The sequence below is a fragment of the Oncorhynchus mykiss genome, chromosome 3, assembly GCF_057628025.1.
Source record: "Oncorhynchus mykiss isolate SJ-2025 chromosome 3, ASM5762802v1, whole genome shotgun sequence".
Lineage (NCBI taxonomy): Eukaryota > Metazoa > Chordata > Actinopteri > Salmoniformes > Salmonidae > Oncorhynchus > Oncorhynchus mykiss.
Genome location: NC_143024.1, coordinates 73,149,065 through 73,221,153, shown reverse-complemented (window position 1 = coordinate 73,221,153; position 72,089 = coordinate 73,149,065). Strand labels below are relative to the sequence as shown.

General features: G+C 42.5%; 1 protein-coding gene across 2 annotated transcripts; it reads right to left on the bottom strand.

Annotated features, from left to right (window-relative positions):
- Positions 1-19,207: 19,207 nt before the first annotated feature.
- Positions 19,208-58,862, bottom strand: LOC110520315 (ubiquitin-conjugating enzyme E2 E3). 2 transcript variants are annotated; one of them, XM_036974822.2, is made up of 6 exons: positions 58,563-58,862; positions 57,152-57,359; positions 55,421-55,471; positions 36,221-36,353; positions 22,769-22,916; positions 19,208-20,059 (listed from the first exon to the last, which is right to left on the bottom strand). In XM_036974822.2, the coding sequence occupies exons 2-6, from the start codon at positions 57,346-57,348 to the stop codon at positions 19,962-19,964; spliced, it is 627 nt and encodes a 208-aa protein (XP_036830717.1). In that variant the 5' UTR covers positions 57,349-57,359; positions 58,563-58,862; the 3' UTR covers positions 19,208-19,961. The 2 variants fall into 2 exon arrangements, with proteins under 2 accessions (XP_036830717.1, XP_036830718.1); XM_036974823.2 differs by having other exon boundaries at positions 58,366-58,698.
- Between the last annotated feature and the right edge of the window lie 13,227 nt (positions 58,863-72,089).

The window sequence follows — 72,089 nt, the reverse complement described above, 5'->3', positions numbered from 1 at the left end:
TTCTAAAGCCATGACATAATTTTCTGGAATTTTCCAAGCTGTTTAAAGGCACAGTCAACTTAATGCATTTAAACTTCTGACCCACTGGAATTGTGATACAGTGAATTATAATTGAAATAATCTGTATGTAAACAATTGTGTCATGCACAAAGTAGATCCTAAACAAAGTAGGTCCTAAACAACTTAGCAAAACTATAGCTTGTTAACAAGAAATTGGTGGAATGGTTGAAAAACAAGTTTTAATGACTCCAACCTAAGTGTATGTAATTTTCCGACTTCAACTGTATGTGTTGTATTTTCAGTGTAAGTATGTGTGAGTGTATGAGTAGAATCCAGTGTGTGCATAGAGTGAAGAGTTAGTCCAAAAAGGGTAAATACAGATAGTCCAAGTAGCTATTTGGTTATCTATTTAGCAGTCTTATGGCTTGGGGGTAGATGTTGTTCAGGGTCCTGATGGTTACAGACATGATGCTTTTCAGCCTCCTGAGGAGGAAGAGGTGTTGTCGTGCCGTCTTCACAACTGTATTGGTGTATGTGGACCATGTTAATTCCTTAGTGATGTGGATACCGAGGAACTTAAGGCACTCGATCCACTCTACTACAGCCCCGTCGATGAGGATGGGGGCATGCGTTTCCTGTAGGCCATGATCAGCTCTTTTGCCTTTCTGACGTTGAGGGAGAGGTTGTTATCCTGGCACCACACTTCTAGGTCACTCATTATCATCGGTGATCAGGCTTACCACTGTCGTGTCATCAGCAAACTTGATGATGGTGTTGGAGTCGTACGCGGCCACACAGTTGTGGGTGAACAGAGTAGTACAAGAGGGGACTAAGCACACACCCCTAAGGGGCCCCGTGTTGAGGGTCAGCGTGGTGGATGTTGTCTATCCTCAAAAACCTGGGGGCGGCCAGTCAGGAAGTCAAGGATCCAGTCGCAGAGGGAGGTGTTCAGTCCCAGGTTCCTGAGTTTAGCCATGAGCTTGGCGGGCAATATGGTGTTAAACGCTAAACTGTAGTCAATGGACAACATTCCCATGTACAGTACCAGTTAAAAGTTTGGAGACACCTACTCATTCAAGGGTTTTTATACATTTTTACTACTTTCTACAATAATAGTGAAGACATCAAAACTATGAAATAACACGTGGAATCATGTAGTAACCAAAAAAGTGTTTTAGATTTGAGATTTTTCTAAGACACCACCCTTTGCCTTTATGACATATTTGCACACTCTTGGCATTCAACCAGATTCACCTGGAATGAGTTCCCACATATGTTGAGCACTTATTTGATGCTTTTTCTTCACTCTGCTGTCCAACTCATCCCAAACCATCTCAATTGGGATGAGGTCGGGTGATTGTGAAGGCCAGGTCATCTGATGCAGCACTCCATCACTCTCCTTCTTGGTCAAATAGCCCTTACACAGCCTGGAGGTGTGTTGGGTCATTGTCCTGTTGAAAAATAAATGACAGTCCCACTAAGCGCAAACACATCACTGATGGAGTATCGCTGCACAATGATGTGGTAGCCATGCTGGTTAACTGTTCCTTGAATTCTAAATAAATCAATGACAGTGTCTCCAGTAAGATCCCCCACACCATCACACTTCCTCCTCCATGCTTCATGGTGGGAGCTACACATGCAGAGATCATCCGTTCACCTACTCTGCGTCTCACAAAGACACGGCAGTTGGAACCAAAAATCTCAAATTTGGACTCATAAGAGCAAAGAACAGATTTCCACCGGTGTAATGTCCATTGCTTGTGTTTCTTGGCCCAGCAAGTCTCTTCTTATTATTTGTGTCCTTTAGTAGTGGTTACTTTGCAGCAATTCGACCATGAAGGCCTGATTCACATAGTCTCCTCTGAACAGTTGATGTTGAGATGTGTCTGTTACTTGAACTCTGTAGCATTTATTTCTGCTGCAATTTCTGAGGCTGGTAACTCTAATGAACTTATCCTCTGCAGCAGGAAGACCAACCCTTCCTTTCCTGTGCGGTCTACATGAGAGACAGTTTCATCATAGATCTTGATGGTTTTTGTGACTGCACTTGAAGAAACGTTTAAAGTTCTTGAAATGTTCCTGATTGACTGACCTTCATATCTTAAAGTAATGATGGACTGTCATTTCTCTTTGTTTATTTGAGCTGTTCTTGCCATAATATGGACTTGGAGTTTTACCAAATACGGCTATCTTCTGTATACCAACCCCTACCTTGTCACAACACAACTGATTGGCTCAAATGCATTAAAAACAAAGAAATACCACAAATATATTTTTAGCAATCCACACCTGTTAATTGAAATGCATTCCAGGTGACTATCTCATGAAGCTGGTCGAGAGAATGCCAAGAGTGTGCAAAGCTGTCATCAAGGCAAAGGGTATTGACTTTGAAAAATCTAAAATATATTTTGATTTGTTTAACACTTTTTTGGTTACTACATTGTCCAGGTGGGAGAGGGAGTGTGGAATGCAATAGAGATTGCGTCATCTGTGGATCTGTTGGGGCTGTATGCGATTTGGAGTGAGTCCAGGGTGTCTGGAATAATGATGTTGATGTGAGCCATGACCAGTCTTTCAAAGCATTTCAGTGCTACGGCATGATAGTCATTTAGACAGGTTACATTGGCATTCTTGGGCACAGGGACTATGGTGGTCTGATTGGTACATGTACGTATTACAGACTGGGTCAGAGAGAGGTTAAAATTGTCAGTGTAGACACTTGCCCGCTGGAAAGCACATGCTCTGAGTATTCATCCTGGTAATTAATCTGGCCTCACAGCCTTTTGAATGTTAAACTCTTTAAAAGTCTTAATTGGCAACGGATAGCGAGATCACACAGTCGTCCGGAACAGCTGATGCTCTCATACATGGTTCAGTGTTGCTTGCCTCGAAGCGAGCATAGAAGGCATTTAGCTTGGCTAGTAGGCTCGCATCACTGGGCAGCTCGCGGCTGGATTTCCCTTTATAATCTGTGATATATTGCAAGGCCTGCCACATCCGACGAGAGTCAGAGCTAGTAGTAGTAGTAGAGTTTGATCTTAGTCCTGTATTGACGCTTTTCCTGTTTGATGGCTTGTCTGAAATCGTAGCGGGATTTCCTGCAAGTGTCTGGATTAGTGTCCCATTCCTTGAATGTGTCGGCTCTAACCTTTAGTTCAGTACAGATGTTGCCCGTAATCCATGGCTTCTGGGATATGTACGTTTTGCACCTATTTTGCACGTAAGCACCAATATTGAGTTAATAAAGCTTCATGCAAACTTGGTCTCTTTTTTGCTTTCTTGAGTAAGGCAGCTCAAAAAATGCAGGTGTTTCAGCCTAGCTCAGTGCCTTCTGTGGTGGTGGGGCAACCAGTGGAAATTATGGAGCGTATGTGTTGGTAATGTTCTCTAGTTGCACCATGATTAGCTCAGTGTTCTGTCCCTCAAGTGGACAGTCCGAGTTCCTGACTTACAATTCCAAGTCTAAGGGTAGACCTCGACAATTCAAGCCCCATTAGAAGTGCCCATCCAATAAGGCTCAAGGTCATTGGCCAAAGATAAAATTATGTCAAGTTTTTTTTCAGAGTTTCCAGTTCTCTTGAAAGCATCATAAATCCAGAAATTTACCCACGAAGGACCACCGTGCCACATTCCTGTACAAGTGAGTACAGCACAACAAGTTAAGTCCAAAAATGTATTGTATGCTGCTGCATGAATGATGTAATATGCCAAGGAGCTATGTATACTGTAGATAAGAAAGTAACACTAAGTGTATGTTGTGTAGTAAGCTGTTAGTGGCCCATGTGCTTCACCCTAAAAATGTGGTCTATTTACCCCTCTTAATTTCACCTACTGTTCTGACTTGGTGGTGCACATGTTCTAGAGAATTGTAATCATCGAATTTTGTAAGAGCTTTCTTTGTCTGCTTATATGCCCCCTTTATTTATCCTACGGTTCTGACTTGGTTTACAGGGAGAACACTGTAAGAATGGCCCATGTTCTGAATTCTGTCGCTGTACATTTCAAAAGTGTTAAACAAATAGTTATATTGACTATGTCCATCCTAGCTCACTCATTAATGTCTTAATCGAAATCACGGATTGCCTCTTATTCGCTTGTCATCCTCTTATGCCATAGTTTGTACATCTCAATTGTCATTAGAAACCACATTTGTTTAAGCAAGTCAGCCATATCAGCTATGTTTTTTTAAAGGCAGTAAATGAGGCTGAATGAACTGTTTTGCTGCCAGACAAGGCTCCACTCATATCCAGGTGTAGCAGTAGTAAGATGTTGGGACTGCTGTTGGGACAGCTTTATGTAGGCACTAATAGTTTGTGGGCACCGTTTGTCACCATTATAGAGCAATTAATGTATTGTTGCTGGCGTGCATCCCACATTTTATAATTTTTTTGCCCCACCAAGATGTACATGCAAAAATTGCAACTGCTCTCTCAGCCCTACCCCAACCTTGACTCTCCCTCCCAGCCCTATCCCAACCTTGACCCTGTCTCTCCCAGCCCTATCCCAACCTTGACTCTCTCTCCCAGCCCTATCCCAACCTTGACTCTCTCTCCCAGCCCTATCCCAACCTTGACTCTCTCTCCCAGCCCTATCCCAACCTTGACCCTGTCTCTCCCAGCCCCATCCCAACCTTGACTCTCTCTCCCAGCCCTATCCCAACCTTGACCCTGTCTCTCCCAGCCCTATCCCAACCTTGACCCTGTCTCTCCCAGCCCTATCCCAACCTTGACTCTCTCTCCCAGCCCTATCCCAACCTTGACCCTGTCTCTCCCAGCCCTATCCCAACCTTGACCCTGTCTCTCCCAGCCCCATCCCAACCTTGACTCTCTCTCCCAGCCCTATCCCAACCTTGACCCTGTCTCTCCCAGCCCTATCCCAACCTTGACCCTGTCTCTCCCAGCCCTATCCCAACCTTGACTCTCTCTCCCAGCCCTATCCCAACCTTGACCCTGTCTCTCCCAGCCCTATCCCAACCTTGACCCTGTCTCTCCCAGCCCCATCCCAACCTTGACTCTCTCTCCCAGCCCTATCCCAACCTTGACTCTCTCTCCCAGCCCTATCCCAACCTTGACCCTGTCCAACCCAGCCATGTCTCAGTCCTGACTCTCTCTCTCCCACATTCTTCAACGCTGGGCCTGGGCCAAGCAGTAAGCAGCAGAAGTCAGACTTCATGCCTGGTGACCCATAGCCCTCAGATAGAGAGCCTCCCCACACCAAGCATCAACACCAGAGGCACTTTGAAGAGCTAAAACCAACAGGGGTCAAGGTCTGAGAAAACATAAGATCCACACCTTCTCTAGCCAAACACCACAATGGCATCAAATAGCCTTCCCACACGAGAGGCACTGAAAGTCTGAGCTTGCTACACCACAGGCACGATAAAGACCTTATACCAATAGGGTCACAGTGATAGAAAACATGAGAACGACACCTCACTCCATATTTACACCCTGTTGCGACAATTGTTTTATTCTTTATTTAACTAGGCAAGTCAGTTAAGAACAAATTCTTATTTTCAATGATGGCCTAGGAACAAGTGGGTTAACTGCCTGTTCAGGGGCAGAAAGACAGATTTGTACCTTGTCAGCTTGGGGTTTGAACTTGCAACCTTCCATTTACTAATCCAACAATCTAACCACTAGGCTACCCTGCCACCCCATTACTGCCTCTCCACACCACATACACTTTCAACGGCTGAAACCAATAGGGTTCATTGTCTGAGAAAAACCTTCTCTAGCCATTCACCCTCCCCATTGTGACTACTTCTTCTCTCTCCACAGTGTGCTTCCCTTTACCACCTCAGTCAATTAGACACAGTGTATTAATGTAGCACTACATACAGATGCAGGATCTCAATGTAATCCCCGTGTTGCAAGAGAACATTCCTGCAATGCAGGACATTTAAAACCGGTAGTGTTTTTGATGTTTAAGAAGGTGACAGAAGTTTGGAATTTCCACTTTGACATTTCACACTTGATTTTCCTTTAAGAAAAATGCATCAACCCCTGCAAAAATGTCCATTAATTACAATCCACATAATAATTCATATGTCCTGTTGCTGCAGGCTTATTTTCCTGCTGTAGAAAACGGGTTCAAATTAAGATCCGACATCTGTATGGAATCAGGTGCCATTTGAGATACACAGAGTGTAATAACAACAACAGATCTGATGCCCTGAGCCAGACTCTCTCCTGGCAGGAGTGTATCGGGGTCCTGGAAACAACAGAGCACCCCCTGTGTTGTCTCAGTCACCGTAAGGGGTACATTATGCTAATGTTAGCTACTAAAGAAGAGAAGCACTAATGTTTACACAGTCTAAAGCTGTAAAAGTACAACTCGTCAAGTCTCACAACTATTTACAATCGGTTCATAACCGCAATGTAACTGTTGAAGAAATACACCAGTGAAATGTTTAAGGGAGATCAGTGTTAAGTTTTTCAGGGAGATTTTCATTCATTTTCTGCTCTTTAAATCATTTGTCAATCAATGTGGTTTCCAGGTATTTTACAGGACCCATGTTACCTTGTGTGGTTGACACGCAAGCAAAATCTATGCAAATGTAGCATCTTTTCCAAGAACATCAGAAGTGTAAATCCCTATTTAATCCCTATTTTTATGCAGTGTAAATCAGTGCAACACTTTATAAGTTCCAGATGTCTCTCTGGACGTCTTGCAGAATCACCTGTGTAGGTACCAACATACTTACTTGATTGTCATTCTTAACTGCAGCCAAGGGTCAAGAGGTTCTTATCACACACTCACTTTGACCGGAGCAAGGTGAAGTGATGTCACATTCTGTGAATTGGATGTGCTTTTATTTATTTCCTTGGTTGTAAAGATATCCGAGTTCCAGTGATGCCTCTCTGTGTTATTGGATGATTTAATGTTTAAGTGCAACTATAAATAACTTCTAGGCATAGTACCTTTAACCTTTCGATTAAATTAAGTGTTCAGTGCTCCCCTTGTGAAAATGGGGTCTGGTCCGGCAGAAACTGGTTGGTTAAGGACTGGTTGTGGGAGACAAGAGACCTGGGCTCAAACACTATTTGAAATCTTTCAAATACTTTGAGCTTTTGTTCTATCCTGCCTGGAGTGACAAATGGATGGAGTTTGCAGTTTTGGAACTATTCTATTGGTCCATGAAGCCAGACAAGCTTAATCCCGCACAGATAAAGTCATTGAAATGATTTGAAATAGTATTTGAACCCAGGAAGCCAATGAGAAAGTTTGTCTTGCTGGAAGGAGACAGTAGGAATGTAACAGGAAGTCAAGGGGCTGAGAGCCTAAATAAAGGTCCCTTCCTTTTAAAAGCCATGTCATAAACATCTACAACCTCTTGATGTTTCCCAAATGTCACCCTTTTCCCTATATAGTGCACTGCTTTTGACCCATAGGACTCAAAAGTAGTCAAAGTAGTGCATTGTATGGGAATAGAGTGCCATTTGCAGTGCACACTGACTGTACAGGAAACTCATTTGTCACATCATGTCACAATTTTCTTGCTGTTCTTTCCACATATTGTAACAGTACAGATGTTATTTGTGTGAGATTTGAAAGAATGGGCTACTTACTTGGAGTTTTCACTGATTTCCAGGGAGGGCCCCAGGCCCAAAAGTGTCCTGTAATTTACAGCTCTGGGCTCTGTTTCTCAGATAAGAAGGGGAAGACAAAGTATAGTGCTTACATTTGAGTCTCAAATTAAGCTGTCATTGGTGCACACACATCCACAGAAGTGTAGGAGGCCTGTTAAAAATGCCTCACTTCAAGGCAGGCAGAATATGACCTCCAGATTGAACATCATCCCTGGGAACCTACAGCAAGTATTGAGGCAGTGTTGTGCCAATCAATCAATCAAATGTATTTATATAGCCCTTCTTACATCAGCCGATGTCACAAAGGGCTATACAGAAACCCAGCCGAAAACCCCAAACAGCAAGCAATGCAGATATAGAAGCACGGTGGCTAGGAAAAACTCCCTAGAAAGGCAGTAACCTAGGAAGAAATCTAGAGAGGAACCATGCTCTGAGGGGTGGCCAGTCCTCTTCTGGCTGTGCCGGGTGTAGATTATAACAGTACATGGCCAATATGTTCAAAGTTCATAGATGACCAGCAGGATAATAATCACAGTGGTTGTAGAGGGTGCAACAGCACATCCGGTGAACAGGTCAGGGTTCTTAGATGCAGGCAGAACAGTTGAAACTGGAGCAGCAGCATGACCGGTGGACTAGGGACAGCAAGGAATCATCAGGCCAGGTAGTCCTGAGGCATGGTCCCAAGGCTCAGGTCCTCCGGGAGGGGAGGGAGAGAGAATTAGAGGGAGTGTACTTAAATTCACACAGAACACCAGATAAGACAGGAGAAATACTCCAGATATAACAGACTGACCCTAGCCTCCGACACATAAACTATTGCTGCATAAATACTGGCGGCTGAGACAGGAGGGGTCGGGAGACACTGTGGCCTCGTCTAACGATACCCCCGGACAGGGCCAACCAGGCAGGATATAGCCCCACCCACTTTGCCAAAGCACAGCCCCCACACCACTAGAGGGATATCTTCAACCACCAACTTACTACCTTGAGACAAGGCTGAGTATAGCCCACGAAGATCTCCCCCATGGCACGAACCCTAGGGGGGCGTCAATCTGGAAAGGTAGATCACGTCAGTGACTCAACCCACTCAAGTGACATACCCCTCCTAGGGACGGCATGGAAGAGCACCAGTAAGCCAGCCACAGTAATAGGGTTAGCGGCAGAGAATTCCAGTGGAAAGAGGGGAACCAGCCAGGCAGAGACAGCAAGGGCGGATCGTCGCACCAGTACCTTTCCGTTCACCTTAACACCCCTGAGCCAGACTACACTCAATCACAGGACATACTGAAGAGATGAGTCTTCAATAAAGACTTAAAGGTTGAGACCGAGTCTGTGTCTCTCACATAGATAGGGAGACCATTCCATAAAAATTGAGCTCTATAGGAGAAAGCCCTGCCTCCGGCTGTTTGCTTAGAAATTCTAGGAACAATTAGGAGGCTTGCGTCTTGTGACCGTAGCGTACGTGTAGGTATGTGTGGCAGGACCAAATCGTACAGATAGGTAGGAGCAAGCCCATGTAATCCTTTGTAGGTTAGCAGTAAAACCTTAAAATCAGCCCTAGCCTTAACAGGAAGCCAGTTCTATTCAAGATTATTGCAGCCGTGTTAAGCACTAAATTAAGTTTATTTTGTGCTTTATCCAGGTAGCCGGAAAGTAGACTGCATTGCAGTAGTCTAATCTAGAAGTGACAAAGGCATGGATTAGTGTCACGCCCTGACCGTAGAGAGCTTTTTATGTCTCTATTTTGGTTTGATCAGGGTGTGATATGGGTGGGCATTCTATGTCCTTTTTCTATGTTTTGTATTTCTTTGTTTTGGCCGGGTATGGTTCTCAATCAGGGACAGCTGTCTATCGTTGTCTCTGATTGGGAACCATACTTAGGTAGCTTTTTCCCACATGGGTTTTGTGGGTAGTTATTTTCTGTTTAGTGTATGCACCTTACGGGACTGTTTCGGTTTAATTTATTCTCTTGTTATTTTGTATTAGTGTCAGTTCAATAAACAAACATGAACACTTACCACGCTGCGCTTTGGTCCAACTACTCTTCCTCATCCGATGACGAAAGCCGTTACAATTAGCTTTTCTGCATCACTTTTCTGCATAATTTTTGGACAGAAAGTTTCAGATCTTTGCAATGTTATGTAGATGGAAGAAAGTTGTCCTTGAAATAGTCTTGATATGTTCATCCAAAGAGAGATCAGGGTCCAGAGTAACGCCAAGGTCCTTCACAGTTTTATTTGAGACGACTGTAGAACCATCAAGATTAATTGGCAGATCCAACAGAAGATCTCTTTGATTCTTGGGACCTAGAACTAGCATCTCTGTTTTGTCCGAGTTTATACTGTATGTAAAAAAAATTGCCGCCATCCACTTGTCTGAAACACAGGCTTCTAGGGAGGGCAATTTTGGGGCTTCACCATGTTTCGTTGAAATGTACAGCTGTGTATCGTCTACATAGTGGTGAAAGTTAATATTATGTTTCCGAATGACATCACCAAGAGGTAAAATATATAGTGAAAACCATAGTGGTCCTAAAATGGAACCTTGAGGAACACCAAAACTTACAATTGATTTGTCAGAGGACAAACCGTCCACAGAGACAAACGGATATCTTTCCGACAGAGCTAAACCAGGCCGTGTAGACCAATGTTGTTTTCCAATTTCTCCCAAATAACACCCTATTTCTATATGGTGCAGTACTTTTCACCAGAGACCTATGGGCCCTGGTCAAAAGTATTGCACTGCATAGGGAATAGGGTGCAATTTATTACACAACCGGTGTGTTGTAATGTACCAGTTTACGACGTACCATTGTTTTCAGGCGAGGAGAAGAGATACCCCAGGTGTGATTTGTACAGGACCAATTAGTGAAGGGGGATTCGCTCCCCAACAACCGCACATCCCCCTTCCCTCCCTCATCCCTCCTCTTCTCTCCCTCTATCCCTCCACTCACCCTCCCTCCTCCACACACACATCCCATCCCCACAGTTGATGAATTACATGCTACACAAGTCCTTTTCTCATACAACTGTTTTGAATTAGGCCTCTTCTCTTTATTTTGGATGAAACTAACTTTCTTTTAGCTTACTCATCTATCTCACACACAGACGCTCATTAATAAGGAGGTAGAAGTGTGCCCTCGACGTGTGCCCTTGTTCAACTAAACAAACTCATTATACCTGTCATCAACCAGCTTGTACTGTATTGTAAGCGGAGAGGAGAGCACCGCTGTGTGTATGACAGTATGAGGGATCTAACGTCTGGGTTCTCGTGTTTGAGTGGAATGATTTATGAGCTTTGGATACAAACCCACACAGGGGTATTACAGATATTACATTTGGATTATTGTTCTGTTAGTGCACTCAACAATGTCGCGAGAGCACCGTGGTTACTGTACGTGCTTGCATTGTTTTGTTCTGTCCCTGCGGTACACATGTGTAAAGAACAGACAGGATAATAAAGGGTTGTTGTCAGCGCAGCAGGTTTCTGCATCTTTCTAGCTCATCGTTGAGACCAAGGGGTCAGGTTTTCAGCCCTAATTTCTCTATCCTGGGTAGCATTGGCTTTTCCTGCTCCGTTATAGCCTTTAAATCCTATTTCTGTATATCTGCAATTATATGCAGTATGGTACCTTCCTCTTATTACTGGCTTGGTTAATGCAGCATAATCCACATCTCAGGTAGACTCTAAAAGTGTTTGTTATTCCAGGCTGTGGCTCATTTGAATGGCATCAATGTTAAGTGAATCTGTCCTGCTGGGTTTGCCTATGGTTCCCCATAGAGCAGGATCATACTCCAACCCAGTCATAAATCCTCTAACCAAAAGGTTTCACCTTAAATATAAGTCTACAAAGGAGAGTTGCCTCTGCCATTTGACTATGGGTTGGTGATTCATAATGATCAGGAAACACCCCCTCTCTAGCCTGTATCAATATGTGCAATTAAAGGTACAATCAGAAATATTTACATTTGATTGAGCTTGTCTGGGACAATGGAACCAATAGAATAGTCTCAAAACGGAAAAGCAGAATAAAGCAAATGCTCAAAGTATTTGAACAATTTCGAATAGTATTTGAACCCAGGTCTGCTGCTTTCTACACACTGATCTGATCTACACAGCTTTCAGCTGTCTGTCCTATGCCTTGCTCTTAATAGGGTTTATGAGACACTTACTATTAAATGAACAGGCAAGCATGCCTCAAGTATTCAAGAGTAGGAACTTGCTAGTTCTCTTGTGAGATCATGTTGGTATAAACAGTGCGGGGGAGAAATACCTTCAAGTCAAGAGGCTATATTGTGAAATCTCAAATTGAACTGAGATCCTGCTAAACATCATGTTAAATTCTCGACTTGACAGTATACAATTCTTTTCTGAGGAAACTATGCTTTCTTTTAATAGTCATAGTTATGTCCCTCAGTCAGAACAAATCAATTGTATTGAGTGTCTCAAAAAAAACTTTACATCTCATAATCAGCATCCTTTTCCAATTTCCACTTTATCTTCTGTTCTGGCTTTTTCTAGATGTTCAGTGATTCACTCGGTGAGTCATACATGCCTATTGACCCCTTCGATATATCCCAAACACTCCAGACTGATTATAAAACCGCAATTTAGTTTCTCAACGATTCCCAATAAAAATGCCGATCATGTTAGTGAACAGTGTCACGTTTAGCTAGTTAACAGAAAACACATGTTGATGAAAAGCTGCTCAGTTAGCGTCATGGAAGGAAGGTTATATCCATTATCCAAAGCTGACTAACTGAAGTTTATATCCAAGGCTTACTAACTGCTTGTTCCCATCAGTTTTATGTCTTTGACTTGAGAAGACAAAAGAGCCAGCGTCTCAAATGGCACCATAGTCCCTATATAGTGCACTGGGAATAGGGTGCTATTTGGGGTACAACCAGACATGACTGAGTATACTGCCTGCTGCCCAAACCACATTGTACTCTTCAGCACACAAGAAGAAGTGGGAAACAGAACAGTCACACATTGTGACCTTATTTGGGCCTGTGGACAAACCCTATTCCTGTGTTTCCCTGTCTGTGTGAATGAATAAGACGTCTCAGAATTCCACAGGCACAACCTCTGCTCAGACACACACACACACACGTGTACGCACACACACACACACACACACACACACACACACAACTCAGCTCTGAGCTCACTGTGGGGGCTAATCAGTGTGGTCACAGAGCTGATCTCACTGAGAATGACTATGACAGACAACTCTCGGGTGACTTTTGCCTGGCAGGCAGCTAGACGCGTGGGTAGGGAGGCTTTCCCTCATATCCAGTACTGCTGGATGGGAAGGACAAGGGGTTTGTATTCAGTATTCAGCTGATCAGGAGCTGGAATGTTGTCTGAGAATAGGAGGTGTTCAGTGGGGTAGAAACCTGAGGACCTCGGGAGTAGCTCAGGGCTGCTAAAGCCCAAACCTGGTCATGTGAAAAAGCCTTTGCAACAGCCTTCTTAACTTTTGTCTCTGTTCTTCTTCAAATATGACATTCATGTCCATGTAAAAACCTGTTCTTTGGAACATTAATTCAACTGTTCTATCTAAACTATCAGACAGTTCCTGGGACAACAGGGTTATGTTTGATGGCCTGTGAAACACCTTGGTTTTAAAGACACGTTACAAGACGTTTATAAACATGGCATCTTATGAGATTTCTGACGTCTTCTTCATGTTCTGCCCATGTTCCTAACTTATCTTCTATAAACTGACAGACAGGGATGCTGGATTCACTCAAGCCCCATACGGGAGGGCTGTATGAATCAAACAAGCCTAAAATAGAGTAGGAGTGATCGTAATCATAACTTTTTAAGGGAAAAGAATCAACCCAAGGTGCTGGAGCTGGCTGGAGGTACTGACAGAGTCCGCAGTGGAGCGGAGCAGAGTAGAGGCCAGGTTAGGGGTCTATATAGGGAATAGGGTGCCATTTGGGACGCATACCCACTTTGTTGCGTCATGTAAGACCTTGTGTTTAGGATATCACCATGGAGAATAAACACACAAGCTAGTCCTGTAAACCCAGAACTGGGTTCAATGGAGATGCAGTGTTTTCTTCAATCAAGTCAATCAAGTCAGTACTGAAGCAATATCACCAAGGAGAGTAAACACAGTTTGCATCTCAAATGGCACCCTATTACCTTTGTAGTGCACTACTTCGTTTTGACCAGAGCACTAAAGGGAATATGTGTAAAAAAACAGTGTAAAAAAAACCTACAGCACTCAGATGTCCCTGGTTGCAGCTTTGAGTTTGAAGAAGAACTGAAGAGGGGTACACACGGTCTAGTCCTGAGCCCTGTAGCAGGAGCAGACACCCAGAAGTGGTCCTCTTACTGCATGCAATAAAACATACAAACACAGGGATATTTCTGAAGACTAGTCTCTTGTTTTGAATTCTAAAATAGTCTCCATCTGCTGACTAGTACACAACAACCATCCCCCACTTTACTGTGTGTGTGTGTGTGTGTGTGTGTGTGTGTGTGTGTGTGTGTGTGTGTGTGTGTGTGTGTGTGTGTGTGTGTGTGAAGATCAGATGAGACATTTCAAATTCTCTGACTACTTACAAGGAGTCATTGTTTGAGTTACCCCTCAAATCCACTATAACTAATTCAAAACATGCACTTGTCGACATGGAATACAGGAGGCTTGAACCACACATAGTTTATTTAACATAGTCACTGTATTGTCTTTCACATGCACCTCTGTGCTGGCTGAGACTGCCGTCAGCTGTACTTGTCATTTTTGTTCAAACAGGATAGACAGATTTGCAGGTGGGCGGTTTGTGTGTGTATTCTTTGATTAGCACCCCACCCATTTCCTCCTCTCACAGGGTTACAGTGTGAATGTAATCTGAAAGTACCGTAACTTTCCTTTCTGTAGCACTGACTGTGGCACTAGTGACGCCCAAACATGTTTGACATATAGAACACTTCATGTAAATATCCCAAGCTGTATACAGGAAATGGTGAAAGAGGATGTCGTCAAGATCAAAACTGACCAAGGATAAAAATCCTAAAAATCTTAATCCAGACAGGTTCATAGTACTCTGGGTTGCTGCAGTTCACTCAAATGATCTAAATTAAACCCATTTAACCTAATCTAAAATCACCCAAAATAGGTCAGTCATCATAGCCTATCAGAGCCCTTGCTGATAAGCTGAATGCCCATACAGCTTCTTGAATCTTGAGCAGCACCAAGAGGTGAAAATGAAGAAACCTCAAAAAGAGGAACTACGTAACGTACTCTCCCCTCTTCTCCACAGTGACATGGTAAGGGGCCAATGATCCAGGCAGCAGCAGTAGCAGCAGCAGCAGCTGTGGTTTGTGAGAGGAGAGCATCTCATGTTGGAGACTGATTGGCTGGCTGGCTAGTTGGCTGACTGCTAAGCTGCAATCACAACAGAATCCCAGAGGACATACTTAGCCACCATGAAGACAAAGCAACTTCAATCTCTGTGTCGCTAGCTGGATGCAGCACAGCCAGAAATTAAAGTGTGGCTACAGCGCCATCTGTTGGTCACATACACTAGCACGCATACAGTACTATGCCCTGAGTTGAATACTAGAGGTGAAAATAAAAACTTCCATTTGGAGATTAGGTTTGCTAGATTGAATTTAATGGAGATAGAGATTCTTCCAAGGAATAGTGACTGAGTGAATGTGATACGATATAGTACGTGCTTGGAAAGTGTGTCCTTGAGTGATAACTTCGACACTACATTCTTTACAAAGAAGAAAAAAACATCTCAAAAAGAGAACCCATGCAATTTTCCATCAAATTAAAATTTGATTAGCTTTTGTGATTTCATTATGACCATGCCGGCCTAGTGAAAAGTGTTTCAGCTGAAAGGAGAGGTTAAACTGCCTGCCGTTGAAAACACATAGTCCTTGAGAAACAACCGAGAAGGCTTGAGCACACACACACACACACACACACACACACACACACACACACACACACACACACACACACACACACTATCAGAGGGCTTCTATTGTGGCTTAGGCTTATGGCATTTAGGAGAGCTGTGATCGCAGCACAGAGCACAGCAGACCACGGGTCACAATTAACTCATTGTGTCTGCCACTTGTAATGGCTCTAAACCCACGGGAGAGGAGAGCGGGGTCAGGTGTGATCATGCTGACAGAGAGGGGTCAGGTGTGATCATGCTGACAGAGAGGGGTCGGGTGTGATCATGCTGGCAGAGAGGGGTCGGGTGTGATCATGCTGACAGAGAGGGGTCGGGTGTGATCATGCTGGCAGAGAGGGGTCGGGTGTGATCATGCTGACAGAGTGGGGTCAGGTGTGATCCTGCTGACAGAGAGGGGTCAGGTTTGATCATGCTGACAGAGAGGGGTCGGGTGTATTCATGCTGACAGAGAGGGGTCGGGTGTGATCGTGCTGACAGAGAGGTGTCGGCTCTGCTGTATCCCTGCCCACTGGGCTCCATCACCACAAGAAAGGAGGGAAGGTGCCCCTGCCCACTGGAGTCTGTTCTCAACCCACCTATATCTACTCTAGCAGTCTGGAGTTAGGACTAGAAATATGCTCCATTTAATGTAAATTATAATTTGAAATGGTTCTAATGTGTCAATTAATCGAATAAATACTGCACAAAATATGAACCTTATCTCTAATATTAATGCCTTAACACATAAAACAACTAGGTGAGATTCAGATGTCCAACATGATCCCTTACGGATACAGTCAGTAATACAACTGTCTGGATTTCAGCACTAGATTGGAACAGTTTGTCCAGCTCTCATCTATCACGCTGACAGACCATCCAGTATTTCCCACATCTACATTAATCACTGTTCTGCCTATTAGCTCTGAAGGGTATGTTCTCCGGCAAAAGGCCTCACTCACTCTCCGCTGAATACATACAGACATGCACGCTCACTTGTAGGCATGCACACACACACAGAGAAACACACACACACACACGAGAGAGGAATACCACACACTCACACACACAGAGGTGGGAAAGGCCACACTCTCCGCTGAATACATACAGACATGCACGCTCGCTTGTAGGCATGCACACACACAGAGAAAAACACACACACACACACGAGAGAGGCATACCACACACTCACACACACAGAGGTGGGAAAGGCCACACTCTCCATTGAATTCCTCTGAGAGAGCAGGACTGATGCCTCACTGCCGAGCCTTACGGCATGCCCTGCCTTCTGCTGCCTACCAGCCATATAGATTCTTTCAGTCTGTGTGTGTATTCATGTGTGTGTTGTGCATTAGGAACACCTTCTGAATATTGAGTTGCACTCGCTTTTGCCCTCAGAAAAGCCTCAATTAGTCAGGGCATGGACTCCACAAGGTGTCGAAAGCATTTCACAGGGATGATGGCTCATTTTGGCTCCAATGCTTCCTACAGTTGTGTCAAGTTGGATGTCCTTTGGGTGGTGGACCATTCTTGATAGACAAGGGAAACTGTGGAGTGTGAAAAGCCCAGCAGCTTTGCAGTTCTTAACACACTTAAACTTTGCAAATAGAATGATTTACTCTCTTCTCAGGATTCACATTTATGTTACTATCTCCCTTGTGTGGTTATTCCAGTCATAATTGCTGAAATACACAGCGTAATTAATTGTTATACACAATGTGAAAACTAGTTAAGATTTTCAACTAGCCATTAATCTGATAAGCATATTTTCCCATAGAAAGTCAGATAAATCATACAAACAATTTGAGCAATTATCTACAAAATATAAAAACATTTTGTGTCATATTTGATACAGTAGACAATCACACAGCAAGAAATCAGTAAGTTTCTCAGAGCATCATATCAACCAACACCTCTTCATTAAACCAGCAACATACCATAGATATATGATCATAGAGGGTACTCAATATAGGACAAGACCATTATATGATACAGTATTATAATACAGTATTGGTCTCTCCCAGATACAGTGCCTTCGAAAAGTATTTAGACCCCTTGACCTTTTCCACATTGATAGGTTACAGCCTTATTATGTAATAAGGCTGTAATTCTTCCATTTAAGAACGATGGAGGCCACTGTGTTCTTGGGGACCTTCATTGCTGCAGAAATGTTTTGGTACCCTTCCCCAGATCTATGCCTTGACACAATCCTGTCTCTGAGCTCTACGGACAATTCCTTCAACCTCATGGCTTGGTTTTTGCTCTGACGTGCACTGTCAACTGTGGGACCTTATATAGACAGGTGTGTGCCTTTCCAAATCATGTCCAATCAAAAATTTACCACAGGTGGGCTTCAATCAAGTTGTAGAAACAGCTCAAGGACGATCAATGGAAACAGGATGCACCTGAGCTCAGTTTCAAGTCTCATAGCAAACAGTCTGAATACTTACATAAATAAGGTATTTCTGTTTTTTTTTATTTCACTTTGTCATTATGGGGTATTGTGTGTAGATTGCTGAGGATTTTTTTTATTAATCAATTTTAGAATTAGGCTGTAATGTAACAAAATGTGGAGAAAGTCAAGGGGTCTGAATACTTTCCAACGGAACTGTATGTGTGTAGTTCAAAGAAACAACCACAAGGGGGAGGTCTAACTTTGAGTGGGGTAAAGCACCGCCGTGGGGTGAAGCTGCCTCTCGATACAAATCTAGGATCAGCTTGCCCTACCCACATCCTAACCTCAACCATTGAGGCAAAACACACAACTGACCCCAGACCAGCATCTAGGGTTAACTTGGCCTTACTCCTACAGCACCCATAAAAGGAATTCTTCCATCCATCTCCAGAATATCAATATGACACATTATACTCAAGACCAGAGGACATCGACCTCTCACTGCACTGTTGAGGTTAGACCGCGAAAAGAGGAAAATTTGCCTGAACACTGACAGCAGCTACTCTTCAAAGACCATCTCTCAAACCACACATCAAACAAGTCTGAGATCGAGAGAGAATACAGAAAAAACACAGATAAATAAACCAGAAACCTGTGTCTTTGTGTATAGAGTGAAGAGACTGATAGCTAATATACAGATAACAGTATATCCACAGTTACATTCTAAATCTACTATAGCTACTAACGTCTACTTCAATAGCATTTATCAGTTTCTCTCTCTTTCCAGACCCAAAAGTATTTCTTTTTTATCCTCATAGGATGGACTTCACCGTCTGTTCCCCACCGATGTGAATCTGCTATTTTAGCTGCACTTTAAGTCTGGGTCGATTTGAGCACTGTCTTTTCCTACACACACCAGTCCTCGCAGGGCAAAAGGAGTAGAATAACTATGGCATTATACACCCCAAGAGATAACAGGACGGCAGTTTGCATATCAGTAGTTCTGAGTGACTACTGTATCTCTATGCAACATAATGACAATGTCCTGTTCATTTCCCGGGGGACGGGTCCTCTCATTATGCATACTGGGCCTGAACAAATTGAGCTTTTGTCTGCATCCCAAATGGCACCCTTTTCCCTTCTGTAGTTCACTTATTTTTTTTACCAGGGCACATAGGGCTTTGGTCAAAAGAAGTGTGCTATATAGGGAATATGGTGCCATTCTGGATGCACCCCAGGTTATTGAATTCCAGCTGCCAAGTCGATCATCCAATAGTTTACACTGTACAACTCAACCCTTGGGACAAGTTTATTGTGTTTTGGGGATGTTACAGTGGTGGCTCATCTTTTGCTGCACTACAAAAAGGTTGAAATGAAATCTTGTTTTCATTACAAATTGACAAAGGTAAAACAGTCACAACAGTATAATGTAACTACGTAAGTGGAAATGGGTGTCTGGCGTTCATATAAATGACATCATCTTCTCTAATAATCTACAACAGCTAGTTGATTTTTCTTCTTTAACTTCATACAGATAATGGAGAAGGCTAAAATGCACCATCATATTTGGTTGAGGAATAGTTTCCTTTATTACATCACAAAATACATGTTATTTTTTAATATCCCAAAGAAGCAAGACTTGCAAGTAGAGGCATTTAAACATAGCTAAAATCTACAGCTACAAAATTCTACTCCAATATACATTTACCTGTTGTTGGGCATTGTCTTCCGACAGATGGCGTCATTCTAACGCCCTGTGTTGCCATGAACTATCAGCAGTGCAGACGGAGACGCAGCTGCGCTATCTGACGTGAGACAATGCCTGTTGGGGTTTGCTTATCTCTCGGTCTCTCTTCAGACCCAGTCCTCATAGCAGGGTAAAATGTGGAGGAGTAGAATCAGTAATCAGACAGATACACAGAAGTCCATATTGTAAAGGCTATAAAGATTTGTTGCACAATGTGACGTCGCCTCCGGGACCTTCACACTGCAGGCAGAGGGGCTGGGGGGACGGGGGGTCAGACAGGACGGGGTCGGGAGTCGTGACCTCTATGTGGCGTATCTCTTGGTCCACTGTCGGGCTATCCTGTCATGCTCGGCTCTGTTGGTCAGGTACTGAGTGGCAATGCTACCAACCAGAGGGTCCGCTGAGGAGAGGAGAAGACAGGAAGAGAGATGAGCAATGCATTAGTAAGAGGGCTGCCTAAGTCTAACATTTTATTTTATTGAACATTTATTTCTACAGGTTTTAAAGGAAAGGCTGCCGCATGCAAGTATAAGCAGTGGCGGTTCTGGCTCGTATGGCTCCCTGGCTCGTATGGCTCCCTGGCTCGTATCGCTCCCTGGCTCGTATGGCTCCCAATATACACTTGGGTGAGGTTTTTTTCTTGCCTGAGTACCCTCGTTTCACTGCCAAAAATAAAAATAAACCATTTAGTGTTCAGCGAAATAACAACACTATGTCAAATACAGGTAGCCTAGTCAAAAAATGAACATCCAATCACATGAACCGTTACTCTCTCGTGGGTATTCCACTTAGCCAAACGTAGCTGCTGCTCATGTTGGTATCTGTACTGATGGCGCAAAAGCCATGACAGGGAGACATAGTGGAGTGGTAACGCACGTGCAAGCAGTTGCTTCCGGCGCCACTTGTTACACTGCAGCATCCACCGAGAGGCTCTTGCTGCCAAGGGAATGTCTGACAGCTTGAAAGATGTTTTGGACACTACAGTGAAAATTGTTAACTTTGTTAAAGCAAGGCCCCTGAACTCCCGTGTATTTTTTGCATTATGCAATGATATGGGAAGTGACCATGTAACACTTTTACAACATACAGAAGTACGCTGGTTAACGAGGGGCAAAGTCTTGACACGCTTTTTTGAATTAAGAGACGAGCTTAAAGTTTTCTTTACTGACCATCATTTTCACTTGTCTGACCGCTTGCATGATGACGAGTTTCCCACACGACTGGCCTATCTAGGTGATGTTTTTATTCGCCTGAATGATCTGAATCTAGGATTACAGGGACTCTCGGCAACTATATTCAATGTGGGGGACAAAATTGAGGCTATGATTGAGAAGTTGGAGCTCTTGTACGTCTGCATTAACAAGGGCAACACACAGGTCTTTCCATCAATGTATGATTTTTTGTGTGCAAATGAACTCAAGCTTACAGACAATGTCAAATGTGATATAGCGAAGCACCTGAGTGAGTTGGGTGCGCAATTACGCAGGTACTTTCCCGAAATGGATGACACAAACAACTGGATTCATTATTCCTTCCATGCCCTGCCTCCAGTCTTACCTTATCTGAACAAGAGAGCCTCATCGAAATTGCAACAAGCGGTTCTGTGAAAATGTTATTTAATCAGAAGCCACTGCCAGATTTCTAGATAGGGCTGCGCTCAGAGTTTCTTGCCTTGGCAAATCGTGCTGTTAAGACACTGATGCCCTTTGCAACCACGTACCTATGTGAGAGTGGATTCTCGGCCCTCACTAGCATGAAAACTAAATACAGGCACAGACTGTGTGTGGAACATGATTTAAAACTGAGACTCTCTCCAATACAACCCAACATTGCAGAGTTATGTGCATCCTTTCAATCATACCCTTCTCATTTTTGATGAACAAATAAGGTTTTATATGCAAGATCGCTAAATAAAGTGCGAAATTATTGATTATTATTATATTACTATTTGCGCCCTGGACCTATAAGAGCTCTTTGTCACTTCCCATGAGCCGAGTTGTGACAAAAACTCACACTCATTATTTTGTTTAATAAATGTATCGTACAGTGTGTGTGGCAGGCTTACAATGATGGCAAAAAACAACATTTGAGAGTGTGCTGACCCTGGTGCTAGACAGAGTACACAGATGTAGGTTGAAGGTTTGAAGGGGTACGGGACTATAAAAAGTTTGGGAACCACTGTTCTAAACAACATAGCACATCATCTTAGACAAGTATAGCCGCTGAAACAATGCTATGTCCAGGTCTTAAACCAGACTGGTGCAGTGCTATGTCCAGGTCTTAAACCAGACTGGTGCAGTGCTATGTCCAGGTCTTAAACCAGACTGGTGCAGTGCTATGTCCTGGTCTTAAACCAGACTGGTGCAGTGCTATGTCCTGGTCTTAAACCAGACTGGTGCAGTGCTATGTCCTGGTATTAAACCATCCTGGTCCAGTGCTATGTCCAGATCTTAAACCAGACTGGTGCAGTGCTATGTCCAGATCTTAAACCAGACTGGTGCAGTGCTATGTCCAGGTCTTAAACCTGATTGGTGCTCATTAAGAATAGAATGAGAAGTTAAAAAAGTTCTAAGCTGAAAATTAGCCAAGGACTCTAAAACTTTGTAACCTGGACTCCCATCACTTCCTTGATTACCTGCCCTATATATGTCATTCCCTTTGGTTCCTTCCCCAGGCATCATTGGTTCTGTTTCTGTTTCTGTGTCATGTCTGTGCTTTGTTCGTGGTTTCTTGTTTTGTATTATGGTACGTTTATTTATTAAAACACTCACTCCCTGAACTTGCTTCCCGACTCTCAGCGCACTCGTTACAGGTAAGAGGGTGACCTTAGATAACCAAGTCTCTCAAGGCAGGCAAACAGGATTACTTAGTTAGAAAATGTTTAGAAACGACTTCATTCAAGTAGAAATTAAAGCATGCATCAAGGTAGAATAACATTTTCTGGCTGTCCACGTCTGACACAGCACAAACATTCTAAAAGTAAATTGCAGTGTAATGTATTTGGTTTGACTCCCTGCCATAGAGAACCCGTGTCACTCACCAGGGTTACAGTCTAACGTGTACAGTATATCTACTGTATGTCTGATTGGTTGACCGTTGCGTCACTCACCAGGGTTGCAGTCTGTGAGCAGGGAGCAGATGGACAGCAGCACCTTGGAGATGGTGAGGGCGGGGCTCCAGTTGTCTTTCAGGATATCCAGGCAGATCACCCCCTGGCTGTTGATGTTACAGTGGTAGATCCTGGTGCGGAACGTCACCTAGGAAAAAGCAAAAAGTAGATCTAACATCACCTAGGAAACAACACAAAGTAGATCAAGATCACAGACAGATCACCCCGACTGTTGATTCTATGGTCGTAGAACCTAGTGTGGGACGTAACCTAAGAGACCACAGGAAGTAGATCCTGGCTAGGAAACAACCCAGACAGACAGCTCAGTACTCCCTGATTGGTGTTTTACTGTTGTAAATCCTTGAATGGAAATTGACCTGTGGAAAAGGAAGAAATCATGAAACACATTCAGGCTTTATCAGCCAGCCAGGCAGATAAAATAAGCTACAGTGTTAACAATGGGGTCAACGATACAGCGTGCAAGGATTACGGTTACTGTAATTCACCAGCAAAACCTTTAACTGTTTCCAGTCGACAAGAAGCATTGTGTCAAATGAGCTAGAACATTGCCAATCCACACCTCCCAGTCTGCAGATTTTTTTATTTAACCTTCATTTAACTAGGCAAGTCAGTTAAGAACAAATTCTTATTTACAATGACGACCTACCCCGGCCAAACCCTACCCGGACGACGCTGGGCCAATTGTGCGCCGCCCTATGGGACTTCCAATCACGGCCGGTTGTGATACAGATACTATACTCACCTAAACCTCACAAAGCTAAACCTCACATCCTTAACCTTTCACCATGTCCCAACATTTGCCCTTATAAACAGAAAAACATCATTAAGACACCATAGATGAGAGACAGGGAGACCACAGGCCAGGAGCAAATGGTGTGTGAACATCTATTAACCTTTCCATACAATCTCAAGTAGGGCCATGGTCGGTGACATATGCTTAAACTTGGACTCTTAACATCCCATTGAAGCCTTCTCCCTCTGAGCAGACCTTCTGCGTCCCAAATAAAATAACACCTTATATAGTGCACTACTTGACAATAGTAGTGCTTTATATAAGGAATAGGGTGCCATTTGGGACAAAGTCCTTAATGCAAGGAAAACCAATTAGACCAGGCACGGAGGATGATCTTAATGATACCACTGGCTGTGGTTATGCCTTTGACATGAGAGAGAGAGAGAGAGAGAGAGAGAGAGAGAGAGAGAGAGAGAGAGAGAGAGAGAGAGAGAGAGAGAGAGAGAGAGAGAGAGAGAGAGAGAGAGAGAGAGAGAGAGAGAGAGAGAGAGAGAGAGAGAGAGAGAGAGAGAGAGAGAGAGAGAGAGAGAGAGAGAGAGAGAGAGAGAGAGAGAGAGAGAGAGAGAGAGAGAGAGAGAGAGAGAGAGAGAGAGAGAGAGAGAGAGAGAGAGAGAGAGAGAGAGAGAGAGAGAGAGAGAGAGAGAGAGAGAGAGAGAGAGAGAGAGAGAGAGAGAGAGAATATACAAGGTCTGAAGTCATCTGCCTTTGGCCTAAAGAGCAGGAACCCAGACTTCATCAAATTGGAAATACAGCCATTGTCATCCTACAAGAAACCTGGTATAAAGGAGACGGGCCCACTGGTTGCCCTCTAGGTTACAGAGAGCTGGTAGTCCCATCCACCAAACTACCAGGTGTGAAACAGGGAAGAGACCTAACCCACTCTGTTAAATTAGTCAAAACAGGAACATTTTACATATGGCTTGAAATTAATATAGAAATGATCTCAACAGAGAAAAATGTCCTCATGTGTGCTACATATATCCCCAAAATAGAATACCCATTCTTTAATAATGACAGCTTCTCCATCCTAGAGGGGGAGATAAACAATTGCCTGGCCCAGGGACATGCACTAGTCTGTGGCAACATAAATGCCAGAACTGGACAAGAACCTGACACCCTCAGCACACAGGGGAACAAACACTTAGTTTGAGGTGACAGCATTCCCTCACCCATATGCCCCCCTAGACACAACTATGACAACATTACCAACAAAAAATGGGTCACAACTCCTGCAGCTCTGTCGGACGCTGGGTATGTACATAGTCAATGATAGGCTTCAAGGGGACTCCTACGGTAGGTACACCTATAACTAATCTCTTGGCAATAGTAATGTAGACTACTTTATCGCTTAGAGCGTTCACAGTCAGTCCATAGATTACAGCAAAATCACACTCTACTTAAACAAAGCTATGCTCAATCATGAGGCTTCAAAGCCAAAGGAACTGAATAATATTAAGAAATGGTATAGATGGAAGGAAAGTAGTGCTGAAATCTACCAAAACACTATTAGGCAACAACAAATTCAATCCCTTCTAGACAATTTCCTAGACAAAATGTTTCACTGTAATAGTGAAGGTGTAAACTTAGCAGTAGAAAACCTAAACAGTATATTTGACCTTTCAGCTTCCTATCAAATCTACAAATGTCAAGCAGACAACCGAAGAAAACGAACAACAATGACAAATGGCTTGATGAAGAATGCAAAAAGCTAAGTCATTTTTTTAGAAACCTATCCAACCAAAAACAGAGACCCGGGAATCCTGAGCCAGAATCACTAAAACAATACAGAAATAAATGGAAAAGAAAGAACAGCAAGTCAGAAATCAGCTCAACGTAATTGAAGAATCCATAGAATCTAACCACCTCTGGGAAATTTGGAAAACTCTAAACAAAGAACAACACGAAGCGTTATCTAACCAAAACAGAGATATATGGATAAACCACTTCTCCAATCTTTGTGGCTCTAAAACAAAGAACAAACAGCAAAAACATAGACATGATCAAATACAAATCTTAGAATCAATTATTAACCTCTTGAAACTCTGGGGGCAGTATTTCATTTTTGGATGAAAAACGTTCCTGTTTTAAACAAGATATTTTGTCACGAAAAGATGCTTGACTATGCATATAATTGACAGTTTGGAAAGAAAACACTCTGACGTTTCCAAAACTGCAAAGATATTGTCTGTGAGTGCCACAGAACTAATGCTACAGGCGAAACCAAGATGAAATTTCAAACAGGAAATGAGCCAGATTTTGAATGCGCTGTGTTCCAATGTCTCCTTACAGTGCCTTGCGAAAGTATTCGGCCCCCTTGAACTTTGCGACCTTTTGCCACATTTCAGGCTTCAAACATAAAGATATAAAACTTTATTTTTTTGTGAAGAATCAACAAGAAGTGGGACACAATCATGAAGTGGAACAACATTTATTGGATATTTCAAACTTTTTTAACAAATCAAAAACTGAAAAACTGGGCGTGCAAAATTATTCAGCCCCCTTAAGTTAATACTTTGTAGCGCCACCTTTTGCTGCGATTACAGCTGTAAGTCGCTTGGGGTATGTCTCTATCAGTTTTGCACATCGAGAGACTGAAATGTTTTCCCATTCCTCCTTGCAAAACAGCTCGAGCTCAGTGAGGTTGGATGGAGAGCATTTGTGAACAGCAGTTTTCAGTTCTTTCCACAGATTCTCGATTGGATTTAGGTCTGGACTTTGACTTGGCCATTCTAACACCTGGATATGTTTATTTTTGAACCATTCCATTGTAGATTTTGCTTTATGTTTTGGATCATTGTCTTGTTGGAAGACAAATCTCCGTCCCAGTCTCAGGTCTTTTGCAGACTCCATCAGGTTTTCTTCCAGAATGGTCCTGTATTTGGCTCCATCCATCTTCCCATCAATTTTAACCATCTTCCCTGTCCCTGCTGAAGAAAAGCAGGCCCAAACCATGATGCTGCCACCACCATGTTTGACAGTGGGGATGGTGTGTTCAGGGTGATGAGCTTTTTGCATTGTTGCCAAAAAGTTCAATTTTGGTTTCATCTGACCAGAGCACCTTCTTCCACATGTTTGGTGTGTCTCCCAGGTGGCTTGTGGCAAACTTTAAACAACACTTTTTATGGATATCTTTAAGAAATGGCTTTCTTCTTGCCACTCTTCCATAAAGGCCAGATTTGTGCAATATACAACTGATTGTTGTCCTATGGACAGAGTCTCCCACCTCAGCTGTAGATCTCTGCAGTTCATCCAGAGTGATCATGGGCCTCTTGGCTGCATCTCTGATCAGTCTTCTCCTTGTATGAGCTGAAAGTTTAGAGGGACGGCCAGGTCTTGGTAGATTTGCAGTGGTCTGATACTCCTTCCATTTCAATATTATCGCTTGCACAGTGCTCCTTGGGATGTTTAAAGCTTGGGAAATCTTTTTGTATCCAAATCCGGCTTTAAACTTCTTCACAACAGTATCTCGGACCTGCCTGGTGTGTTCCTTGTTCTTCATGATGCTCTCTGCGCTATTAACGGACCTCTGAGACTATCACAGTGCAGGTGCATTTATACGGAGACTTGATTACACACAGGTGGATTGTATTTATCATCATTAGTCATTTAGGTCAACATTGGATCATTCAGAGATCCTCACTGAACTTCTGGAGAGAGTTTGCTGCACTGAAAGTAAAGGGGCTGAATAATTTTGCACGCCCAATTTTTCAGTTTTTGATTTGTTAAAAAAGTTTGAAATATCCAATAAATGTCGTTCCACTTCATGAGTGTGTCCCACTTGTTGTTGATTCTTCACAAAAAAATACAGTTTTATATCTTTATGTTTGAAGCCTGAAATGTGGCAAAAGGTCGCAAAGTTCAAGGGGGCCGAATACTTTCGCAAGGCACTGTATATGGCTGTGAATGCGCAAGGAATGAGCCTACACTTTCTGTCGTGGTGTCTGCAGCATTGTGACGTATTTGTAGGCATATCATTGGAAAATTGACCATAAGAGACTACATTTACCACGTGTCCGCTCGGTGTCCTCCGTCGAAACTATTGCGTAATCTCCAGGTGCGTGCATTTTTCAATTTGGTTCAGAGGAGAAACCCAACTGCCTCGAGTGATTTATCATCGAATAGATGAAAACACCTTGAGGATTGATTCTAAACAACGTTTGCCATGTTTCTGTCGATATTATGGAGTTAATTTGGAAAAAAGTTTGCCGTTGTAATGACTGAATTTTCTGTTTTTTTTCTCAGCCAAACGTGATGAACAAAACGGAGCGATTTCTCCTACACAAATAATATTTTTGGAAAAACTGAACATTTGCTATCTAACTGAGTCTCCTCATTGAAAACATCCGAAGTTCTTCAAAGGTAAATGATTTTATTTGAATGCTTTTCTTGTTTTTGTGAAAATGTTGCCTGTTGAATGCTAGGCTTAATGCTATGCTAGCTATCAATACTCTTACACAAATGCTTGTGTAGCTATGGTTGAAAAGCATTTTTAGAAAATCTGAGATGACAGTGTTGTTAACAAAAGGCTAAGCTTGTCAGCTAGTATATTTATTTCATTTCATTTGCGATTTTCATGAATAGTTAACGTTGCGTTATGGTAATGAGCTTGAGGCTATAATTACGCTCCCGGATACGGGTTTGCTCGTCGCAACAGGTTAAAGACTACCAGAACCCACTGGATTCTCCAATTACATTGAATTCAACTACAGGACAAATTACAAACCCTGATTGATGGTATCCTGAATGAAATAATAAAATATACAGACCACAAATTCCTATTGGCCATACTTAAACTCTTTAGCATCATCCTCTGCTCTGGCATATTACGGCAAATTTTGGAACCAAGGATTGATCACATCAATCCACAAAAGTGGAGACAAATTTGACCCCACTACCATGGGATATGCGTCAACAGTAACCTTGGGAAAATCCTCTGCATTATTATTAACAGCAGACTCATACATATCCTCAGCGAAAACAATGTATTGAGCAAATGTCAAATTGGCTTTTTCCCAAATTACTGTGACAGACCACATATTCACCATGCACACCCTAATTGACAAACAAAGAAACAAAACAAAACAAAGTCTTCTCATGCTTTGTTGATTTCAAAAAAGCTTTCGACTCAATTTGGCATGAAGGCCTGCTATACAAATTGCTGGAAATTGGTGTTGGGGGAAAAACATTATAAAATACATGTACACAAACAACAAGTGTGCGGTTCAAATTGGCAAAAACACACACCAATTTCTTTCCACAGGGCCGGGGGGTGAGACTAGGATGCAGCTTAAGCCCCACCCTCTTCAACATAATCCACAAATTGTCGAGGGCTGCAGCACCCGGCCTCACCCTACTAGAATCTGAAGTCAAATGTCTACTGTTTGCTGATGATCTGGTGCGTCTGTCCCCAACAGTAGCACCTAGATATTCTGCACAGATTCTGTCAGACCTGGGCCCTGACAATAAATCTCAGTAAGACAAAAATAACGGTGTTCCAAAAAAGGTCCAGTTGCCAGGACCACAAATACAAATTCCATCTACACTGTTGCCCTAGAGCGCACAAAAAAACAATACATACCTCGGCCTAAACATCAGCGCCACAGGTAAATTCCACAAAGCTATCAACGATCTGAGAGACCAGGCAAGAAGGGCATTCCTTGCCATCAAAAGGGACATAAAATTTGACACTGCAATTAGGATCTGGCTAAAAATACTTGAGTGATAGAACCCATTGCCCTTCACAGTTGCAAGGTCTGGGTTTCGCTCACCAACCAAGAATTCACAAAATGGGACAAACACCAAATTGAGACTCGGCATGCAGAATTCTGCATAAATATCCTCAGTGTATGACGTAAAACACAAAATAATGCATGCAGAGCAGAATAAGGCTGATACCCGCAAATTCTAGAAAAGAGCCGTTAAATTCTACAACCGCCCTAAAAGGAAGCGATTCCCAAACCTACCATAACAAAGCCATCACCTACAGAAACATGTACCTGGAGCTCCTGTGGCTCTGAGACCAAACCAAATCATGAGAAAACAAAAAAAGAATTACTTGACACATTGAAAATGATTGACAAAAAAACTGAGCAAACTAGAATGCTATTTGGCCCTAAACAGAGAGTACACAGTGGCAGAATACCTAACTACTGTGACTGACCAAAAATTAAGGAAATCTTTGACTATGTACAGACTCAGTGAGCATAGCCTTGCTATTGAGAAAGGCCGCTGAAGGCAGACCTGGCTCTCAAGAGAAGACAGGCTATGTATGCACACTGCCCACAGAATGAGGGGGAAACTGAACTGCACTTCCTAACCCCCTGCCAAATGTATGACCATATTAGAGACACATATTTCCCTCAGAATACAGACCCACAAAGAATTTGAAAACAAATCGAATGTCTTCATTCTTTTGGAACTTTTGTGAGTGTAACGTTTACTGTGAATTTTGTATTGTTTATTTCACTTTTATTTATTATCTATTTCACTTGCTTTGGCAAGTAAACATATATTCCCCATGCCAATAAAGACCTTTAAATTGAATTGAAAGACAGAGATAGAGAGGAGGGTAATCAGTAGCTCTCTCTCTCTCTAAACTGTTTGTGCCATCTATATGGCATGTTAATAAAGAATGTATTTTATTCCCATAACCACTGTAAAGGCTAATGTTTAGTACTATAACTGCTGGACAGAGCAAACATATCATGACCAGTAGAGTGGTAAAACATTAAGTTCCGTGGCTAATTTGTTTTTATGTGAAATGGGGTAGAACTAACCATAGTAGCTAGTTCCCCTCCACCCCCAGAAAGCAATTATGATCCAGATTAAATCCAGATTCTGTAAAGTTTTTTCAGAAACATAATAAACAGTAAAGCCTTCTGTTAGAAGTCTGTATTAACCCTTTGACATGTATGTGGTCCCTGCAGCGAACCATATATTTGATTGGAACAGTAGTAACAACTCATTCCATAAACCAGTCTAAAAAACAGGTTGCGCTGACAAAAAACAAAACATAAGTTAGCGACCTAACATCTCCAACTTGCGACTTCAGTGCGTTCAAGATAACTGGGAACTCAGAAAAAACAAGCTTAGACTGTAAAGAAATCCTACAGCTCGGGAACTGGGGCCTCTTTCTAGAGCTCTGACTTTCCGACCTGAAGATCACTGACATCATGATTTGACCTCGTATTTTTCAGAGTTCTCAATTGTCTTGAAAGCGCGCTCGCGTCGTGTGCGCAAGCAATGCAAAATAAATGTGCACATATGTTATTCAATCACTGCACCCACACTGCTCGCAAGCGTCTGCGTAGCCAGGCGCTAAAATAGAACTCGATTCTATTTGTGACGCTTGACGCGCTGCAAGTCCTGCCTCTTCCATCTCCTCATTGGTTTTTAGGAGCATATACCCACGTGCCATCTCTTCATTGGTTTTTAGGAGCATATACCCACGTGCCATCTCTTCATTGGTTTTTGGAGCATATACCCACGTGGGTGATTGAAAGATGAACTGAGGTCCACACTCCAGTCCAATTGGAAGTGGTAATGCAGCTTAAAGTTTGTTGCCTACCGCTATAGAAAGTCCAAAGAAGAAGCCTGAAGGAGGAGCGATTACTAGGATCTAACTGGGTTTACCGTTTTATCTGTGGATTAATTGTCGGAGTAGAGGACCTTGTGCATTTCAGGTAAAATAGCATCCCAATGTTTATATACCAGGACAAATTAGCTAGCAACAGCAAGCTAGCTAAATTTCCACGAATGTTTAATGCTTTTCAAGCTGTCCCCAAGTTAATACAGTTGGTTCAGAGTTTATTTTGATGGGTGGACAAAATCAACATGCGCGCAATGGCGGGCGCGTGTGCGGTCTGGTCAGCGTGTGAGTCAGTCGGGTATCCCTTCACCTCCCTTTGTTATAACATCTTAGGTCTGACAGATGCTTACTAGACAACCAGAATGCATTGTATGATGTCAACAAACATGGCGCCACACATAGCTGGCAAATAGCTTAGCATTATCTCATCATAATCAGTACAACCTTCAAAAAAGTATTTTACACACATCATATGTGTCCATTACAATATATGCAAGAATAGGAATACATGGTTTGTCAACAGTACTTGAAAACATGTGAATAAAACAGTAAATACATTATGCTCCATATATACATACGGTATGCTACAGTAGAAACAACAACAAGATATACAGAAAATAAGGGTCTTACTTTGATAGGAAAGCGCACATGTCCAAAGTTATTATTTGTAAGAAAAACATCAATGAAGGCCAGGGGGAAAGGGTTTGCCAAGGCCTGTTCTGACTAGAGATGCACAATGTCTTCCGGCGCCGACAGAGAACGGTTCGCGTTCCTAGGAAACTATGCAGTATTTTGTTTTTTTTAACGTGTTATTTCTTACATTGGTACCCAAGGTAATCTTAGGTTTCATTACATAGTCGGGAGGAACTACTGAATATAAGAGCAACGTCAACTCACCATCATTACGACCAGGAATATGACTTTCCCGAAGCGGATCCTGTGTTTTGCCTTACACCCAGGACAATGGATCGGATCCCAGCCGGCAAGCCTAAACAACGTCGCCGTAAAAGGGGTAAACGAAGCGGTCTTCTGGTCAGGCTCCGGAGACGGGCACATCGCGCACCACTCCCTAGCATACCACTCGCCAATGTCCAGTCTCTTGACAACAAGGTTGATGAAATCCGAGCAAGGGTAGCATTCTAGAGAGACATCAGAGACTGTAACGTTCTTTGCTTCACGGAAACATGGCTCACTCGAGAGACGCTATCGGAGTCGGTGCAGCCAGCTGGTTTCTTCACGCATCGTGCCGACAGAAACAAGCATCTTTCTGGTAAGAAGAGGGGCGGGGGGGTATGCCTTATGATTAACGAGACGTGGTGTGATCATAACAACATACAGGAACTCAAGTCCTTCTGTTTACATGACTTAGAATTCCGCACAATCAAATGTCGACCGCATTATCTACCAAGGGAATTCTCTTCGATGACAGTCATAGCCGTATATATTCCCCCCCAAGTAGACACATCGATTGCCCTGAACAAACTTTATTTGACTCTATGTAAACTGGAAACCACATATCCTGAGGCTGCATTCATTGTAGCTGGGAATTTTAACAAGGCTAATCTGAAAACAAGACTCCCTAAATTCTATCAGCATATTGATTGTGCAACCAGAGCTGGTAAAATCCTGGATCATTGTTATTCTAACTTCCGCGACGCTTATAAGGTCCACCCCCGCCCTCCTTTCGGAAAAGCTGACCACGACTCCATTTTGTTGCATCTAGCCTACAGACAGTAACTAAAACAAGAAGCTCCTGCGCTCAGGTCTGTTCAACGCTGGTCCGACCAATCTGATTCCATGCTTCAAGACTGCTTCGATCATATGGATTAAGATATGTTCCACATTGCATCCAACAACAACATTGACGAATATGCTGATTCGGTGAGCGAGTTCATTAGAAAGTGTATCGGCGATGTCCTACCCACAGCAACTATTAAAACAGTCCCAAACCAGAAACTGTGGATTGATGGCAGCATTCGCGCGAAACTGAAAGTGTGAACCACTGCTTTTAACCTGGGCAAGGTGACTGGAAACATGACCTAATATAAACAGTGTAGCTATTCCCTCCGCAAGGCAATCAAACAAGCTAAGCGTCAGTATAGAGACAATGTAGAATCGCAATTCAACGGCTCAGACACAAGAGGTATATGGCAGGGTCTACAGTCAATCACGGACTACAAAAAGAAAACCAGTCCCATCGCGGACCAGGATGTCTTGCTCCTAGACAGACTAAGTAACTTCTTTGCTCGCTTTGAGGACAATACAGTGCCACTGACATGGCCCGCTACCAAAACCTGCGGACTCTCCTTCACTGCAGCCGAAGTGAATGAAACATTTAAACGTGTTTACCCTCGCAAGGCTGCAGGCCCAGACGGCATCCACAGCCGCGTCCTCAGAGCATGCGCAGACCAGCTGGCTGGGGTGTTTACGGACATATTCAATCAATCCTTATCCCAGTCTGCTGTTCCCACATGCTTCAAGAGGGCCACCATTGTTCCTGTTCCCAAGAAAGCTAAGGTAACTGAGCAAAACGACTACCGCCCCGTAGCACTCACTTCCGTCATCATGAAGTGCTTTGCGAGACTAGTCAAGGACCATATCACCTCCACCCTACCTGACACCCTAGACCCACTCCAATTTGCTTACCACCCCAATCTCGACCCCGCCCTATGCAACTGGGTACTGGACTTCCTGGCGGGCCGCCCTCAGGTGGTGAGTGTAGGTAACAACATCTCCAACCAGCTGATCCTCAACACTGGGGCCCCACAAGGGTGCGTTCTGAGCCCTCTCCTGTACTCCTTGTTCACCCACGACTGCGTGGCCATGCACACCACCAACTCAATAATCAAGTTTGCAGACGACACTACAGTGGTAGGCTTGATTACCAACAACGACGAGACGGCCTACAGGGAGGAGGTGAGGGCCCTCGGAGTGTGGTGTCAGGAAAATAACCTCACACTCAACGTCAACAAAACAAAGGAGATGATCGTGGACTTCAGGAAACAGCAGAGGGAGCCCCCCTATCCACATCGACGGGACAGTAGTGGAGAGGGTAGTAAGTTTAAAGTTCCTCGCCGTACACATCACGGACAAACTGAATTGGTCCACCCCCACAGACAGCGTTGTGAAGAAGGCACAGCAGCGCCTTTTCAACCTCAAGAGGCTGAAGAAATTCGGCTTGTCACCAAAAGCACCCACAAACATCTACAAATGCACAATCGAGAGCATCCTGTCGGGCTGTATCACCGCCTGGTACGGCAACTGCTCCGCCCACAAACGTAAGGCTCTCCAGAGGGTAGTGAGGTCTGCACAACGCATCACCATGGGGGAACACTACCTGCCCTCCAGGACACCTACACCACCCGATGTCACAGGAAGGCCATAAAGATCATCAAGGACAACAACCACCCGAGCCACTGCCTGTTCACCCCGCTATCATCCAGAAGGCAAGGTCAGTACAGGTGCATCAAAGTAGGGACCGCAAAACTGAAAAACAGCTTCCATCTCAAGGACATCAGACTGTTAAACAGCCACCACTAACATTGAGTGGCTGCTGCCAACATACTAACTCAACTCTAGCTCACTTTAATAATGTATCACTAGCCACTTTAAACAATGCCACTTAATATAATGTTTACATACCCTACATTACTCATCTCATATGTATATGTATATACTGTACTCTATATCTACTGCATCTTGCCATCTTTATGTAATACATGTATCACTAGCCACTTTAAACAATGCCACTTAATATAATGTTTACATACCCTACACTACTCATGTCATATGTATTTACTGTACTCGATACCATCTACTGCATCTTGCCTATGCCGTTCTGTACCATCACTCATTCATATATCTTTATGTACATGTTCTTTATCCCTTTACACTTGTGTGTATAAGGTAGTAGTTGTGGAATTGTTAGGTTAGATTACTCGTTGGTTATTTCTGCATTGTCGGAACTAGAAGCACAAGCATTTCGCTACACTAGCATTAACATCTGCTAACCATGTGTATGTGACAAATAGAGAAGTTTGTCTGACTCAGTAGAGCCTCAAACATAAATTGTCCACAACAGTGAAATGGGCTACATTTTATGTGAATTAATGAGGAGGCAGAACACATCTTAATTCAAATTGTTAGAAAATAATTTAAAATTGACAAATTGAAACATAATTAGCAGGCAGCATGCCTTGGTTTGAGGACAGCGCGGGTTAACTGTCCTGTTGTGTAACAATCACATTTTGGAACATTGAGTGCATTCTGACATTACGCGCATAAAATAACTCACGCTGGGGCGACGGTTAGAGATATTTGGAACTCAAGTGTGAAAAGGTTAATGAGAATATATGCTGTAAACTCAGTAAATGGCTCTAAAAAAGAGGAGTCCCTGCAGTGCCTATAACACACAGAGTCTACATCCCAAACGGCACCCTATTCCCTAAATAGTACACTACGTTTGACCTGAGCCCTATGGGCTCTGGTCAAAAGTAGTGAACTATGTAGGAAATAGGGTGCCATTTGGGGGACCCATTCAAGCTTTGCTGTCCTTCTCCCTTAGTGCCCAGTATCACACAGCCACAAAGCCACGTCTGACCGAGACTGAAACCACCACTGCTGCCTGTCTCTCTCTCAATAACAGCATTGTGTTAAATGGTTCAGGGTTATTCTGGTCCCCTGGTCTCCACAGTCATATGACAGTAGCGCAGAGTGCTGTAGTGTTATTGCTACTGTGTCGTGCATAATAGCCTCAAGGAGATGATGGCCGGGCGCCGCCACAGTTAGTCAACAAACACAAGACAAGACATCATGTTTATCAGCTTCAATGTTTCAACTGATGACCTCAGCAAACTGCTCTACCTCCATGAATAACGATAGAGGACTAGCTGCGGACTAGCTGCAGACAAAGGCTGCATACCAAATTACACCCTATTCCCTACTTAGTGCACTACTTTTGAAAAGAGCCATGTGGGCCATGTTACTGAGCTGTTAACAGTTAATACTCCGACCTCTAAACCTACAAAGCAAGTGATTAAACATTCAGTACCTTTGGTGGCTTGAAGGGGTAGTCGGATGAGAAGGTGATATCTAAGAAGAAGACCCCTCCCTCGTACACCGAGCCTGGTGGTCCCAGGATGGTGGATCTCCATTCATAGATGTTGTCTCCCTTGGGTCCCGCACTGCAAACAAACAAAGACAACAGAACAGAGGGAGTGAAACACCGCTCAACACAGAATAACAGCATGTGTGCACTCCCTCAAATCACTTGGAGAAAATTTCCTTTCTATTTTATTCAGCTTTGTTCAATTGTATTCTTCATACTATAAAATAATGCCACAGAATTCTCAAAAAATCTTGTCTGCTAAATTAACTAGTGCAGCCCACAACCATACGGCATTGCCAGAACAGGGCTTAACATAAGGATAACTTAGAGTATACTATTCTGTCCTTCTGAAATAGACAACATTTTCTTCATATGTTTCTTCAGAACTGTCTAAAATAAATAATGGATTTTTTTGTGAAGGTGTAGGCTATATTACATGGATTTATTAGACTTAAAATGTTGATGTTCCAAAGGTCAGCATCATCGGCTTGTAGGCTATGCATGGAAGCCAGGAGATGCTAAATGTGTTTATGTTAATTAACAGGCAAGTACCGTGAGACTGTGAGTTATTTGCTTGACAATCACCGGCTTACAAAATTTCATGACCACCACAGCCCTAGATGATGCTGCCTTGAGCTGGCAGACACTTATCTACACTGTCCTCACTCCTCACCCTCAGCTCCATTACCAGGTGATAAAAAGACCACACACAAGCACGCTCTCACGTACACATGCACACACACACTCAACCAACATGTCTGTCAGTAGCCTTGAGATATATAGATATACAATTGAAGTCGGAAGTTTAAAAACGCTTAGGTTGGAGTCATTAAAACTCGTTTTTCAACCACTGCACAAATTTCATGTTAACAAACTATAGTTTTGGCAAGTTGGTTCGGACATCTACTTTGTGCATGACACAAGTCATTTTTCCAACAATTGTTTACAGACAGATTATTTCACTTATAATTCACTGTATCACATTTCCAGTGTGTCAGAAGATTACATACACTAAGTTGACTGTGCCTTTAAAAAGATTAGACAATTACAGATAACGGTGTCATGGCTTTAGAAGCTTCTGATAGGCTAAGAAAAAAAAGTTGAAATAAATCATTCTTTCTACTATTATTCTGACATTTCACAATCTTAAAATGAAGTGGTGATCCTAACTGACCTAAAACAGGGATTATTATTTTTTATATACAGCTGAAGTCGGAAGTTTACATACACCTTAGCCAAGTACATTTAAACTCAGTTTTCCACAATTTCTGACAGAGTAAAAATTCCCTGTCTTAGGTCAGTTAGGATCACCACTTTATTTTAATAATGTGAAATGTCAGAATAATAGTAGAGAAAATGATTTATTTCAGCTTTTATTTCTTTCATCAGCGGGTCAGAAGTTTACATACACTCAATTTGTACTTGGTAGCATTGTCTTCAAATTGTTTAACTTGGGTCAAACATTTTGGGTAGCCTTCCACAAGCTTCCCACAATAAATTGGGTGAATTTTGTCCTCCTGACAAAGCTGGTGTAACTGAGTCAGGTTTGTAGGCCTCCTTGCTCGCGCACACATTTTCAGTTCTGCCAACAAATGTTCTATAGGATTGAGGTCAGGGCTTTGTGATGGCCACTCCAATACCTTGACTCTGTTGTCCCTAAGCCATTTTGCCACAACTTTGGAAGTATGCTTGGGGTCATTGTCCATTTGGAAGACCCACTTGCGACCAAGGATTTATCTTCCTGCATGATGTCTTGAGATGTTGCGTCAATATATCCACAATTTTCCTACCTCATGATGCCATCTATTTTGTGAAGTGCACCAATCCCTCCTGCAGCAAAGCACCCCCACAACATGATGCTGCCACCCCTGTGCTTCACGGCTGGGATGGTGTTCTTCGGCTTACAAGCCTCTCCTCTCCTTGCTGAGCGGCCTTTCAGGTTATGTCGATATAGGACTCGTTTTACTATTGGATATTGATACTTTCGTATCTGTTTCCTCCAGCATCTTCACAAGGTCCTTTGCTGTTGTCCTGGGATTGATTTGCACTTTTCGCAGCAAAGTACATTCATTTCTAGGAGACAGAACGCCTCCCTGAGTGGTATGACAGCTGCGTGGTCCCATGGTGTTTATACTTACGTACTATTGTTTGTACAGATAAATGTGGTACCTTCAGGCGTTTGGAAATTGCTCCCAAGGATGAACCAGACGAGGAGGTCTACAATTTTCTGAGGTCTTGGCTGATTTCTTTTGATTTTCCCATGATGTCAAGCAAAGAGGCATTAAGTTTGAAGGTAGGCCTTGAAATACATCCACAGGTACGCCTCCAATTGACTCAAATTATGTCAATTAGCCTATCAGAAGCTTCTAAAGCCATGACATCATTTTCTGGAATTTTCCAAACCTTTTAAAGGCACAGTCAACTTAGTGTATGTAATCTTCTGACACACTGGAAATGTGATACAGTGAATTATAAGTGAAATAATCTGTCTGTAAACAATTGTTGGAAAAATGTCTTGTGTCATGCACAAAGTAGATGTCCTAACCGACTTGCCAAAACTATAGTTTTTTATTATTATAATTTTTTTTTAACAGGGTGGATCACTTTAATATTGAGGAAAGATTGTTACTTCCATCAATGTAATTGTCTGCATCATTTCCAATCCCCCATATATTTTTGGGGTAAATATATGAATACATATACATACACGTATGCATACACATACAGTGCCTTGCGAAAGTATTCGGCCCCCTTGAACTTTGCGACCTTTTGCCACATTTCAGGCTTCAAACATAAAGATATAAAACTGTATTTTTTGTGAAGAATCAACAACAAGTGGGACACAATCATGAAGTGGAACGACATTTATTGGATATTTCAAAAATTGGGCGTGCAAAATTATTCAGCCCCCTTAAGTTAATACTTAGTAGCGCCACATTTTGCTGCGATTACAGCTGTAAGTCGCTTGGGGCATGTCTCTATCAGTTTTGCACATCAAGAGACTGAAATGTTTTCCCATTCCTCCTTGCAAAACAGCTCGAGCTCAGTGAGGTTGGATGGAGAGCATTTGTGAACAGCAGTTTTCAGTTCTTTCCACAGATTCTCGATTGGATTCAGGTCTTGACTTTGACTTGACCATTCTAACACCTGGATATGTTTATTTTTGAACCATTCCATTGTAGATTTTGCTTTATGTTTTGGATCATTGTCTTGTTGGAAGACAAATCTCCGTCCCAGTCTCAGGTTTTTTGCAGACTCCATCAGGTTTTCTTCCAGAATGGTCCTGTATTTGGCTCCATCCATCTTCCCATCAATTTTAACCATCTTCCCTGTCCCTGCTGAAGAAAAGCAGGCCCAAACCATGATGCTGCCAACACCATGTTTGACAGTGGGGATGGTGTGTTCAGCTGTGTTGCTTTTACGCCAAACATAACGTTTTGCATTGTTGCCAAAAAGTTCAATTTTGGTTTCATCTGACCAGAGCACCTTCTTCCACGTTTGGTGTGTCTCCCAGGTGGCTTGTGGCAAACTTTAAACAACACTTTTTATGGATATCTTTAAGAAATGGCTTTCTTCTTGCCACTCTTCCATAAAGGCCAGATTGGTGCAATATACGACTGATTGTTGTCCTATGGACAGAGTCTCCCACCTCAGCTGTAGATCTCTGCAGTTCATCCAGAGTGATCATGGGCCTCTTGGCTGCATCTCTGATCAGTCTTCTCCTTGTATGAGCTGAAAGTTTAGAGGGACGGCCAGGTCTTAGTAGATTTGCAGTGGTCTGATACTCCTTCCATTTCAAAATTATCGCTTGCACAGTGCTCCTTGGGATGTTTAAAGCTTGGGAAATCTTTTTGTATCCAAATCCGGCTTTAAACTTCTTCACAACAGTATCTCGGACCTGCCTGGTGTGTTCCTTGTTCTTCATGATGCTCTCTGCGCTTTTAACGGACCTCTGAGACTATCACAGTGCAGGTGCATTTATACAGAGACTTGATTACACACAGGTGGATTGTATTTATCATCATTAGTCATTTAGGTCAACATTGGATCATTCAGAGATCCTCACTGAACTTCTGGAGAGAGTTTGCTGCACTGAAAGTAAAGGGGCTGAATAATTTTGCACGCCCAATTTTTCAGTTTTTGATTTGTTAAAAAAGTTTGAAATATCCAATAAATGTCGTTCCACTTCATGATTGTGTCACACTTGTTGTTGATTCTTCACAAAAAATACAGTTTTATAACTTTATGTTTGAAGCCTGAAATGTGGCAAAAGGTCGCAAAGTTCAAGGGGGCCGAATATTTTCGCAAGGCACTGTACACACATATATGCATACACACACCTATATAGATATACATACTTTTTAAAGAATATACCTTTATTATTCCCCACAAACCCTACCACCCTTCCTCCAATTGGAGTAAACTAATAAACACTTAGGCTTCTACCTTCAGTTTAAACATCTTATACACATTTTACAGACACAATCTATTTTACAATAGTTATATTTTGTTTGTTTTTAGTCCTTCCTCTATTTCTGATGTCCATTCAGTTTGATTTGTATTTGTAACTGTGCTATTTCACAGAATTTCTGAACCTATATACATTTTACAGAGCCCGTATGTTTTACATTGGTTGTCTTGTTATTAGTCCCACCCTTCAGCTCCATTCAACCTCTCCCATCTATCTCTCAACATCATCCATTTTGAATCTCTATTTGCCATTTATTTTTCAACTGTGCTGCTTCACAAAAGTACTGAACCTTTCTACTCTCATAGCTTCTACAGATTGTAAATTAAAAATAAAATGTTTTGCTAAAATAATTATTATATTATTGATTGACTATGGCTTTTCAAATCACCCAGTATTGCTATCTGCAGCGTTAGTTCTAGGCTAATGTTGCAATTCTTCAGACATTCCTGGACCTGTGACCAAAAACAAGCTACAAATGGGCAATACCAAAATAAATGATCTAATGACTCTGCCTCCTCACAGCAAAATCTGCAGAGCTGGGAAGATTGTATCCCCCATATATATAACATTCTATTGGTTGCAAGAATTCTGTATAGTAATTTAAATTGAAGAATTAGAAGTTTTGAATCCGGCATCGTTTTGCGTATCAATTCATAAACCATGTGCCATGGAATGGGTACAGCGAAAATCTCTTCCCAACTATTTTGCAATTTATATGGCACAGCTGTCAAGTTTTTTGGTTCTTAAATTAAATTGGTATATGTTTTTATTTATCACACTTTTCTTTAACCAGTTATCTTCTTTAATACAGGGCAGACATACAAGTTCCTTACTTTTTCCCCTTCTACTTGCCTCTTCCATTTTGGTGGTAATGCTGCAATGAATTGGTTGTAATTTTGGGTAGAGCAGACATTTCCATATGTCTGTGTTAGCTGCATGTGTGACATAACTCCACCTGTCCTATTTATGATATCATTCACTCAAATTATACCTTTTTTATGAAGAATGTCTTCTTTCTTTTGGAATTTTGTATTGTTTATTTCAATTGTATTTATTATCTATTTCACTTGCTTTGGCAAGGTAAACATATGCCAATAAAGCCCCTTGAATTGAATTGAAAGAGAGATATAGAGAGGAGGGAGTCAGACACACCACCCTGGGTAATCATCAATATATTTCATACATAAAGCCTCTCCAACCCTGTTTTCATACATACTTTCCTAACCCTAAAATGTGCCTAAATAATCTACAAAATCAGATAATTATTTTAATCTACCAGTTGGTACTGAAACAGAGACGAGTATCCATGTATTTAGATGGCTTTCTTTCAGTGAAACTTTCAGTATTCTGAACCCGCAGGGATCTAATTAAAGGTACATGTACTGAAAACCTTATTGAAAAAAAAAGTTGGAGGGTTTTCAGCGGTTGAAATAAATGTATTCAGCCTGCAAAGTCCGTTATGCACCATCATAAGGTACGTCTGAGTACTAACTGCTGAGAAGTGCGTAGGAAAGGTGTCAATTCTGAATTGGGTCTTAGGGGAATTCTTCAGGCATAGTCATTCTTATAAAACATGGTGCAAAATCTCTGTTATTACCTCTAACACTTTGCTCTACAACCCAGATCCTTCCAGTTACAAACATGGTGAATGAGCAACACTGTCTGGTGCTATTCTGAAACACAATGCAGGAAGTGGTTTCTGAGGTGGCTGTCTCTCTGCAGTGACAGAGTATTTAGTGCAGAGAGAGAAAAATAAGCATTGTATGTGGTGTATTATAGTAGAGCTTTAAGTTATGCTGAGAGCATCATGCCAGCCCAGATCAACACGATACAGGACAATCACACACTAGTCAACAAACACAACACAGTTTCATGCTTTTAAGCAAACATTAACCCGTTTTAAAAAGCCCTGGGAGAGTAATACATTCATGATTATGTTTACTACAAGGTAAACCAACACACAATCAAATCACACCATTACATTTACATTTTAGCTAACGCTCTTATCCAGAGCGACTTACAGGAGCAATTAAGACGAAGTGCCTTGCTCAAGGGCACACCGGCAGATTTCCGCCTAGCCGGCTCCAGGATTCAAATCAGCAACCTTTTGGTAACTGGCCCAACGCTTTTCACCACTAGGCAACCAGGACATTGAAGACGAGGATAGCAGTGCTTCTATAATATATGTCCCAGGGGAGGACTGAGGAGGTGGGATCTGCGGAGGAGCGGAGGAGACCAACTGAGAGATGAATCATCCCTGACGAGGTATCGCCTTTGTGTGTGTGTGTGTGTTTGTGTGTGTGTGTGTGTGTGTGCATGCATGTGTAGCTGGGCTACAAAGCTGCTCTTTCTCTCTCTCTCTGGCAAGACCTGTTGCTAAGGGATATGCCAAGACATTTAATTGTGGATTATGACAAGGCAGACAGTCATGAAAGAGAGCAGCCCTATTCATCTCCTCTGACTATGATACAACGGGAGAGAGAGAGAGACAGTGATACTACAAAGTGGAGAGACGCAGCACTTCAAAACACTGTTCTGTTTGAGGCTTGACATGGATGTTTACACAAATGAAACGCTTCCTGTGGTGTTGTGTTTATAAAGTCCTAATTAAACTCTGATTTCAACAAAGAAGGTGGAGGACAACCCACAATGTATCCTGTAACAGCTCTTCTCTCCTCTCCACCATCTATGAAGATGTACATTTATGTTAGGAGGAACATTTCTACTTGTTACAACTCGCATGAAAACATTTTAAAATCAGTAGGCAGGCTGTGACATTTCTGTTTCTGACAGATGCCAAGTCCATTTTCAAACCTGGCCCTGCTCTTCATCCAACATAGACACAATAACATGAACAGAAAAGTTTACACAGAGTACTGTATCTGTTGTGAATGAGATGCTTTTCTGTAAGACAAGGTCATTTCTGACTCATGAGATATTGCTAGAATAACATGTCTCATGCACTCTTAACAGGAAAACAGCACAGAGAAGATACAGCTCATGAACACAGGGCGAGGGGGTGAGTTTCCAAACCAGTGTTTGCAAACATCAGGAATGACAGATAAACAGAAGCTCTGTTTGTTGGGCACAGCACAGAGCGCATGTCATACAAGACAAACCACTGCTGATTAAAATACAAACAACCCCACCACCACATCCCAGGTCTATTGACGGGTACACTGTGATGAGACAGACGTGGCCCACAGGCCTGCATCCCTACTGGGGGTCTGTGATTAGAGTCAGCTAGCTCAGCATCTCCTGGGCCAGGGGCAGAGATGGAGGAGGCTGTGTCCCAAATGGGCCCAGGTCAAAAGTAGTGCACTCCATAGGGAATAGGGTGATATTTGGGACGCATAAGAAGAGAAATGCTAATCTAGGAAACGGGCAGGCTTTGCTGACAAAAACAAGTGCCTGATGTGGAGAGCAGCTTGTTGACAGGCCACTTTGATGACAGGATGAGGACTATTTTGTCTGGTTCAAAGGGACCGAGGCAGTAAAAAAACGGTTAACCAAATTGGACTGGCGCGTTGTGTTGCTGGTCTTCCCTTTGTGTAGCTGGTCTTCCCTTTGTGTGTGTGTGTGTGTGTGTGTGTGTGTGTGTGTGTGTCTAGTAGAAGGGCAGTTGGCTTAAGGGTCTGTAGGGTCTGGTGTCTTATGTTCTGGAGATGTAGTGAGACAAGACTCCCTCCAGAACCCTTGGCTTCCTATTCTCTCCACTACCCGGGCTGCGGCTAGCGTGAAAGTAAGTGGTGTGGCTTTGTGCTCCGTGTTACAGTGATGAGCTAGTGACCGGAGACTAGGTCTGTGATCAGAGAATAGGTCTGTGTCCCAAATGGCACCATATTCCCTATGTAGTGCACTACTTTTCTATTCCCTATATAGTGCACTACTTTCAATCAAAGCACTGTGGGGCCTCGTCAAAAGTAGTGCATTATATAGGAAATAGGGAGCCATTTGGGACTCAGAGCAGGTGGATTCGTCAGGCAGACATAGTGTCCACTCTCTGACAGCCTGAGCCTTATCAGAGCACAGCAACACAGTCAGTAGAAGTATAAAGCAGATCTGAGCCCATACTCATAAAGCGTCTCAGAGTATGAATGCTGATCTAGGATCAGGTCCTCCATGTCTATTTAATCATATTTATTATGATCTGAAAGACAAAACTAATCCTGGATAAGCCCTCCTACTCTGAGATGCTGTGGACCATGATTACAGAAAAAAAATACCAGTGAGTGAAACATTCTACCACAATTCAACAACAGAACATTACCAAGTGCTGTGTGGCCTGACCTCTAAACCCAAACTAATAGGCTAACAAGGTTGGGCTTCCATGGAAGCAGCCGAGAGGGGGGAGAGTGATTATAAAAGGAACACAATGTTTTGCCTTGATAGTCCCTTTAACAGTCCCTTTAAATGAAAATGAGACACGCCACAAGGTGAAGGTGGGAAAATCAGCTGTGATCAAAGTAATGAGCGTTTTATCCTTCCTATCACTCACATAGTGGCATTGTGACATGAAGGGGCACTGTGGTGGTGTGTGTGTGTGTGTGTGTGTGTGTGTGTGTGTGTGTGTGTGTGTGTGTGTGTGTGCGTGCGTGCGGTCTATGCCAAACGGCCGCACGCACGCACACACACACACACACACACACACACACACACTTCTATTCCGTGTTTTATCAGAGTAATGGGCTCTGAGCAGAGGAGGGGGGAGGGAATCATACTGGGACAGCCAGCTCACTCAGGATACCCTGTAAAGGGGGTAGGGAGGGAGGAGGGAGAGGAGCAGCCAGGAACAGCCAGCCAAAAGCCTACTCCTGAGACACTGGATTCAGACAGAGCAAGGGGCCAGCAGCCTAGCAAATTACATTAGGGATATACTCCCTTGAGATTAAAGGCCGGGGGAGCACAAGCATGATAGAGATAAAGAATCATTATCTATATTTACCATGTCTGGGGGAACTAATGCAGGACCGGCTTCACATACCATCCAAGGCAATTGTAAGAATATATCTTTAAGAAAGACCCAGGCTTTCATATCACATTCCCCAAACAGCAATCAGGATTCACTCATTTATATTATGCAGGTTAGATCATCTCTTTTTGTAAGCCTTTAAAACAGGACGTCATCCAGTAACACTAACAAGAGAGATAGAGGTTGGTGAGCTACTGCAAGTGACTGACCCAGGCTAGGTCCTCATACCACACCTTTCCCCTGAAGTGTGCAGTTGCACACTCTCTCCCCATCATCGATTTAAAAGCATAGGATTGGTGTAAGTATTGGCTGGAAGGAGTTTCCACCATTTGTAAGTCAATGAGAGGAAGTGTGTGTAGGTGCCCACTTTAGAAGACATGTGGATAATAGGGATCCAGCTTGTAGTCCTGTCCAGTGTCCAGTCACAGTCAGGCTCAGACTACAGGACATTCGCCAGAAGGTCAGACCGTAATCTAAAACACCCTCGTTCCCCTGTGGGACAAGCTAAATGTAATTAATTCACAAACAATTAATTAGAGGCAAAGCAAGGCCTCACACAGGTGACGCTAATACGTTGAATGAATCACTCAGAACAGAGGCAACAAACACAACATTACACACTTCAATAACACATCAAGTGTGTGATAATTAATGGGGGAGGTGGAGAAATGTCCTATAGAGAGGTGTGGGAAGGGCAGAGGGCGGTGTAATGGGGCACAGGGGCAAACAGGGTGTGTGTGTGTTTCAGCTGGGTCATTTTGTGCCACAGCAAACCCCAGTGGGACTCTGATTGCAGCCAGCCAGGGCAGGTCCAGCCAGATAAATACTATTACTGTCATCTCAGGAGTAAATGTGTGTTTGAAAGGCAGCCAGCACAGAGAATGTAGAAAGACTACAGAGAGGAAGGAAGAACCGGGACTGGAGTAGACAGCAGTTTTACCCCTCGGAAGGGACTGGAGTAGACAGCAGTTTTACCCCTCGGAAGGGACTGGAGTAGACAGCAGTTTTACCCCTCGGAAGGGACTGGAGTAGACAGCAGTTTTACCCCTTGGAAGGGACTGGAGTGGACAGCAGTTTTACCCCTCGGAAGGGACTGGAGTGGACAGCAGTTTTACCTTAAGAAGGGACTGGAGTAGACAGCAGTTTTACCTTAAGAAGGGACTGGAGTGGACAGCAGTTTTACTCCTCGGAAGGGACTAGAGTGGACAGCAGTTTTACCCCTCGGAAGGGACTGTAGTAGACAGCAGTTTTACCTTAAGAAGGGACTGGAGTGGACAGCAGTTTTACCTTAAGAAGGGACTGGAGTGGACAGCAGTTTTACCCCTTGGAAGGGACTGGAGTGGACAGCAGTTTTACCCCTCGGAAGGGACTGGAGTGGACAGCAGTTTTACCCCTCGGAAGGGACTGGAGTAGACAGCAGTTTTACCCCTGGAAGGGACTGGAGTAGACAGCAGTTTTACCCCTCGGAAGGGACTGGAGTGGACAGCAGTTTTACCCCTCGGAAGGGACTGGAGTGGACAGCAGTTTTACCTTAAGAAGGGACTGGAGTAGACAGCAGTTTTACCTTAAGAAGGGACTGTAGTGGACAGCAGTTTTACCCCTCGGAAGGGACTAGAGCGGACAGCAGTTTTACCCCTCGGAAGGGACTGGAGTAGACAGCAGTTTTACCTTAAGAAGGGACTGGAGTAGACAGCAGTTTTACCTTAAGAAGGGACTGGAGTGGACAGCAGTTTTACCCCTCGGAAGGGACTGGAGTAGACAGCAGTTTTACCCCTCGGAAGGGACTGGAGTGGACAGCAGTTTACCCCTCGGAAGGGACTGGAGTGGACAGCAATTTTACCTTAGGAAGGGACTGGAGTGGACAGCAGTTTTACCTTAAGAAGGGACTGGAGTGGACAGCAGTTTTACCTTAAGAAGGGACTGGAGTGGACAGCAGTTTTACCTTAAGAAGGGACTGAAGTGGACAGCAGTTTTACCTTAAGAAGGGACTGAAGTGGACAGCAGTTTTACATTATAAAGGGACTAAAGTGGACAGCAGTTTTACCTTAGGAAGGGACTGAAGTGGACAGCAGTTTTACATTATAAATGGACTAAAGTGGACAGCAGTTGTACCTTAAGAAGGGACTGGAGTAGACAGCAGTTTTACCTTAAGAAGGGACTGGAGTGGACAGCAGTTTTACCCCTCGGAAGGGACTAGAGTGGACAGCAGTTTTACCCCTCGGAAGGGACTGTAGTAGACAGCAGTTTTACCTTAAGAAGGGACTGGAGTGGACAGCAGTTTTACCTTAAGAAGGGACTGGAGTGGACAGCAGTTTTACCCCTCGGAAGGGACTGGAGTGGACAGCAGTTTTACCCCTCGGAAGGGACTGGAGTGGACAGCAGTTTTACCCCTCGGAAGGGACTGGAGTGGACAGCAGTTTTACCTTAAGAAGGGACTGGAGTAGACAGCAGTTTTACCTTAAGAAGGGACTGGAGTGGACAGCAGTTTTACCCCTCGGAAGGGACTAGAGCGGACAGCAGTTTTACACCTCGGAAGGGACTGGAGTAGACAGCAGTTTTACCTTAAGAAGGGACTGGAGTAGACAGCAGTTTTACCTTAAGAAGGGACTGGAGTGGACAGCAGTTTTACCCCTCGGAAGGGACTGGAGTAGACAGCAGTTTTACCCCTCGGAAGGGACTGGAGTGGACAGCAGTTTACCCCTCGGAAGGGACTGGAGTGGACAGCAGTTTTACCTTAGGAAGGGACTGGAGTGGACAGCAGTTTTACCTTAAGAAGGGACTGGAGTGGACAGCAGTTTTACCTTAAGAAGGGACTGGAGTGGACAGCAGTTTTACCTTAAGAAGGGACTGAAGTGGACAGCAGTTTTACATCATAAAGGGACTAAAGTGGACAGCAGTTTTACCTTAGGAAGGGACTGATGTGGACAGCAGTTTTACATTATAAATGGACTAAAGTGGACAGCAGTTTTACATTATAAAGGGACTGAAGTGGACAGCAGTTTTACATTATAAAGGGACTAAAGTGGACAGCAGTTTAACCTTAGGAAGGGACTGGAGTGGACAGCAGTTTAACCTTAAGAAGGGACTGGAGTGGACAGCAGTTTTACCCCTCGGAAGGGACTGGAGTGGACAGCAGTTTTATCTTAAGAAGGGACTGGAGTGGACAGCAGTTTTACCTTAAGAAGGGACTGAAGTGGACAGCAGTTTTACATTATAAAGGGACTAAAGTGGACAGCAGTTTTACCTTAGGAAGGGACTGAAGTGGACAGCAGTTTTACATTATAAATGGACTAAAGTGGACAGCAGTTTTACATTATAAAGGGACTGAAGTGGACAGCAGTTTTACATTATAAAGGGACTAAAGTGGACAGCAGTTTAACCTTAGGAAGGGACTGGAGTGGACAGCAGTTTAACCTTAAGATGGGACTGGAGTGGACAGCAGTTTTACCCCTCGGAAGGGACTGGAGTGGACAGCAGTTTTACCCCTCGGAAGGGACTGGAGTGGACAGCAGTTTTACCTTAAGAAGGGACTGGAGTAGACAGCAGTTTTACCTTAAGAAGGGACTGGAGTGGACAGCAGTTTTACCCCTCGGAAGGGACTGGAGTGGACAGCAGTTTTACCCCTCGGAAGGGACTAGAGCGGACAGCAGTTTTACCTTAAGAAGGGACTGGAGTAGACAGCAGTTTTACCTTAAGAAGGGACTGGAGTGGACAGCAGTTTTACCTTAAGAAGGGACTGGAGTGGACAGCAGTTTTACCTTAAGAAGGGACTGAAGTGGACAGCAGTTTTACCTCAAGAAGAGACTGAAGTGGACAGCAGTTTTACCTTAAGAAGGGACTGAAGTAGACAGCAGTTTTACATTATAAAGGGACTAAAGTGGACAGCAGTTTTACCTTAGGAAGGGACTGAAGTGGACAGCAGTTTTACATTATAAATGGACTAAAGTGGACAGCAGTTTTACATTATAAAGGGACTGAAGTGGACAGCAGTTTTACATTATAAAGGGACTAAAGTGGACAGCAGTTTAACCTTAGGAAGGGACTGGAGTGGACAGCAGTTTAACCTTAGGAAGGGACTGGAGTGGACAGCATTTTTACCTTAAGAAGGAAGTGGACAACAGTTTAACCTTAATAACCTCTTTGGGCTAGGGGGTAGTATTTTGACATCCGGATGAAAAGCGTGCCCAAAGTAAACTGTCTGTTACTCAGGCCCAGAAGCTACGATATGCATATAATTGGTAGATTTGGATAGAAAACACTCTAAAGTTTATAAAACTGTTAGGACAGCAGTTTTACCTTAAGAAGGAAGTGGACAGCAGTTGTACCTTAAGAAGGGAGTGGACAGTAGTTTTACCTTAAGAAGGGAGTGGACAGCAGTTTAACCTTAAGATGGGAGTGGTCAGCAGTTTTACTTTAAGAAGGGAGAGGACAGCAATTTTACCTTAAGAAGGGTGTGGACAGCAGTTTTACCTTAAGAAGGGAGTGGACAGTAGTTTTACCTTAAGAAGGGAGTGGACAGCAGTTTAACCTTAAGAAGGGAGTGGACAGCAGTTTAACCTTGAGAAGGGAGTGGACAGCAGTTTTACCTTAAGAAGGGGGTGGACAGCAGTTTTACCTTAAGAATTAAGAAGGGAGTGGACAGCAGTTTTACCTTAAGAAGGAAGTGGACAGTAGTTTACCTTAAGAAGGGAGTGGACAGCAGTTTAACCATAAGAAGGGAGTGGTCAGCAGTTTTACCTTAAGAAGGAAGTGGACAGTAGTTTACCTTAAGAAGGGAGTGGACAGCAGTTTTACCTTAAGAAGGGAGTGGTCAGCAGTTTTACCTTTAGAAGGGAGTGGACAGCAGTTTTACCTTAAGAAGGGAGTGGTCAGCAGTTTTACCTTAAGAAGGGAGTGGTCAGCAGTTGTACCTTAAGAAGGGAGTGGACAGCAGTTTAACCTTAAGAAGGGAGTGGTCAGCAGTTTTACCTTAAGAAGGGAGTGGTCAGCAGTTTTACCTTAAGAAGGGAGTGGACAGCAGTTTTAACTTAAGAAGGGAGTGGACAGCAGTTTTAACTTAAGAAGGAACTGGTGGTACTGACAGATAATAATAATAAACTAACAACACATGCCACAGCTTCTATTGAAATATGAGTATACGATCCCTGAGGGGATTGAACACATAAAGCCACACAAAGCACGACAGGTATAGAGTGCAGGTTGACATTTATTGTCATGAGTCTTGTCCTGGGGGCAGAACTCTTAGATAGGCCAACTGCAAAGTCAAAATTGGCTATATTGTAAAAATTCCTGAAAACTAAAATTAGCCTGTTGGTCTAAATTTAAGTTCGGGTCAGGCATTAGGGTTAGCAGTGTGGCTAAGGTTAGGGTTAGGTTTAAAATCAGATTTGAGGAATTTGTCTGTGCCAACTAGTGATCACTCTGCAGAGTTGCTTCCAGAACAAGAAAAATGCTAACCTGCGTGCTATGACAGGACAGAACAACCTTTTCACTGTCCTGGGGGTGAGGGAGACAGGGGGGAGTGAAACGGGGAGGGGGGATTGAAGGGGTGAGAAGGGGGATAGAGGGGGTTACTCTTTGGCCTATGTGTACGTGGCAGTGGGGACTGTCTTACACTGTGTGACCCCACAGTAATGCAGGGTAGAATGTCCAAGACGCCTACCACAGCTGACACAGACCAGGCAGTAACTGACGGACTGCCAGCAGCAGGCGATTACCAACTAACTCTGGTTCATATCAGATCTGTGCATCAAACCTTAATGACACGTTCCAGCGTAAAGGGTTCCAAAAGGGTTCTTCAGCTGTCCCCATAGGAGAACCCTTCTTGGTTTCAGGTAGAACCATTTTGGGTTCCAAGTAGAACCCTCTTTGGAAAGGGTTCTTTCTACATGGATCCCAAAAGGGTTCTACCTGGAACCAAAAAGGTTCTAAGGGTTCTCCTATGGGGACAGCCAAAGATAGCACCTTTTCTTCTAAGAGTGTAGAGCTTTCTTTAAACGTTTATTCAGGGTAGATCAGATTGGATGAACAGGGCAGAGAAATCAGCATTATATTTCTTCATAGCCCATTCTACATGCACTGCTTGCTTTAAGTGTAATAATGACAAGATACATAGAATACAGCTGAGGGGTACAGTGTGTGTAGAGTTTCTCTGGTTGAGCCTGTTCTATAGTGATACACACTAACATTGCTTCTTTCCTGATCTGTTTCTGAACTAGACTATATGCAGAGAGGAATCACCAATTACTGAACTAATCTACCAATTATATACAAATGAGATTGTTTGAATAAATGAATGGAACACAGATAAATAAGATGGAGAAGGTATTTTCATAATTTGTCTAAATTATTCTTCAACTGTATCCCTCTAGAAACCAGATGATGAAAAGGATGAATTCCAGACGCTGTCTTCTAACAGGAGTAGAGGTAGGAGCGGCCAGACGGTGAAATTTATCCTGCCATGCAGAATAACCGATCAATACACAATGCAAGCTAAAAAGAAGAACGGCTCCAATGTATACACAATTGTATCTTGTATCTAACTATTTTCAATGATTATGTATCCTTATATACATAATACATATATAACAAGGGAAGTCACATTGAGATTGACATGTCTTTTTCAAGTGAGCTGGATATGCAGTGCAGATGCAGAAGTCCTCTGCTACAATGTGTTCACTCTCACTAGAAATTCCATGGCTATTAGCACTTTGTCCTTTCAAAGAAGAAGTGAGCAGAGTGCACGTTGTCAACCAATACCAGGAAGACTGGCACGGGAAGTATTGCATGTCAAGAAGGTACATTACAAACAGAGCAGACTAGACTATACAGCTGATGTGCTTTATAGTAGCTTTATTTCGTTTAGTCATGTCGTCATTTAGATGTTTTTCCTTTTCTAAAGGAGTATACATCCCCATATATGTCCTTTGCTCATAAACATGCGTGTTTATGTCTGGTCAGACAGGTCTGCATGGTGGCGTTGGTGTTTCATCAATAGCAGTGCTTCTCTGCATTACTATACAATAGCCTCGGCATTAACATTAAAACCATCATCGATCAGGTTACTGAATATGAATCGACTAGAATAGGTTCCTAGAGGGAACATCACTACACTGGGTGGACCAGCAACACAGAGGTAATGTTTTAATTCATCTGTTTAAGACTGGCATTCAGGTCCATTAAGTCTGTAATTCTTAGCATCAAATTGCAGGAGAGCTTGCCCTTGGATTAGTGTAGTAGTAGTGTGTGTGTGTGTGTGTGTGTGTGTGTGTGTCTGTGTGTCTGTGTGTGTGTGTGTGTCTGTGTGTCTGTGTGTGTGTGTGTGTGTGTGTGTGTGTGTGTGTGTGTGTGTGTGTGTGTGTGTGTGTGTGTGTGTTACTGTGTCAATTTGGAGTACACAAGGGCCTAAGGTGAAAGAACAAGGAAAATATTTGATAGTTGCAACCAAAACCAACAGCAATGAACTAGGCTATCTAAACCAACTGAAATTAGAGCCGAGTTGTGGGCCAAGGCACTATCAAGGCAGTGAGCAGAAATGTGACGCATTACCATCAAACCACTGTAATGTCCCAGGCAGCCTCCAGGTAAATGCACTGGCCACTGGGGATGTGTGTCCCAGGCAGCCTCCAGGTAAATGTGTGCACTGTATAGGGAACAGCGTGCTATTTGGAACACAACCAGAGACTGACTGTCCAATTGACTGAAAGGTGATTCATGAGCCACGCATGCACACACCATGACAGCAGTGCTGATCAAGGATCAGGTCGCCCTTGTCCATTTAATCATATTTGTTATAATCTAAAAGGAAAAACTGATCCTATATCAGCACTCCTACTCAAAGTGCACAGCACAGAGTGAAGGATAAGACCGAGAAAGGTCCTGCATTGTCAATTACCATTATCAAAGGTTGTCTCGGGAATGCCCTAGTTGTGCCAGGGCAGGATATCGATCCCGTTTCAATTCAGAAGACACACGGTGTGGGCTGGAGCTCACCACTACAGCATCAACACAACAGGCAGAGGAGGAGCACATATTCACCCACATCATGCTGATCTGTGGTCCATGATCCACGACCACATGTTCACAGGGACACAGTGATCCAATCTACATCTCAGTGAGGCAGTCTTGCATGTCGAAGGTTAACTTGACCTATGCATACATGCAACATCAGCATCTTAGAAAACAGGGGTGTATTCACTAGGAACCAAAAAGAACCAAACAGAAGCAAACGGAACGATATAGGGAGGCACCAACCAAAATTTTTCCAATAGAAACTCTTTACGTTTGGAGTAAACCGTTTCCGTTGCGAAATGTTTTGGGCTAATTACACCCCAGAATGTTTGTCGTTTCTTATAAATGTCTCTTGACTAAAGGTAGCAGCCTCTACATCAACCCCTATGACACCACAGTAACTGATTCTATTCTAAAACCACAAACCTGGAGTCAAAGGAATTCATGTCGGAGGTTAGTGTGAAGTTTAGTTTATTAGGATCCACATTTGCTGTCACACATGCAGCAGCTACTCTTACTGGGGTCCACTTAAACGTAAAATACATGACAGTGAAATATTGGTGTAACGTGAATCATCTCTATATAAGAGAGGGGCTTTCAAAGAGGCAGTGGGCACAGTGAGGTTTGTTTAGCAGGAAATAATTAATGGTTGCAGCCCAATAGAGGGGTGAAGGGGCTAGTCTGAAGAATGCCAGTACCCCCCTTTAAGTCCTGGGTCTAGAGAGCAAAACAAAGACCATATGTCATAGTGCTGCTTCATGAATATGTTCTAGAAGGACATTCCCGGGCTGGGGTCAAAGTCATTAGAGCTAATACACTTAATGACAGAATGAAACCCAATTTCAGAGGCATAACTCAAACTCTGTCTGTAATTTATCCTTGGTTGAAGACATTTAAAATGCAACAACAACAAAAATGATGAAAGTACAACTGTCGGTATCTGTGCAATAGTGGTTTGGATAAAGAACATTTACACACCCCAGTAAGCAAAGTATTGTAAGTTTATCAAATCGCATGACTGCAATTGAATTTCAGAAGACTCAAGTGTGACAAAAGGGCATTCAAGAATCTAAACAGACAATTTTTTCTCCCTCTAAAAGACTTGTTTAACAGCTAAAAAGTATGAAGCTAAATTATTCAGCGCTCATCCAGAAACATAAAATCATACATTCTCTAATTAAACTGAATCTGCAGCATCCCATCTGCTTTTCAAAAACATATCCATGTCAACGCTGTTATAGACACATATCTATGTCAACTCTGTCATAAACGCGTATTTGTGTCAACTCCGTTATAAAGGCATTTCTATGTCAACCTCGTTACAGCAGATGGAATCTAAATGGACAGAGATCAACAGCATGTAGGATGGAATCAAAGACAGTCTGCAGAAATGCAGCATCTGTTGCATTATTGAAAACATGACAGGGCAAAAACCACAGCTACAAATCAATTATTTAACACGTCAAAAACCATCAAACCAGACCATCCTCTTCGTCTCTGCTTTGAAGCCAGGCATTGAAATAATATGAATGTCCTAATAAAACACTTTAATATGACAAGTAATACAACAAGTTAAAATAAATATCTGCAACAGTTTTGTGTGACAGCAGAACACATAACCGACAGCCTTCAGCCTCATCCTAAAAAGAGCATAAACAGAATACAAATGAATATGAAATCTTTGCGATACCTGCAGTTAGGTGGTGGATCCAGAGTAATCTCAGCAAGCTCCTTCTGGATTCTGTGGGAAATAAAGGATACATGTATTGAAACTATGAGAAGAGGGCTGTGAGACTCAACAGCACTAGACTAGAGCAGCCCTATAGGGATGAACAATACACACATAAACAATCATCAAGGATAAAAACACAGCAAAGTCAACAGACTTGTTTCTATTGTGGACCTCGCTGTCAGAGAGAGAGAGAGAAATGAGAGAGGAGAAGAGAAGAGATTTTACAGCACTAAACTAGAGTAGCCATGTAGACTAGGGACTTACACTGCCCTCTACCAATGTAGCTCTAACTGCACGTCTCTCTCTCTCTATATATATCTCTCCCTCTCTCTCTCTCTCTCTCTCTCTGCTCAGCACAGCTAACATGGCTGCTTCCTCTTTGTTCTCCCAGGCAGAACCCGAAGCCCAAAACAGCAAAACTTTCTCTCCTTCGTTTCTTTCCATCCATTCACCCCAAAACAACACTCTCACCCCCAGCACAAAGCTAGCTCCCCTCACCTCCAACCCCGCCACTCATCCACCCGTTCCAGTCACATTAAGCACAAAAGATTTTATTTTAAAGCTTATATGCAAATGAGGGAAAGAGGGAGAGGGAGGGGGGAGGACCTCGGGTATATTTGACAAGGGCTTTAAACCAGAGAGAGCTGCGTAGGGGGCTGTTACTAAAGCATTATTAACAGTTCGTAAGGGAGAAAAAGGGGAGGATTTTGACATACTTGCCTTTAAATACATTTCTATTCTGGTCTACCGTTAGTATTTGATACATATATTAAAAGGGGCAATCTGCAGTTGCTACATCCATTTTAGGACTTTTAAATTAATGATATGTACCCACCGATTCTTGAAGAATACAACTCCATTGTTTGTAAACAACTTAAATGTAAACAAACCCTATATAGCCTTAAAACATGGTTGAAACTATCATTTCAATATCATGGATGGTCAGTCCGTGTGCATCCATTGCGCTGTCCATGAATTTGAAAGTGATTGCATTTCTCCAGCCCCATTCCTCAGCTTTTGAATGAAACAGGGGCGGGGTTAAGGCTTGGTTATTGTGTTTTTTATTTATTTTACCTTTATTTAACTAGGCAAGTCAGTTAAGAACAAATTCTTATTTTCAATGACGGCCTAGGAACAATGGGTTAACTGCCTTGTTCAGGGGCAGAACGACAGATTTTTACCTTGTCAGCTCAGGGATCCTTTCAGTTACTAGTCCAACGCTCTAACCACTAAGCTACCTGCCGCGGTTGCAACTGCTGAATGACACTTTAAGGGCTATTGTGTAGATCATTCTGTTTATTTTTGAAGTTCAGATAAGATTGAAAACTGCTAAACATGTATGTATGTGACTATCTTCCTCTCACACAACATTAAATATTGTGACATGATGAGGAGAATAGGTCACTATCAATACTTCACGAAACCTTGATCAAACAACTTAATAATAAAGCCTTTACTACATATGATAATGTAGTACAATGGCTGTAGTTTTTAATAATCGTATTTGGCACATGAATAATAGATTAAAAGAAATGGCTCCTATCATAATAGGATTTGTGACTCAAAGGATTAAAGCATTATAAATTAACCATAATTCTTATATTAGGCTACTCAGTTTAGCAGGATGTCGGCTACAGTAATTATGAATTATTCCAAATTGGAAGAAGACAGTGATAATGAAGACATTACCTTTTAGCACTAGTGGACAACTTGGCGGTAGTCTTGCTGGATAATTTGGTAGGTTTCTTCTGTTGCTGAGGGGGTGTGGCGGGCTGCTGTTTTCTCTCGGGCTCCGGCACTGCCGGGTCTCTCTGGTCCGCATCAGAACTCCCACTGCTGGTGCTTGGACTCTCATCATCTGACCGCCCTTGTCTTTCACTGGACATGTTGATTCCCCCTATGAAGAATGAACAGAAAAGTTATGCACTGTTTCAATAACTGGGATACCTACATCATAACTTTGGATAATAACATGGTCATAGGCTACAGCTAATCGACAACTGCATTGAATCTACGCATGATGTTATTGCAGCTGAGATTATTTATATCCAGCCGAGAGAGATAGGTGTTGCTCATCATCAGACATGTAGGTTACCTCCTCAACTTTACATAACTCACTGGACTGGAAGACCCCTTTGTGGGTTGGTCTGTGGTTTGTAACCTAATTGAGTAGGCCTATTCAGGCCTATGTCCTGTCTGTCAATTTGATGGTTAGATGTTGAGCATTACTGAGTATTCATCAAAAGTTATTTATAAACAAAAGCTAAAACTATTTATACATAATATCCATTAGAGTACTTTATTTAAATCACTGTAATTTTGATGGACAAACGATGTTCTTTATGATTCCATAATCCATAATGGTCACACCACACGTCTATATCAAGATATATGGTTAGATAGGCTCACCAAATCATTCCATTAGCTCGATCCAATTGGCTTTTAATAATCCCCTTATAGACCCATAACACGCGTGCAAATATTGTTACATTATCGCAGTGTATTTGAAGCCTTGTGGTCGGTAATAAAAGAAGGCTCGGATTCAATCCTTGTGACTAATGACTAGGGTACTATACCTTCGTTTTGGGGTGAGTTCCCGAATGATTTACTTGTCAAAAGCCAAGCAATAGAAAACAAAGATACAAAACACTCCTAGCCTACAACATAGCCACCATCACACAAATATTGGTTTGGAGAATACGAATGAAGAGCTGCAAGGAAAGCATAATTGCACCTATTTGCAGCAAGGGGGCTCGCAGACAGGCAGGCGAGCTAAATAAAACATAGCATGTTTCTCTCACTTTAGGAGACCATTATTATACGTCTATCCCCGACGAATAGGAGCATATCGACTATAAGTCAATTGACGCATTCTAAGGAACAGTACATGTTTCGAATCCGACCTTAGAGTCCCTTGTAGATCGGCAAGGTTTGTTATGGTAGGAGACTCCAGTATCAGCATGGTGTACCAAGTCAACTGATGCATGAAGTCAGTTCTGAGCAAGCTCCCTCTAACACGACAGCGCTGAAAAAAACAAGAAAGGACGATCTTTCTCCGCCTAAACTAGACTCTCCCGGGTCCTTGGAGCTTGTTCTTTACCTTTAGCGTGGTCTCGTCCTGATTTAGGCCGGGTAGGAGTGTTTAAAATCCGGTGGAATTGTAGCCGGGAAGACGACGAGCTCCGGCCAAGCTGTGAACATTGGAGAATCGGAAGGAGAGGAGGTGCTGCATTACTGGCTTAGAAGAGACAGGTGGCGCTGGATAGCGAGTGAGTCAATCGGTGCTTTGGGTCCATTGAGATTGAGACAGGGAGATCTGTTTCACTCTCACTTCCAAACGATGGTCATGGAGCAAATAGCAGGAAATGTGCTGTCTATCACTACTTGCAGTCCTCTGATATTCATTCGAGTGAAGGAGCATATGTAGGACTATTATTTTGTTGTTTTTGGGGCTTCAAAACAGCGGAGGGGAATACAGAATACAGGTTTGAACAACGCTTGTTATGTGTCACTACAGTTGGATACAATGTTGCCTTGTGGAAGTTTTCTGTGATGATTGCCTTGACTGCAGCTGTGCACGGAACGAGAACGGATCCATTGTACATAGACAAAGCTATAATGTATCCCTTTGGGAACAAGTTGACGATTGCCAAATACTTCTGAATTTATAACATATGTATTACCTTCTGCATTTGTTTTTCTATAACGGAATAGGTATATATTTTACATTATATGTTAATCATTCATATCCTATAATATCTTCATTGAATGAATTTGAAAGGTTTATCATAATTGGATAATTGAATTGAACTGATCTTATTTGAATAGGCTTGCAGTAGGTACAGTTCTATTGATTGCTTCTCACAGCACTTTATTGGTGCTGTATTCATTCTTTCATTAATTCATTCATCCATTAGTTATTTGATTCATTAATTCAAAGGCAAACAAAGCACCTGTGTTAACTGTGTGATATAGTAAACTATTGCTGGGTCTTGAATGGGTACTGTCTCCAAGGCCAGGTTACCCAGGTGTAGTATGAGATACTTAAAGGTTGACGGTGGAAGCATGAAATAATTATTCTGGCTGACACCTAACTAAGTCCTCCTGGCTTTCACGTGAGTCGAGACAGCCAGGCTATGCAAGAATATCCAACAACCTCAAACATTTGCTTATGAATTGGCCTACCTCTCTGCACTACACACATTCAAAGGAATTCCATGACAGCTTGACAGGGTGTTAACATGAAGAACACAGGAGTCAGAAATAAGTCGTAAACTGTTGTGGCAGGTTGGAATGTACAGATGCCAGCCACTTACTCAGAGGGAAAAGAGTTGAATCTGTTGCTACTTCAGCAGCTTCCACAGGATACATGTGCAAACAGGAGGATTAGCTGCAACTGTTTGACACCCAGCAGATAACCACATAGTTGATTGATCGAGGGGGGGAAACATTATCAGTAAATTATTTGCCGAGTTCTTGTCACACCATTGTGATAAAAAGATTGTAGAAATGCCACCATTGATTAGTGTAGGATTCAGAATCAGCTACAATACGTTTTGATGGCTCCTTCACAGAATCTAGAGGTGAAATCAGAAAGGAAGATTGTTTAGTTTGGCTGTGTGGCTAGCTCCCCGGAGGAGAGGAGAGGAGAGGAGAGGAGAGGAGAGGAGAGGAGAGGAGAGGAGAGGAGAGGAGAGGAGGGAGGGAGCAAGTGCCTGACGTCTGGGCCTTATCGTCTGTGACAGCTCACTGACAGCAGGGAAAGGAAAGGAAAACAGAGTTTTCCAATAGATGTGATGAAATGAATTACAAGGCTGTACTCAGCCATGATATGAATCAAATGTACAGTAGGGAGAGAATAGATACATCTCTGGAGGGTACATATCAACAGAGTGATTATTGTGTAGAATATAAAAGCAAAAGGAAGTAGGGCAGTAAGTCCTTGGTTTATTGTATCTTTGTTGTAATCGCTTCCCTTCCCCTTAGCGAGAGGAATATGTGCAAGTCAATTATTCATGAATAATACCTCGAGTTAAATGAAGGTAGGAATGTCTTTGAAGGAATCAGTAGGTCAACTGATACAATTATCTGCAATGTTATCATTCGTGTTTGTCTACATCCGACTTCCAGTTGATTTAACTCTTTTAAGCTTAACTGAAGCGGTCAAGCTCCTTTTTCAAAAGTATGCAAAGTAATGGAACATAATGCACCTGCCTTTTACTGAAAGCTGCAGGATGTCCTTCATCACTCATCCATGATATGAGTGTAGTAGCACTTTATTGCCACCTGAAAAAGCCCTTATGATAACAGAGAAAAACCACTGTACCGCTATATATTTCTGATCATAATCAGCCAACTGCATTTTTCAAACCATAAAATGCTATATTCAAGTGTTTTAAGGCCTTTGGTGTGAACGATAGGAAGATGGACAAAAGTTACTCATAGAAACTAATATGAGAGCTACTCTAAAGACAATGGGTTTGCATTTACAAGAGAGCCAGTAATTCATTCGCCCACATACACACACAGGCACGCGAATACACACACACACAGGCACACACACACACACACACACACACACACACACACACACACACACACACACACACAGAGAGAGTTACAAAGCCACTATAAATAAAAGTTATGTACCTTGTGGCTCTTTTAAATGAGAGTACATTTAGGAATTGTCAGGACCCTAAAACGATTGTCCTGCCTTAATATTAATAATGGGTTCTTAATTAGACTCAGTACACAGAAAACAGAGGAAATGGACATTAATATTTCATCAGACAGATGTCTGTCTGGTCTGGTCTGGTCTGGTCTGTCTGGTCTGTCTGTCTGTCTGTCTGTCTGTCTGTCTGTCTGTCTGTCTGTCTGTCTGTCTGGTCTGTCTGGTCTGTCTGTCTGTCTGTCTGTCTGTCTTTCCTTCCACCCCAGGGAAACAGCTACAGTAGACAGGGCAGAGATTCACAACAAGCACTTCAAGTGCAGACCGACTGTGTCTGGACTGGAACATTGCTCTTAAAAACTTCCCCTTCCAGTGCTTTCTGTGTGTGTTTTTGGTGGTAGTGATTTGTCCAAAGGTAGGACCTGATGTTTGTTTGTTTTTTTTATTCCTGATATTTACTAAGAGTGTTTGTGTATCGGGATGTCTATATTTGAAGTTAGTTTATTGGGTCAATTAAGCTTTCCCCCTCTCTTATACTGTACTTTTAATGTTGAAATGGAAGTACTTGCCATGAGTGAGCTGACTGTGTGTAGACGATACGAGTCAATAAGGTCCGATAATCAGAGAGGAGGAAGTGTATATTCCATCTTTGTGAAGGTGCCCTCTATCTAGTTCTGAGTGTAGATAGAGCCACTAGTGTGTCAGTCTGGTCTACACTCTTAGAAAAAAAAGTGCTATCTACATGGAACCAAAAATAGTTCTACTCGGAAACAAAAAGGGTTCTACCTGGAACCAAAAAGGATTCTCCTATGGGGACAGCTGAAGAACCCTTGTTTCTAAGAGTGTAAAGCATGTAGTGGAAGTGCTGCAGACTCCAAACCGAGGTATCGCTCCCTCTTATAATTTGGGATCAAATATGCTCTGAAAGCAAACATGTTGACATGAGTACCCTGATATCGGGGAATTTGTGCCTTTCTGATTACTCTGTCGAAGCTCCTCTATCTCTGTAACTTCCAATTGTCCTTTCTTAAAATAATTAAAAAGTGAAAGGGCATTAGAAATCTGATGTCCTTTTTTTCCTCAGGAAAGTGCCTTCTCCTGCTCCTCCTAGGTCTATAGGCTGAAACAGCATGTTGGGACATCCAGACTCCCAGACATAACACACCGCTGTGCTCATTGACACTGAGTCACTGGCACCATGCAGCCAAAGACAACTCCCCCAGAAGAACATTGTGTAATCTGATGTTGTTTTTTCTCTCTGGTGTGGTTTTGGATGAATTCATATTTTCCTCACACAAGTATTTAAGTCCTGGTGAGACATGGAAGACAGACACCTCGCTAACTTAGTTGTGGGTTGTCCCTTCTCCAGAAACAAAGTTGTGTCCAAAATGGCACCCTATTTCCAATAGTGAACTACTTTTGCCATTTGGGACACATGAAATGAAGTGCTGTAGAAGATTGCCACCGATTGTTCTGATGTTGGGTAGAGCTGCAGAGCTATTTGTTTTCACTGTAGTTTAAATTTTATCAGGTTGACTCTTGTGCGAAGTTGTAGACTGGAGGTGATAATATTGCCTTAAGAGTATGGTGAAATTATTCCATGATGTGGTGTGTTAATACCGCTGATGTCTTTGTGGATAATTGCCATATGGTTCTAATCAAGTTAAATGCAGTGTTTTGAAAGAAAAGGCTAATTGTTTATTTGCTGCATCTGTCAATTTGATACCGGATCCGATTTCCTTTTATCTAATATGGTGGTGGTCATTTCTTTGCTTATTGACCAATTCTAACACTGTCTGGTTGGAATTGCTTCTCACATGTTGTCTGTAGCTGTAGCTCTGCCGCACAATTACACATAACCTGCTGGCTATTACATTTCTTTTGTCTAGACATCGCTCTCTCTGATGGATTTTATACAACGAGAACAAATATTTACATTGTTGTATTCCAATAGTTTTGCAGGGGAGGACATTGTGTGAATAACTCCTTCTGACTGTGTATGTTTAATGATTGGTTTGTAGATTTAGCTTATCTGGAGACGTGCGAAAGGGAGGGCTTAGCGAGGACATTTGCATCCGAAATGGTACCCTATTCCCTGTATAGTCCACTACTTTTGACCGGGGCTCTGGTCAAAAGTAGTGGACTATTTAGGGAATAGAGTGCCATTTGGGTTGCAGATTGTGAATATAAGCCCTCTTTGATTACAATATTCTACTGAAGTGACATGAGCCTTCTGTTTTCATCACACAGCGTTCACAGTTCACGCTTTGGCTGCCCCATCGCATGTGTGTGTGTGTGTGTGTGTGTTTGTGACGGCGAGTGTGTGCGAGTGTGTGCGTCCATGTGTGCGCACGTGTGTACCCACACTCGCAGTCACAAACACACACTCGCGTATGTGAGGGTGGCGGGGGAGGGGGGCAGTGTGTGGTAATTAGAGTACCAATGAATAGAGCTGCTGATGGGGTTGAGATTCTATGAATTATTACCCTTTATTCATTCTGAGGTATATTGCAGGTGTATTACAACTTGGAGGTGAGGAATCACCATAGACATTCTGATTGATCTGTATGAAAGGCCACCTAAAGACAGAGGCATGTGGGGGATGACTTGGGGAAGGTGATGCATAGTAACCAGGTCCCAGATCTGGTTGTACTCTCACCAACTCGTATATAGTCGTTATCATGCCAATAACCACAGGAGTTCCATATACAACACAAACAGATTTGGGAATAGGCTATGTTCACAGCACTTCTGGGCTGGCTTTGTCTTGACCGCTGATGATTTATTAAACAGGATTTTATTTTAGCTCCGATATGTTCTCTGTTGACCTGGATTAATATAAAGCATATAGCCTCTGAATAGCCCCTTCTCAAGACTCCTCTCTCGCTTTCTCCCTCTCTCTTTCCATCCCCCCTCAGGCCCCCTCCCTCCCGTAATGTAGCCCAATGTCCTCTGATTACCACTGTGCAGTTTGCATGGTGTTGAAATTTAAATGTGCTGTACTAATATCCACCATTAATTATTGCCAGGGAAAAGAGAGGAATTCCAGTTATTCCTCTCTCTCTCGTTCTCTGTCTCCTCTCATGCTCTCTCTCTTTCACTCTACTCCTTATTCTTCTCATTTCGATTCTATGCTAGGAAGCAGATTTAGCTATCATTATTACCCATCTGGATTCATATTCACCATCCACTCAGCAACATTTCAAACCAGTCTGACCCAATGTTAATCTGAATTGGTTAACATGAACAGAATCCATCCCTAGACCTCAACACAAAATGGTGTAATGAAATGTATTTGCCTTAACGTCTATCTCACAGCCATAAGTAAAACGTGCTATAAAATACACATTGACTGTGGCAGTTTAGATTGAGAATCGTCTCCGACGACTCTCTGATGACTTGAGCAGAGTTTTAAATACACCTTTCAAGGCCACACAGATAGAGGCACTCTACTCTTTATAAATGCGTGCACACTCTCACACCACACACACACACACACACACACACACACACACACTACTACACTAATCCAAGGGCAAGCTCTCCTGCAATTTGATGCTAAGAAATACAGAATTAATGGACCTGAATGCCATTCTTAAACAGATGAATTAAAACATTACCTCTGTGTTGCTGGTCCACCCACACTCAAATTCCATCAGATGAAGAGCGTCTAGCATCCCTCCCTCATAGGACTGTCTGTCACCATATCTGGTCTATTGTTCAGCTGAGGGATGATCTATTTTACTGTTGAGGTGACTCCTTTCTGGTTTGACCAGGCCAGCTGCATTTTGGCAGAAATGTAGACTCAGGCCATACCCAGTGGGCAAAACTGGTTGAAATGATTTCAACAACCAGATTACAGCCAACCATGTGACAATACATTCAGATTGTAAACTGGTTGTAATGATGTCAACAACTAGATTACAACCAACCGTGTGACAATACATTCAGTTTGTAAACTGGTTGTAATGATGTCAACAACTAGATTACAACCAACCGTGTGACAATACATTCAGTTTGTAAACTGGTTGTATTGTTGTGTCACAACGTGGCCCTTTTGGGTGCATATCGTGGCTCTCTCACTCTCTCTCCTACATCAGGTTTCACAACGGTCATACATTCCTGGTAGAAACTTTCAGTATAGAGGGAGAGAGCCTATGGAGAAAAAATACATTCTCCTTGCCAAAACTCTTAATCCCCAAAATGGGAGAATTAAACAATATTTCTACTTTTTGAGAATGTGGGAATGGTCCGTGGACACTTAAGGGACAGTCATGTCGAGTCTGTTTCATTGGGTGATCTCATGAAGGACAGGAAAAACACATGACTGTGTCTTTGGTTGAGTACCCTTCTCAATTGTGGGGTGTATATCTAAATGTTGTGAAACGTATATGATTACATATTAGACTATTTGTGAAAGATGAAATGTGATGTTAGCCTTCTAAATGAGAGTATGGATTTTCATATAAAGTTTAACTGGTCAATGGCCACACCCCCGTGAGCCCAGCCATAACAGCAGGTGTCATGGAACACCCCCTTCTTCTACTAAGTATGAAACCCATTTCAGACAAAATTTACATTAGATCAGAAAACATGAAGCGGTAGCTACATGTTGAAATGGTTGGCAACTGTGCCAAAGAGAAGTAAGCTGGACGTCTCGAATGGTTAAGAAGACTAGAAAACCTGGAGCTGACGCTACATGTTTAAATGGTTAAGAACTACAACTCTACCAAAGGACAAGACCAGAGAACGTGGAGATCAAGAAATCTACAAACCAAAGAGCAAATATTCAGACTACATCTGTTTAAATAATTTAGTCTGGTAAACACATTCGATCTAAGAACATTTCCAAATGGTACTCTGAAGTTTCCATTCTAACAACCTATGACTTTGATCTCTGGTGGACAAACCAGAGGCTCTCTGTCGACGGACTATCCAGCAGACAGACCGGCAATCGCAGACAGGGACAACAAAGGCAGACACTCGTAGATATATAATTGCAATTTATTTTCAAATGACCGGTTGTTAATGTTCAAAGTATTAGCAATTTCTATGAGTTTAGTAATCCTCTATGAGTTTCCCGCTCTTGAGCGGTCCCCACCCCCTTTCCTTTGTCTACCATGCCGTCATATCGGTTTCGTCCGCTAGGAACTTTTTGTTTGTATCATGTAGTAACAAATGTATGAACTATTTGTGTGTGAGTTTATGTAATTTTGTGATTGATTAAGTTAGTTAGTAAATAAATAATTAAGCCAATTTGCGTATCGCTGATTCATGATTCTATGCTAGGGTTCGAGCAGATATCCAAGGGTTTGCGATGTTCAGTAATGAGACTGATGAGGTAATAAAATTCATTAATAAGCAACTGTTTTGATAAGATATGAAAATATCTGAAGAGTTATATTCGGGAAATTGACACTATAAACAAAATTGTTCCGTGGTGCCCCAACTTCCTCGTTATATAAAGTTACAGGAATAGTTTAATCGCGTAATTAAATTACACAGAATTGATTTGATAATATACAGTCTTAACATTTAATGATAATCAACGACACGACAGATGTCAACAACCAGATTACAACCAACCGTGTGACAATACATTCAGGTTGTAAGCAGGTTGTAATGATGTCAGCAACCAGATTACATCCAACCATGTGACAATATATTAATGTTGAAAACTGGTTGTAATGACACAATTACTGAGTGCTGACCAATCAGGTTATTATTAAGCAAATCAACAAATCAATAAATAATTATATGGCCATTGCAGCTAATCAAAACAGCTTAATTCTTAGAAAAACAGTGTTGAATATAATATATTACAAGATGTATGCTGTGTATGCAGCAAAGTACTATGTATATCAGATTAAAATCTGCATTATTCTGTTAGTGTTTGGAGAGCCTAAGATCAGTGTGTTGACAACTGAGATAAGAGTTTCCTGTGAGAGACTGATAGGTACAGTTGAAGTGGGAAGTTTACATACACCTCAGCCGAATACATTTAAACTCAGTGTCACAATTCCTGACATTTAATCAGAGTAAAAATTCACTGTTTTAGGTCAGTTAGGATCACCACTTCATTTTAAGAATGTGAAATGTCAAAATAAAAGTAGAGATAATTATTTATTTGAGTTTTTATTTCTTTCATCACATTCCCAGTGGGTCAGAAGTTTACTTATACTCAAATAGTATTTGGTAGCATTGCCTTTAAATTGTTTAACTTGGGTCAAACGTTTCAGGTAGCCTTCCACAAGCTTCCCACAATAAATTGGGTGCATTTTGGCCCATTCCTCCTGACCGAGCTGGTGTAACGGGATCAGGTTTATTGGCCTCCTTGTTAGCACACACTTTTTCAGTTCTGCCCACAAATGTTCTATAGGATTGAGGTCAGGGCTTTGTGATGGCCACTCCAATACCTTGACTCTGTTGTCCTTAAGCCATTTTGACACAACTTTGGAAGTATGCTTGGGGTCATTGTCCATTTGGAAGACACATTTGCGACCAAGCTTTAACTTCCAAACTGATGTCTTGAGATGTTGCTTCAATATATCCACATAATTTCCCTACCTCATGATGTCATCTATTTTGTGCACCAGTCCCTCCTACAGCAAAGCAACCCCACGACATGATGCTGCCACCCCCGTGCTTCATGGTTGGGATGGTGTTCTTCGGCTTGCAAGCCTCCCCCTTTTTCCTCCAAACATAACGATGGTCATTATGGCCAAACAATTCTATATTTGTTTCATCAGAACAGAGGACATTTCTCCAAAAAGTACGATCTTTGTCCCCATGTGCAGTTGCAAACTGTAGTCTGGCTTTTTTATGGCAGTTTTTGAGCAGTGGCTTCTTCCTTGCTGAGCGGCCTTTCAGGTTATGTCGATATAGGACTCGTTTAACTGTGGATATACAGTATATACTTTTGTATCTGTTTCCTCCAGCGTCTTCACACGGTCCTTTACTGTTGTTCTGGGATTGATTTGCACTTTTCTCACCAAAGAACATTCCTCTCTAGGAGACAGAACGCATCTCCTTCCTGAGCGGTATGACGGCTGCATGGTCCCATGGTGTTTACACTTGTGTACTATTGTTTGTACAGATGAACGTGGAACCTTCAGGCATTTGTAAATTGCTCCCAAGGATGAACCAGGCTTGTGGAGTTTTCTGAGGTTTTGGCTGATTTATTTTTCTTTTTCCCTTGATGTCAAGCAAAGAGGCACTGAGTTTGAAGGTAGGCACTGAAATACATCCACAGGTACACCTCCAATTGACTCAAATTATGTCAATTAGCCTATCAGAAGTTTCTAAAGCCATGACATTATTTTCTAGAATTTTCCAAGCTGTTTAAAGGCACAGTCAACTTAGTGTTATTTAAACGTCTGACCCATTGGAATTGTGATACAGTGAATTATAAGTGAAATAATCTGTCTGTAAACAATTCTTTTGAAAAATTACTTGCGACATGCACAAAGTAGATGTCCTAACCGACTTGCCAAAACTATAGTTGGTTAACAAGAAATGTGTGGAGTGGTTGAAAAACTAGTTTTAATGACTCCAACCTAAGTGTATGTAAACTTCCGACTTCAACTGTATGTGAATAAACAGCTTCTGTTATGTTCTGTATATGTATGACCATATAAGAAACACATATTTACCTTAAATTACACAAACCCACAAAAGAATTCAAACACAAATCAAATTTTTACAAACTCCTGTATCTGTTAGGAGAAATACTGCAGTGTGCAATCCCTGCAGCAAAATGTGATCTGCTGTCATGCCACAAGAAATGGTCAATCAGTGGGTCAGAAACACCAAAGTAAACTTAACCTATATATATCTGCCTATTCATTTCCCCCCGTCATTTGTACATTATACTATTTGCACATTGTCACAACACAGTTAAAATGTTATACAAAAAAATGTACTGCAAATAATGTATTTTAAACCTTATTATTCTCTTGAAACTTGTTTTGTGTGTAATGTTTACTGTTAATGTCTAATTGTTTTTGTTTTATTTAATTGACTACGTTGGTTATTGTTGTTGTTTTTGTTTTTTGTCACTTGGTTTAGCAATGTAAGAAGATAGAATGGTGCCAGGGGGATGGCCGCCATTATATGGGCTCCTGACCAATCGTGCTATTCTGTGGGGGTTAAGGCCATAGGCAAAAAATAAAATGCTCACCCAGATGCAGCGCTCCTAGTGGCTAGGCATTTTAATGCAGGGAAACTGAAATCTGTTTTACCTAATTTCAACCAGCATGTCTCCTGTGCAACTAGAGGAGAAACAATTCCAGATCACCTTTACTCTATACTCTTACTCTCGCACTCTGCCTCCATTTGGTAAATCTGACCATAACTCCATCCTCTTAATTCCTGTTTACAAGCAAAAACTCAAACACAAAGTACCAGTGATGCGCTCAATATGGAAGTGGTCCAATGAAGCAGACGTTAAGTTACAGGACTGTTTCGCTTTCACAGATTGGAAAATGTTCCGGGATTCATCCGATGGCATTGAGGAGTTTACCACATCACTCACCAGCTTCGTTAATAAGTGCATTGACGAAGTATACCACACAGTGACCGTACGTACATACCCTAACCAAAAGCAATGGATTACAGGCAACATCCAGAGCTAAAGGCTAGAGCTGCTGGTACACAAATCCATACACTTATAAGAAATCCTGCTACACCCTCAGACAAACCATCAAACAGGCAAAGTGTCAATACAGGTCTAAGATAGAATCACTACACCGGCTTTGACGCTCGTCAGATGTGGTAGGGCCTGCAAACTATCACAGATTACAAAGGGAAACTCAGCTGCGAGCTGCCCGGTGACGAGAGCCTAGCAGACAAGCTAAATGCCTTCTATGCTAACTTCGAGGCAAGCAACACTGAAGCATGCATGAGAGCACCAGCTGTTCCGGACGACTGTGTGATCACGCTCTCCATAGCCAATGTGAGCAAGACCTTTAAACAGGTCAACATTCACAAGGCCGCAGAGCCAGACTGATTACCAGGATGTGTACTCAAAGCATGTACGGACCTTCTGGCAAGTGTCTTCACTGACCGAGTCTGTAATACCTACATGTTTCAAGCAGACCACCATAGTCCCTGTGCCCAAGAAAGCGAAGGTAACCTGCCTAAATGACTACCGCCCTGTAGCACTCACGTCGGTAGCCATGAAATATTTTGAAAGGCTGGTCATGACTCACATCAACACCATCATCCCGGAAACACTAGCCCCACTCTAATTCGCATACCACCCCACACATAGCGCAATCACACTCCACACTGCCCTTTCCCACCTGAACAAAAGGAACACCTATTTGAGAATGTTGTTCATTGACTACAGCTCAGCCTAGTCAGCCCACAAATCTCATCACTAAGCTAAGAACCCTGGGACTTAATATCTCCCTCTGCATCTGGATCCTGGACTTCCTGACGGGCCGCCCCCAGGTGGTAAGGGTAGGCAACAACACATCTGCAATGCTGATCCTTGACATGGGGGCCCCTCGGGGGTGTGTGTTTAGTCCCTTTCTGTACTCCTTGTTCACCCACAACTGCATGGCCAAGCACGACTCCAACACCATCATTAAGTTTGCTGACGACACAACGGTGGTAGGCCTGATCACCGACAATGATGAGACAGCCTATAGGGAGGTCAGAGACCTGGCCGTGTGGTGCCAGGACAATAACCTCTCCCTCAACGTGAGCAAGACAAAGGAGATGATCGTGGACTACAGGAGAAGGAGGGCTGAACACGCCCCCATTCGCATCGTCGCAGCTGTATTGGAGCGGGTCGAGAATTTTAAGTTCCTTGGTGTCCACATCACCAAACACTATCAAGGGGCAGCAGGTAGCCTAGTGGTTAGAGCGGTGGACTAGTTACCAAAAGGTTGCAAGATCAAATCCCCAAGCTGACAAGGTAAATGTCTGTCATTCTGCCCCTGAACAAGCCAGTTAACCCACTGTTCCTAGGCCGTCATTGAAAATAAGAATTTGTTCTGACTTGCCGAGTCAAATAAAGGTTCAATAGAAATAAATAAAACCAAGAAGACAGTGAATGTTCCTGCGTGGCCAAGTTAAAGTTTTGACTTAAATTTGCTTGAACATCGATGGCAAGACATGAAAATTGCTACCTAGCCATGATCCCCAACATCTTGACGAAGCTTGAATAATTCTGAAAAGAATAAAGGGCTAATGTTGCACAATCCAGGTGTGTAATGCCCTTATAGACTTACCCAAGACTCACTACTGTAATTGCTGACAAAGGTGTTTCTAACATCTATTGACTCAGGGAGCTGAATACGTATGCAACTACTATATTTTAGTTATTTAATTTCTATCAATCTTATTATCTTCCACTTTGACATTGCAGAGTATTTTGGTCAGATTGTTGACAAACAAATTACAATTAAATCCTTTTTAATTCCACTTTATAACAAAAAAATATTAAGAAATCCAAGGGTTATGAATACTTCCACAAGGCACTGTAGTTTCAGTGGGAATGATGAGTTTTGATGTACTTTCTGAAATCCTGTTCAGATGAGTGCAGAGAAAGTTAGCAATGATAATGACTGTTTATACCAAGTAAGGAAAATGCACAGCTGATGAACATGCTTCAGGACAGTACACTTTTTAATAGCTCAAGAAAATATACTTTAGTATACTTTCAAAAAAGTATATACCTTAAATGTCCACAAAATATATTTAAAATATACTTTCAAAAACGCATGTGCAAAATGTTTTGCGTATTACCCAGCATCCTTTTCTGCAGTTGAAGTTTTAATAAACAATATGATATTGTTCCTCATATTTAGCTTTTTCAAATGTTTTGATGTTAATTTTCAAACTGAATAATGTTGTATTTTGAATTGCACATTACATATTTTATTTCAATGTTAATTTATCACCGTTATATGAACAACTAATGTGTGAAATCAGACTGTTTCACAGGTATCA

Coding starts and splice junctions, on each gene's coding strand:
- LOC110520315 (XM_036974822.2), bottom strand. CDS start 57,348: ATGTCCAGTGAAAGACAAGGGCGGTCAGATGATGAGAGTCCAAGCACC. Junction 55,472..57,151: donor TTGTCCACTAGTGCTAAAAG/GTAATGTCTTCA, acceptor TATTTCCCACAG/AATCCAGAAGGAGCTTGCTG. Junction 22,917..36,220: donor ACCCCTTCAAGCCACCAAAG/GTACTGAATGTT, acceptor GCTTTTTCCTAG/GTGACGTTCCGCACCAGGAT.